The sequence below is a fragment of the Ornithorhynchus anatinus genome, chromosome 1 (genome assembly GCF_004115215.2).
Source record: "Ornithorhynchus anatinus isolate Pmale09 chromosome 1, mOrnAna1.pri.v4, whole genome shotgun sequence".
In the NCBI taxonomy this organism is placed as follows: domain Eukaryota; kingdom Metazoa; phylum Chordata; class Mammalia; order Monotremata; family Ornithorhynchidae; genus Ornithorhynchus; species Ornithorhynchus anatinus.
In genome coordinates this window covers 45,407,566-45,479,654 of record NC_041728.1, presented here as the reverse complement: position 1 = coordinate 45,479,654, position 72,089 = coordinate 45,407,566, and the positions used below count along the sequence as shown (strand labels likewise).

Genomic DNA, 72,089 nt, shown 5'->3' with positions numbered 1-72,089 from the left:
ATCAAATCTAAAATAACACCCCCAATAGCCAGCTAAAAGATTCTCTTTCATTTCCTCTCCTCTCTTCATTCCATCCCACCATCTCCTACCCACCTAGGAATTATGCCTAAAGAAAGTAATGTCTTTTTCTAGAAACTGGGTTGCCTTCTCAGCTTTCACATCACATAAAGATGCAAAGTGGTTGAATGGTGTTATCCATTAAATACAAGAAATCCCATTTATTTTTTGAATCTTGAAGTGCCAATCCTGATGAGGAAGAACACAAAGTTACCAAATAACTGATGACTTAATGATGCTACCTGTGATTCCTGTAGCCTGCCAGAGAGATAGTTTTCATTTTCAAAGGCTTTACATAAAAATAGGGGAACTGGAAGCAACCACGAGGGGGTCATATGGTCCACCCCCCAGCTTTCACCAGGACCTTAACTACATCAATTTTGAAGCAGTCAATCAGCTTGCCCCTTCCTGTCTGACCTTGCTGATTTCCTACTATAACCCAGTCGGTGTGCTTCACTTATCTAACACCAACCTACTCACTGTACCTTGATTTTAGTGCCAACCCCATCCTCCCTCTGGCCTGGAACTCCCTACCCTTTCATATATGATGGATCACCTCTATCCCCACCTTCAAAACTCTCCTAAAATCAAATCTCCTTCAAAAAACCTTCCCTAACAGCCTTCAATTCCCCTACTCCCTCTACCTTCTGCATTGCCTTTATATTTGGATTTGTACCCTTTATTCACCCCACCCTCAGCCCCACACCACTTAAGTGTATTTCCATAATTTATTTTAATGTCAGTCTCTCCCTCTAGTCTGTACATTACTGATGGACAGTGAGCATGTCTATCAAATCTACTATATTGTACTCTCCCAAGCATTTAGCAAAATGCTCTGTACACAGTAAGGCTCAATAAATACCACTGAGTGATACCTGGAAATTTATGTATTTTCAAGGCATTCAGGGAAATAGGCTCCTTATGCAGTGACTCCAGTACTTAATCTTGGCTGCAAGAAAATCTTCCTGTAGACTTTTACAAATCCCTCATACTAAAGTTTGAGTATATAAGGTCCTTGTACACTTAAAATGGGTCAACCTGAATCTTCACTTCACTGAACAGAAACTGGGATGAATATGAAATACTTAAGAAGTAAAGATCCAAGCACCAAAGGGAGGTTGAAAATGAGAAATTAGGGCTTAGTTTAGGAAAGCCTCTTGGATGAGATGTGTTTTTACTCAGAATTTGCTGAGAATCCTTGGAAGAGAGAGGAGGCTCACCAAATCCACGATATATTAAATGCTAGGAAAACAGGTGTCTGACAGATCTTCCCTCGTTATCCATAACTGTGGGATGGTTTCCTTATGAAGGCAATTCCTCTGCCATTCCTCCCTGCTCAAATTCCCCCAAATCCTTCCCTCCCTATGTTCAAAGGGCTCCTAACAAATAATTTCCAAGAGACTTCCAACTGATTAATCTCTCACCTTATTGACCATGCATCCCTAGCATATTTCCTAGAAGTCGGGTGAACATCTGCATGTATAATTCATTTAATTCTTTAGTTGCTGACTTATCATCTGTATCTTTGTTCTCTTTTATCTGTCTTATATGCCCTCCCTCTTCATTTCCAACATACAGCCACTGTCACCACCTTCAGAGTCTTATTAAAAGCAAAGCTCCTTCAAGAGGTCTACCCCAACTAGGCCCTCATTCCTTTTCAATCATTCGTATTTACTGAGCCCTTACTGTGTGCAGAGTACTGTACTAAGAGCTTGAAAAGTACAATTCAGCAATAAAGAGAGACTATCCCTGCCCACACCGGGCTTTTCTCCAACTCCCGTCAGCATTGCCTTTGCACTTGGATTTGCACCCATTATTTTCCCCTCCCTCAGCTTCGCAGTACTTATGTATATATCTACAATTTATTTACATTAATTTCTGTCTCCCTGACTAGACTGTAAACTCGTTGTGGGCAGGGAACATGTCTGCCAATTCTATTGTACTCTCCCAAGCACTTAATACAGTGGTCGGCACATAGTAAGCACTCAATAAACTTGGATTGATCTGTACTTCTATTTTGTTCCTTAGTATCTAGTACAGTGCTCAGCACAGGGCTGCTTTTAATAATGTTAATAAAACTCTGTTGCATAGTACTCTTCCTACTACTAAGGACAGTGATCTGCACATAGTAAGTTCACAGTAAATACCACTGACTGATTGATAGTTGATTATTATGGGATGTGTACTAACATTTACACAATTGATGGTCCATAAACACTTCTAGAAGTCTTAGAATGTAGCAGTAAACTAAGTGTCTGGATTTCCTTGGTAGTGAATGTTGGCAATAGAGTGCTCCCTGATGAAATGTAGTTCCCTGGCCCCCGGACTCTTCTACAACATTTTCTTCCTAGTTATCAAAAATTAGGCAGAAATATAGTACAGTCTTAAGTCAGGTGGCAGTCCCTCCTCTCAATTTTTTCATCAATTAAAATAGTTGATATATAAATATACATACCTTTCAATCAATAGATTTTTGAACAAATTGTCACAGATTTGTAAATTAAATATGTACACCTTTCTCAGAGCCATAAATTGCAGCTGCACATTTGCAACTTCTGAATTCCTGTTCATTTGTCATTTGTAATTTTTTTGTTTGGGAAATTAAGCTTTTCCATGCTTTCCTTTTGCAATCAGCACTCAGAGAACCTACTGTAACAAGAGGTAGGCTTTGAGAAGGAGAGAGGAGAGGTCATTCAAATAATCATTTGTATTTATTGATTGTTGTGTGCAGAGCACTGTACTAAGTGCTTGGGAGAGAGTAAAATATAACAGAGTTGTCCAAAATGAGCTGTAGGGATTCCACAGGTTATTATAGGGACATGTAGCATTGTCTCTCAGTCCTCACAGATGGAGGTTTAGAGAGGCCTGGAAGTACAGTGAGACTAATGGTGTTTTGCTGGAATTATGTTGTGGGGCAGGGGCAGGACTTCAGAGAGAATCCCATGGGTGGGGATTGTGTTTTCCTTTAGATGTGACTGCTAAGTCTCTAGCCTATGCTCAACAAGACTATCCTCCAGTTAATAACTTTTTCCTACTTTTTTCTTTCCTTTTGGGAAAATACACTTCTGTTGTTCTGCATATTACATAGAGCTTCAAAATACAAGCAAACCTGATTTCCCCAGAAAACCTTTTATTTGTGGTATTTGTTAAGCACTTACTATGTGCTAGGCACTCTACTAAGCATTGGGGTAGATCCTAGCTAATTCATTCAATCATATTTATTCAGCAGTTACTGTGTGCAGAGCACTGTACTGTACTAAGCGCTTGGAAAGTACAATTCAGTTTGGACCCACTCCATGTCCCAAATGTGGTTTACAGTCTTTATCCCCATTTTACAGATGAAGTAACTTAGGCACAGAAAAGATAAGCAACTTGCCTAAGTTAAAAGATAAGCAACTTGCCTAAGTTCCTACGGCAGACGTGGTGGAGAGAGGATTAGAACCCAGGTCCTTCTGACTCCTAGACTCATGTTCTATCCATTAGGCCATGCTGCTAATTGAGTGTACTCTTCCAAGCACTTAGTGGTTCAGTAAGCATTAAAGCATTCAGTAAATACCATAGAATGCTTGACTGTCCCAAGCCAAGTTCATTCATTCTTTCATTTGGTAGTAATAGTAATATTAATAGTAATAATAATATTGGTATTCTTTAAGCACTAACTACTTGCCAAACACTGTTCTAAGTGCTGGGATAGATACCAGCTATTCAGGTTGTACACAGTCCTGTCCCTTATTGTTCACAGAACCCTGTTTATTTACAAGTTAAAGTGCAATAGAAATTAGACAGTCCCTGCTCTTGAGAAACAGCATGGTTTAGTGGAAAGAGCACTGGCTTGGGAGTCAGAGGATGTGGGTTCTAATCCCAGCTCTGCCACTTGTCTGCTGTGTGACCTTGGTAAGCTACTTAACTTCTCTGTGCCTCAGTTATCTCATCTGTAAAATGGGGATTAAGACTGTAAGCCCCACGTGGGACAACCTGATTACCTTGTATCTACCCCAGTGCTTAGAACAGTACTTGGCACATAGTAAGTGCTTAACAAATATGATTTTTTTTTCTTGAGGACTTTACAATCTAACAAAGCATAGGAACATACTTCAAATGATTGCAATTTCCCCAGATAGCCATAGGATTGGCAAAGAAGAGCAGTGAAAAGAAGAGTGGGTAAATAACTGCTGTTGCCCCTTGTGACAGACTAAGTAAAGAGCTAAGGTTACTTATACTCCAACAGAAATGCAGACCTGGGAGGCAATTTGCCACCATGTTTTGGGGGGTTTTTTTTGGTTTTTAACAGTGCTAAGCTTCACCAAAATGGACATCAAAGGCAAACACTCATGCATTTATCAAGGGAGCATTTTGAATTACAAACTCTGTGGGGAGAGTTTGAGAGAACATATGTAGTTGCACCTCTGAAAATCACATTTTTTTCAACTGCAGTACTGCATAAACTTCTTTTGGAGACACAGATGGGAAATCACTTTATTTGACCTTTACTTTTGCATTCTTTGTTAGATTTTGAGATCTGTGCTATATGTCAAAGAAAAGAAAAAGAATGAATTGTTCCTTAGTATGCCTTCATATACGGTATTCATATTTTTTACTCGAGGGAAGCATTGGTTTAAATGTTTTTCAAACTTGGGTTTTAGACAACAAGACTGTGTTGAAGGTAGCTGAGAGGAAAAAAAACATTTGGAAGGGGAAATAAGGAATTCAAAGAAAAAGGATAGGTGGTTTATTAATAAAACAACCACCCTTGAGCAACTCTGACAGAGTAACTGCCCCAAGTAAGACTAAATATCAGAATTCAAAGAAAGAGAAGATGAAACCAGATTAATTACCACAGCAAGAGAAAATGAGGAAAAGACTGAAATCTGAGAAAGTGATAAAGGTAAAAACAAAACCCAGCATCAATTCTCCCTGATTGTTCAATCCTGACAACAGGATTGAAAATTCAGAATGAGGGCCATACTTCAGTAGGAGAGTAATAACCAGAATCCTCATTACTCAGAATTGTCTGTGATATTTTTTTTTCAAAATTCATACCTGAAAAAGTTCCTAAAGTTTCTTATGGGGGTGGGATCAAGTGAAGGAAATGTATTATTATCATTATTATTATCATTGTTGTTATTCTTATTATCATTACTTATGGTATTAATTGACTACTCAGTGTGTACAGAGCACTGTGCTAAGTGCTTCAATCAATTGACTGTATTTATTGAGAACTTACTTTGTCCAGAACAATGCCCTAAGCACTTGGGAGAGTATAATATAACAGAGTTGGTAGAAACGTTCTCTGCCACAACAAGCTGAAAGTCTTAGGGAGAGAACAGTAAAATAGAGTTGGTAGACATGTTTTCTGATCAAACTAACTTACAGTCTAGTGGAGGAGACAGGCATTGATTTAAACAAATAATTTATAGATATGTACATTAGTGCTGAGGTTGACATGAGTAGCAAATGTCCAAAGGACACAGATCCAAGTGCAGGCACAGAGCCAAGTGCTGACAGGAACCTCCAAATTTCAAAGTTAGGAACCAATTATATTTAAAACTTGTTCAGGGTAGAAGTAGATTCCATTCTTGTGACCAAACGCTTCAGCTGAAAGGACTGAGGAGTATTATATAGGAAGAACTAAAAGAGAACAACCAGAGTAAATAATATGGCTGTAGATGCTTTTCTAAAATTTAATACATTTGATCAGGTTTCTCTTGGATAGTACTCATAAAATATTGGAAGTGCAAAGTTTGTGGTACACATTTTGTTTCATATAATCAGTTGATGATGCCCTTAGGAAAAATGGTCTTTGAAATATAAACTGGGTGGGATGTGTCAAAAACATTTCTAAATTAACAGGCAAAAATACAAACAAACCAAGAGAAAAGGTGTCTTCTTTGAATGTTTGACACAGGGTGCCATGATGGTACTAATGAAACCATCTCTGTTTTTTTAAATGGTATTTTTTAAGTGCTTACTATGTGCCAGCCACTGTACTAAGTTAATCAGGTTGGACACCGACCAGGTCCCACAAGGGGCTCACAGTCTTAATCCCCATTTTACAGGTGAGGTAACTAAGGCACAGAGAAGTAAGTGACTTGTCCAAGGTCACACACAAATGTGGAGCTGGGATTAGAACCCAGGTCCTCTGACTCCCAGGACCGTGCTTTTTCCACTAGGCCACATTGCTTCTCTCTGTGACATTCTGTAACATAGTCTCTGTAACTGTCCCAGCCAGGTGATTTGTTGGCCTGGGTAAAACAACAGAAGCACTCAGTAGAGGAATAGCTTTAATTGGCAGGTGAAGCCAAATGTGATAGACCACAGAACTGAAACAGGAGTCAGTAATTCCCTCCTCGGGCCCCTTTGGCTCTAGCTTGGATATCAGAACTGGGTTCTATACCAATCAATGAATGGTATTTATTGAGGGCTTACTGCGCGCAGAGCACTGTACTAAATGCTTGGGAGAGAACAGCAAGGAGAACAGAGGTTGATCCCTGCCCACAAGGAGCTCCACCTCTGTTTAGGACTGTTCATATTCTTCATATTGGTGGGGTGGGAATGGGAAAGGGGAAGCCAACGATTTATCATGCTGTAGAATAACTGTTGTGCAATTAAACCTGAAATTAATTCAAAAGTTCTTATGGAATCCAGTACCTCGCCTTTAACTGGTACACTACTGAAACATGTGGTCAGGGTTTAGGACCAGAGGACAATATGTATGACATTAAAAATAAACCATAGCCAAGAAAATTAGCCATAGCCACAGCCATGGAGAAGCAGCATTACATAATGAATAGAGCACAGACCTGGGAGTCAGAAGGACCTGGGTTCTAGTTCTGACTTCACCACTTGTCTGCTGTGTGACCTTGGGTAAGTCACGTCACTTCTCTGTACCTTAGTAAACTCATCTGTAAAATGGGGGTTAAGACTGTGAGCCCCATGTGGACATGGATAGTCCATTACCTTTTATCTTTTATCTATCCTGACTCATAGTAAGCACCAAATACCACATACAAAAAAAGATAGATGAGCTTGAATTCATTGTGGGCAGGGAACATGTCTACCACTCTTTTGTTCTGTAATCCTCCAAGTGCTTAATACTCTGCTCGCAAATTGATTGTGCCCTAAAAGCACCTTACCCTACTCCCAAGGGGCCATTGGATTAAAGTGACTGTACTTTCAGATTGAGAAAAGCTAAGACTGTCTGTCATCAATTACCATAATACAGGATTTTAAATGGGTAAAGAAACTAATCAAAACCACCTGGTAACCTTTCCAATTTCCCCATTTACTTAAAGTGGGAAGAATAATTTTGTTTTGTTCCTTCATCATTGTGCTGTTTTGTCTTTTCCGCTTAGGATTTAGGAAAGCTGTGGGTTTGTATCAAGGTCACCCTTCTTCTATTCAGCAAGCTTGACAAATTCCCTTGATAACAGGTCCCTGGAAAGAGCTTTCTGAGGCAGGGTAAAGGTTAGAGAAGGGCTTGAAGAGCTATATTGCTCACCATCATGCTCCAATATTTGGGGATGTGTTAAAGAGCAGCTTACCCTCAGGGCCACTGGGTGAGTGCCTGAATGCCTTCTGGTTATTCTGACCCTTGCTCCAATTTGTGAGAGGCAAAACACTCTCCCAATCTCTAAAGCACCAAGTGTCCACAATCCTAGACATGTCCATTGCTCTGGCTGCTTTCCAGCCCTCCTTTGAGCGGTGATGTCTGCCCACAGATTATGCCCAGAGTGTTCAGAAGATGCCCTTTAATTACCTGCTCACCCTGAGGGTTTTGAGAAAAGGCCCACTCTCTGTCATGTCCCCATGGAGTTCATGACCTCCCTTTAAGGTTTTGGAACAGCCAGCTCCAAAGTAACTCTGAGTGATCTGCCTGCTGACCGAGGAAACCACAAAATGTAGTGAATGCTGTGGATGACAAAAGCAGCCATAGGTATCCCATTAATTAGCAAGTAAGATTTCTCTGGGACAAGGACCTCAAATGCCAAACTAGAGCCAGTACCAAATGGGCCACTCTAGTTTATGGGCAGACAATCTTTCACTCCAACTTGACTGCCCCTCTGCAATTTAGCTCCATTTGCTAAAAGGGTAATTGTAGCAATATAGGTTTTTTCAGTGCAGAATTAAGCTGAGACCACCCATCCTTCTTTCTAAATCCTAAATAATAATAAAAATACTTACAGTATGTATTAAGTGCCTGTTAGGTGCTATGCATTGCTCTAAATGTTAGGAAAGATGTAAGATAATCAGACCAATCAATCAATTGCGTATATTAAAAGCTTATTGTGCAGAGCACTTTACTAAGCACTTGGAAGAGTACAATATAATGGTACTGTTAGATATGTTCCTGGTCCACAAGTTTAGAGTCCAGAAGGGAAGACAAGTCATTAATAGAAATTAAACAAATTTGAAATAAATAAATTACAGATGTGTACATAAATGATATGGGGCTGAGAGTGGGTTGAATAAAGTATATAAATCCAAGTGCAAAGGAGACACAGAAGGGAGTGGTAAAAGAGGAAATGAGAGCTCAATCAGGGAAGACAGACTTGAGATGTGCTTTGAAGGTAGGAGATAGTCTGTCAGAGGCAGGAATGGTCAAGAAATCAATGGTGAGATAGATGAGAGCAAGGTAAAGTAAGTTGGTTGGAATTAGAGGAATGAAGTATGTTGGCTGGTTGTAGAAGGAAATCAGAGTTAAGGTAGGAGCATGCAAGGTGATTGAGTGCTTTAAGAAGTAGGGAGAGAAGCTTCTTATTCCTATTTTATAGATGGGGAAAGTGAGCCCCAGAGAAGTTGTCACTTGCCAGTAGTTCCATGAGAACAATGGCAGAACTGAAACTAGAACCTAGGTCTCCTGTGTTCCAGGCATTTGTTTTCTCCTGACTTGCTTTCTGTTGTCAAAATGGTAAGCCATCCACTTCTAACTGGATCTGATATTCCAGCAAGTAGCCACAGTTGTGAGAATTCTGAAAAAAAACAAAAATCAGCATGCCTTCAGGGAGTTTTGACACTGTCTGATTGGACCATCCCCCTAATATCAATATTTTGTTTGAAATCCCTGACTTTGTTCTACTAGGTCAGGTTGGGAGCCCTCCATCCCCCCCCCCCCCCCCCAAACAGAGAAATGCTCAAGAGTTGTGTGAAATTTTCATACTTCAACATTGCAGCTATAGTCCCACATTCATCTCTTTGTCTGGTATGCAAGAGGGCCATGCTAAACAATCAATCGTATTTATTGAGCACTTAATATGTGCAGAGTAGTGTGCTAATATTCTGTTTGATACTCTCTACCCCTACCACTTCCAAGGGGAATTCCCACTTAGCACTGAAAATGACTTCTTGCCCAAGGAATCTGTGGCCTTAGAACTGCATCAATAAGAATGAGTTGCCTGGATAGGGCCACAAATTTGGAGTTCAGGGTTTAGAGGGAAGAGGTTTCATTTATGGAAGTTTTTCAACTGCCAAACTTCCAGGTCTGAAGACAGCTAGAGTTTCCCTGCCCCTAGATGTAGGTGACCTATGTGGAATGCAGACAAGGAAATTAGTGTGGCATCATTATACTGTATGCACCATTTTGTAAAAATATGTCCAAGACTGCCTGACTGAACTAAAGGCATCTCTCCCAGAACACTGTCCCCCTCCACCACACCCCAGCTCCAGAGCCACTGTTCTCTCCTTTCAGGTTCTACTGCACATGAGAGCTGTGGCATGTAAAATAAAAATGCCTGACATAAAGGTGGCTGATACCCTATTTCTGCCATACAGAGGCAGACTAGCTGAAAACCAAGACAAATGACCACCCTAGAGCTGGCCTACAGAGCTACTCAAAACACTGACATGGTGTGGTGGAGGGGGATTCTTCAGGATTCACCCCAGTGCAAGTGTAGACATGGAGTTATTCTCTATCAGCATCACTGAAATGCCCACAGGGATCTTCCCAATGTTCTTGTGCAAACTACATTTCATTACATTAAAAAGATCTTTATGTTTTGCCAAACTGCACAAATGTTTTTAAATGTGTGGGCCCAGGGAAATCGCTCAAACAGTCCAGAGATAACACAGACACTTAGAGGAACCAAATATGATTACCCAGGAATATGTTACTATGTATATTGTAGCATATGTATCTTCAAACTCATTATGGCCTTGACAGGTTCTATTGTAGGAGCTGAGAAGATTCATATTACCAGGGAAGCTACACATCAGAAGTTAATTGCTGATTCCATATGTTTGCAAATGAAACTCAGCAGGTGATAACTGGGTTTAGGAATTGTGGCAGTTTGTTCATAGAGGTCAGGAAGGATGGCAGATGCATTTGAAACCCGTCATTTAGCTAATTCCTTACCCCCAGATTGAAATGAGTTGTGCAACTGATCACTGGTCCAAGATTAAAGGCATTGAGTTCTAATCCTTACCCAGGAACTCGCTCCATCATCTGATATAAGCAAGTTCACCTTTTGGAGCCACCTTAGTCCTTGTGGAAGGCTGCTCCAAGCAGTAGCTAGGGAAACTCCAAATGACATGACAGCAAACTCCTTGAAGGAACTGTTTTCATCGGCATTTGCTCCTTGTAAAGCATTTATTTAATGCCCTTGTTCTATTTCACCCTGAAAAGCTATGGAGTGCTAATTGCTCAGCTAATTGCAGGGCTGTTTAACAAATCTGTGGACTATAATTCAGGAGAATAACAGAACTCCTTTGCCTAGATTGCAGTTTCAGTGTATAAGCTTGTAACATTCTTTTTGGCTTTATCCCTTCCTCTCTTGTTATTGAAAGATGCTACATCATATCTGTTATGTGATGGGGCTGCAGATGGAGCATGGGACCAGCATTAGAAGCCTGAGCTCTATCCAAAGCCCTACTACTGGGGAAGTCGACCCGGAACTTCTAGGCCCTCAGATTCTCAACCCTGAAATGATCAACCAACAGGAATTAGATAATGTTCTTACTTCTCCTTGTACTCTCTGAGAAAAGGTCCTACCCTGAGAATCTGCCCTTCACACAGATGCCAAATTATTAGACTCCACTAAGGCTTTTTTCTCTATAGATCAAAACTGAGCTTGCTTTGCCATATACTGCAATACTAGGCCTTAAAGTTAGGCCACCCAATGATCGATTATCCTTCCCCCCAAAAAAACAAAACCCTCCTACCTAGGGCCAACTGAGAATTCAGCAACTGTGATTGAACAAGACTCCCAAACCAGACGTGATCAAAGTCAGAATTTAATTCATAGCACAAATGAGAAAAGATCACAACAGGAAATGTTCAAGACAAAGTCTGTAAGGGAACATTTTCAGCCACTGATGTTGTCAGGGCCAAATTTAGGATTAGAAGCTATGTGCTAGACTTGGAGAAAAAGCAGGGAAATGGGGTTTAATGTAAAACAATTTGCACATTAGATAAAGACCCAGTTAAACAGCCTAGTTTCCTTTGCACTCCATAGCTTTTCAGGGTGAAATAGAATGATACATGCCTTCTGGCATGGAACCCTTATTCTCAACACTTCCTCCCTTCTTAAGCAAACTAATTTGGCAAGTGTTGAGTCTGGGACCCTTTGCTAGTCATAGAATATGAGCCCCACACTGCCACAAAGAAGACCCTCCCTGAAAGTAGACCTGAAAATATTCCCATCACTACCCCAAAGAGGTCTGAGCTAATTATCTTCTTGTATTTATCACTTAGCTTAATCCATAGTAAGGTTTAATACATATCATTATTAATTTTTTCCAGGAGAGAGGAAAACTCTATCTTGCCTCCTTTCTCTGAGGCCATAAGGAAAGTAATGAGGAACTGGCCACTGAGAAAGATTTGAACCTCTGAAGACTTGCTTAATGTTGGTATTTGTTAAGCGCTTACTATGTGCCAAGCACTGTTCTAAGCGCTGGGGTAGACACAGGGGAATCAGGTTGTCCCACGTGGGGCTCACAGTCTTAATCCCCATTTTGCAGATGAGGGAACTGAGGCACCGAGAAGTTAAGTGACTTGCCCAAAGTCACACAGCTGGCAAGTGGCAGAGCTGGGGTTCGAACCCATGACCTCTGACTCCAAAGCCCGTGCTCTTTCCAGTGAGCCACGCTGCTTCTCGACTTGAACAGGAAGTAGTAGTAGTGGCTCAGTGGAAAGAGCCTGGGCTTCGGAGTCAGAGGTAATGGGTTCGACTCCCGGCTCTGCCACTTGTCAGCTGTGTGACTGTGGGCAAGTCACTTAACTTCTCTGTGCCTCAGTTACATCATCTGTAAAATGGGGATTAACTGTGAGCCTCACATGGGACAACCTGATTACCCTGTATCTACCCCAGCGCTTAGAACAGTGATCTGCACATAGTAAGGGCTTAACAAATATCAACATTATCATTAGTAGTAGTAGCAGCAGTAGCAGTGGTATTTGGTGAGGGCCTACTCAGTGCAATGCACTGTACTAAGCACATGGAAAAGTAACATGAAGTTACCTGCCCACAAGGACCTTAACACCCTAATGGACTATAGAAGGTGGCTGTAGGCATAGTGGTTAGAGCACAGGCATGAGAGTCAGGTCATGGGTTCTAATCCTGACTCTGCCACTTGTCTGCTGTGTGACTTTGGCTAAGTCACTTCACTTCTCTGTGACTCAGTTACTTCATCTATAAAATGGGGATTTAGATTGTGGGCCCCACATGGGACAGGGACTGTGTCCAACACAATTTTCTTGTATCCACCCCAGTGCTTAGTACAGTTCCTGGCACGGTGCTTAATAAATGCCACAGTTATTATTACTTGAACTAGACTGTTTCTATTCTTTATTAACTATTAATGAGTCTGATATGGTTAAAGGTGGTTTTGAGAACTGGATTTGTGTGCATATGTCTCTCCATTTCAGATTGTAACTCCTTGAGTGTAGGGACTATATCTGCTAAAGACCACTGTATATGCTCTAGTAACTAAACCAGTGCATTGCCTTTTGTAGCCTGCTTACTAAATTTAACTGTGTTGGTGAATTCATTATTTGCTTTCTATGTGACATTCCCTCAGGTGCACTTGCACACTCTCAAGCAGTTTGACATTCCCTGTTATCAAGAATAGTGAAAAAATTGTGTTGTGAACTTTTGACCAAATTGACACATAATTGAATGGAAAATTCATTTTAATATTTTACATGCATCATTGCTACAAGTGCTCAATACATTAAGAGGTTAGGACACTGACCCTTAGTAGCTTAATGGGTATTGGTTGAATCATTATGTAGATAGCAATTCTGGTAAGATTTGCAATTTTGGCCTAGATATTAATAGACCTCAGAGCTTAATCCTATTAAGTGGATTCTTTTTCTTTTGGTTTCAGAGTTGATTTGTCACTGTGAGAATGAAGGTAAGAGCACTAGGCAAGTCAACCTCTTTTTTCTTGCTTTTGATCATAGATGACAATTACTAGTCTAATCAAGAAGTTACATTTTGGCAACATAGTCTTCTGAGTTATTAGGCAACTTTACACCCACCAAGTGCAATTTGAAGAAGATTCTCATACTAGTCAGTGCTTAACAAACACTGCAATGATTATTACTCCATATGCCAAGTACTGTGCTAGATCAATTTATGATATTTATCGAGGGTTTACTGTGTGCAGAGCATTGCAATAAGCACTTTGGAGAGTATAGTACAACATAGTTGGTAGACATGTTCCCTGACCACAAGAAATGTACAATCTAGAGGAGCTTATTTAATCATATTTCATTCAATTGTATTTATTAAGCACTCACTGTGTGCATTTTACCATCTAGATATAATGCAGTCAAACTTGAAACAGTCCCTACACTACATGGGGCTCAGAATTTAAAGGGGATAGAGAATTGGTAGTTAATCCCCATTTAATAGATGAGGGAACTGAGGCGGAGAGAAGCTAAGTGACTTGCCCAAGGTCAAATACTAGGTAAGTTAGTAGAGCTGCAATTAGAACCTGGGTCTTCTGACTCTGTTGTGTGATCTTTATCTTTTCACTAGTTCACACTGGTAGGAACACACTTATTTCCTAATAAATACAATGGCCTTTTTAAATGGTTTTTGTGAAGCACTTAACAGTGTCAAGCACTGTTCTAAGTACTGGGGCAGACATGCATTATTCAGGTCAGGCAGAGTCTCCATCCCACCTAGGGGCTCACAGAATAAAGAGGGAGAAAGAACAGGTATTGAATCCCCATTTTACAGTTGAGAAAATTGGGACAGAGAAGTTATGTGACTTGCCCAGGGTCACACAGCAGGAATTAGAACCCAGTTCTTCTGACTCCCAGGCCTAAGCTCTTTCTGCTAGGCCAAGATGTTTCCCAAAGTGTTTTGTTTTGTTTTTGTATGGCATTTGTTAAACACTTACTATGTGCCAGGCACTGTACTAGGCACTGGGATAGATACAAAGTTGGACACAGGCCATCTGCTACATGAGATTCATTCTTAATTCCCATTTTATAGGTGAAGTAACTGAGGCACGGAGAAGTGATTTGCCCAAGGTCACACGTATTGCTGGTCACTTTTTCATGGTGCACCCTTAAATAGGTCAGTCCTACTTCTGGTGAGCAATTTGAAACTTCCCTCCAGCCCATACTATTCTGAAAATACATCAATCATATTTATTGAGTGCTTACTACATGTAAAGCACTGTACCAAGAACTTTAGAGAGTACAATACAACAGAATTAGAAGAAATGTTCCCTGCCCATAATGATCTTACAGTCTAGAAGGGGACTCATTCTACATTCATATGAATAAATCAGACTTAAAAATATATATTTTATATTATAAAATATAACATGGATGACATGGATGAAATTATTTATATAGGTGCCTCTGCCACCTGGCAGCTGTGTGACTTTGGGCAAGTCACTTCACTTCTCTGGACCTCAGTTACCTCATCTGGAAAATGGAGATTAAGACTGTGAGCCTCATGTGGGACAACCTGATTACCCTGTATCTCCCCCAGCACTTAGAACAGTGCTCTGCACATAGTAAGCGCTTAACAAATACCAACATTACTATTATTATTATTATTATAATTTAAAGTTATGTACATATGTTCTATGGGGTTGGGAGTGGGATGAATATCAATTGCCCAAAGGTCACAGAAAGAAGTGCAGGGATGATACAGAAGAGAGAGAGAGCTGGAGAAAAGAGGGCTTAATTTGCAAAGGCCTCCTCGAGAAGATATGACCTTAATAAAATTCTCTGAATGTGGAGAGAGTTGTGGTCTGGTTTATAAGGACAGGGAGGGAGTTCCAGGCTACAGGGGACATGGGAAAAGGGTTGGTGGTGAGACAGACAAGATCGGGGCACAGTGACCTGGCTAGAGCAGTGAAGTGTGTGGTCTGGGTGGTAGTAGGAGATTAATAATGTTGGTATTTGTTAAGCGCTTACTATGTGCAGAGCACTGTTCTACGTGCTGGGGAAGATATAGGGTAATCAGGTTGTCCCACGTGAGGCTCACAGTTAATCCCCATTTTACAGATGAGGTAACTGAGGCACAGAGAAGTTAAGTGACTTGCCCACAGTCACACAGCTGACAAGTGGCAGAGCCAGAATTCGAACTCATGACCTCATGACCTCTGATTCCCAAGCCCATGCTCTTTCGACTGAGCCATGTGAAGTCAAGTATCATGGGGCAAGCTGATTGACTTTAAAGCACATTGGCTTTAAAGCACTCAATCATTTAGAATATAAGCTTGTTGTGGTCAGGGAATGGGTCTGTTTATTGTATCATACTCTTCCAAGTGCTTAGTACAGTGTTCTGCACACAGTAAACACTCAATAAATGATTAATGTATGAATGGACGGTAAAGAGTTTCTGTTTGATATGAAGGTGGATGTGCAGTCATTGGAGGTTACTGAGGAGTGTGTTTTTGTTGACAAATGATCCATGCAGCAGAGTGAAATATGCACTGGAATGGGGAGCAGGTCAGTGAGGAGCTGGATGCAGTAGTCAAGACAGGGTAGGACAAGTGCTTGGATCAGCATAGTAGCAGTTTGGATGGAGCGGAAAGGGTGGATTTTAGCAATGTTGTGAAGATAGAACCAACAGGATTTGGTGACAGATTGAATATGTATATATGTTTATATCAATATTGAGATATGTAGAAATACATACATATATTTGTATATATCAAAAGAAAGACTTGAAATCCCTCTTAAAAAGTTAACCCTGTGGTATCTAAGTATGGATTTTTTTTTCTTGTGTGATCCCAAGGCATTTTATGTAAAGGAAAGTCATTTAGCCCATCTAGTTGATTATAACTCTGATCCATTTCCCCTGCTATAAGCTCTCAATTTGTATTGAGGAAAAACTCTTAGACCATTAGCACTAAAACATCGCATATGCCAGGAGCACTAGACCCATAATTTCATCAAAGACGATTGATGTTTCTGTCATCTGGGCTGCATCGAGCCTGGCTTACTTGGGTTATTTGCCTCTACGGAGAGGTAGGTTCACTGCAGCAATAGGCTAGTTTCAAAAAAAAATCTTACTGACATGCAAACCATTCGGTATAATAAAAATAGATCATGTTTATAACCCTTTTTATAGCCTGCAGAGATATGACATTGAGGCATCCAGCCGTATGACATTAGACAACATTTATTTTGCCCTAAGTGACTCAAATAATGAACAGCTCAGCCGATATCTGCCAATGAAACAGGACAGATCACACTGAAAATAAGTTTTTTGTGTTTTTTTTTAAGTCAGTGAGAATCCATATTAATGAAATGATCTTATTTGTTTTCAAACATGCTAAACAAGTCTATTAGTTAGGCACCAGTCATAAGACTACTTAAAGTAATCACACTTACAGGCTGAGAATATTGAGAGACCTGTCCTCTGTCCTTCTCATACTGTGAACCTGTGTGGGATAGAGATTGTGTCCTACCTGATTATCTTGTATCAACCCCAATGGTTAGGTCAGTGCTTGGCACATCATTGGTATTTAAAATATATTTTTATTATTATTATCATTATTATTATTATTAGCATCAGCAGCTAAGGATGTTCAGCCAAACAAGTCACCTTTAAACACTCAAGCAGTCATAATTTATGTTCCCATTATAGTCCATATCTTGGATCAGTCTAATTCATTTAACTGGAGAGTTGTTTCTTTAGGAAATATGTTTAGGGCTCTTCGATTTTTGGTGTCCAAATAAGCTAACAGCTAAACCATGCTGCAGATTGAGGTTTTAACTAAAATATCTACATTAAACAGAAATCAGATAGAGTTGGGTGACATGGATGAAATCAGAGATGAGGTACAAAGGAGAGATTTGTGTTACAGACAAATAGATTAGAAAATGGAAAAAAGAAGGATTACGAAATTTGCATCTGATTAGCGACGAGCTTACTCACCAGAAAGTGCTTCTCAGACTTTTTAGGTGACCTTAAAAGCAGCACGGCATAGTAGATAAAGCACGGGCCTAGGAGTCAGAAAGTCATGGGTTCTAGTCCCGGGTCTGCCACCTGTCTGCTGTGTGGTCGTGTATTTCCTTTTATCCACCCCAGCGCTTAGTACAGTGCCTGACACATAGTAAGCACTTAACTAACACCACAATTATTATTATTTAAAAATGGCAAGAACAGATGTAAAATGATGAAATATTGCTGAAATGAGGTAGAGGTATATATTAATTTGCATATTATAACAGTTATAAATGTTCTTGGAAAAAGTGTTATAGAAAGTAAAAGTGATGTGATCATATGTCAGAATTTGAGAGGGCAGTCATAATTTTGAGCATTCTGTCCTGCATCTGATAGGTCCATTAAAACAGAGTATATATTTTATCAGGGGGAATAAGGAAGCTAGGAAAAACTGTTTGTAACACCTAAATGGCACAATATTAGTGCCAGAAGAACAGTGCAAAACTGAGAGGGCATGTCAAGTCAGGAATTAATATAAGAACACAATACAATCTTACATTATAATGAAAAACACTAGAAAGTGCTTGTTTGCTAAGAGATAAAGTGCATATTATTCAGTACTCAGACACACTAGGGAAATGATAAGGCACTGAATACAGTGTTTAATTGGGAGCCTAGAAAAAGCTGATTATCCCTGAAATATTTATTCAAAGATCAAAAATATTTCACAGTATAGAAATGTGCTTGAATACCAACAATATTAAGATCCTACCTTATGCATACTAATGTACTAGATATTTGAGAAACATACTCAATTGACCCACTCTCAAGGAGCTTAACAAACAATTTTGAAAGGAAAATCAATTAGTACATTTATTAAGCACTTACTGTATGCTGAGTATTTACTAAGCTCTTGGAAGAGTACAATACAACAGTTGGTCGACACACTACCTATCCACAAGGAGCTTGCACCCTAGAGATGGAAACAGACATTAAAATAAATTACAGGTATTTCCACTAGGCAGTGCCATCTAGGGCTGGGAAACGTGTCTACCAACTCTGTTATACTGTACTCTCCCAAGGTGCTTAGTACACTGCTCTGAAAACAGTATGTGCTCAATAAGTATGATTGCTAGATTGGGAATCAGAAATCTTGGATTCTAATCCCAGCAATGCCATCTGTCTGCCTTGTGATCTTGAGCAAGTCATTTAACTTTTCTGTTCCTCAGTTACCGCATCTGTAAAATGTGGATTGACTCCTACTCCCTCCTCTTTAGATTGTGAGTCCCCATGCGAATAGGGACTGTGACCAATTTCATTATCTTTTAACTATCTCAGCACTTAGTACAGTGCTTGGCAATGTTGCCTAGTGGATAGAGCATGGGCCTAGTAGTCAGAAGGACTTGGGTTCTAATTCTGGCTTGCCACCTGTCTGCTGTGTGACAATGGGCAAGCCACTTCACTTCTCTTTGCCTCAGTTACCTCATCTGTAAAATGGGGACTGAGACTGTTAGCCCCATGTGGGACAAGGATTTTTTTCCAATCTGATTTGCTTGTATCCACCCCAGGACTTAGTACAATGCCTGGCACATAGTAAGCACTTAACAAATGCCACCATTATCATTATTATTATTACATAGTAAGTGCTTAATCAATATGATTATAAAAAAGTTCTGTGGAACTAGGGATGGGTAACTAATCATGTGGTTAAAGGGGACAGATCCAAATATAAGGGTGAGACAAAAGGAAGAGGGAGTAGGGGAAATGAGGGGAAGAGTGACAGTCTGGGAAAGCACCTTTGGAGGAGACATGATTAGTAAGGTTTTGAAAGTGGGGAGAGTGGTGGTCTGTCATATAAATGGGGAGAGAGTTCCTGGCAAGAGGGAAGAAATGGACAAGGTGTCAATAGCAAGATACACAACAAGATCAAAGTACAGTGAGAAGACTGGTGTTACAAGAGCAAAATGTGTCAGCTGGGTTGTAGCAGGAAATCAGTGAGGTAAAGTAAGAAAGGAAAATCTGATAGTGCTGATAAGGATTATTGTTTGATGCAGAGGTGGATGGGTAATTTCTGGAGGTTCTTGAGGAGTGGGGAGACATGGGCTGACCTTTTCTTTAGAAAAATGGTCCTGGAAGTAGAGTGAGAAATATGGACTGGAGTGGAGAGAGACAGGAGGCAGGAATGTCAGCAAGGAAGTTGATGCAGTATTCAGTAGGCAGGTTATGGTTAAGTGCTTGAATCTGTGTGATAGTAGTTTGGGTGAAGAGGAATCCAACTTGAAATCTACAGCAAGCATGAGTCTGGGATTATTTAGATGAAATTAAACATCATGTAGAGGTTCTAATCTAACTAAAGCAGTAAGTGTACTGGTACTAGCTGTACAATCCAATTACCATGGTGAACAAGAGAAGACATTCTTGTCCCTAAAAATAAAGATAAGCATTTTTCTTGTATACATGCTTAAGGGTTTTTTTGGGTTTTTTTAAAGACATCAGTTTCACAGAGTGATTTAGATAACTTTAGCACTTTTTAATAACCCGGCTAAAACAAAGTGATTTCTTTACTTCACGCTTTGATAGTCACAGAAAAGCGACTCTGTACTGAGTCATTTACCTGTTCAAGATGACTTGCTGGGTGATTATAAAGAATTGTGAGAAGGCATTTCTTTTCTTGATGGAACAATTGTTCATATAGAGTTTAACAAGTCTGTATTTGCTTTCAAGATCCTTCTGAGATATACTACTTAGAAAACTGTGTTTTCAAACAAGATGTGATAAAAAGGAATACATCTTTATATAAAACTCCTCCATAATCCAAAAGCACAATAGTCCATTCTAAAATAAACTATGCAAAAGGAATATGTTTCTTATAAAGGTTTTTATAGTGATTCCTAAAAACTGAAATTGGATGCCTCATCTGGCCTAACCAATAATAAAAAGCCAAAAAATAAATGTTTCTCCTCTCCTGATGTGTGACTTCCTCTCTTGCCTTCTCTTTCCTCCCAACCAATTACCCCCTCCTCCCATATTCTGGAAAAACTACTATTCATCCTTTCTTGTGGGTTTTTCAAATGAGCTCTGGCTAAAATCTTTTGTTCTGCCTTAAGCTTATAGCCTAATTATGCCTTAATTGTCTAAACCAATCCTAATACCAACTCTTTAGTACAAAATTAACTTTTCTCATTTTTCCTCTGTAACCAAAAACAAATACAATATATTAAATTGTAAACACTTTAAACAATCTTCTGTTCTTACTAGCACCACAGTCGCTGCATACACTGACATTATTGACTATGCAGTTATCATGGAAGTATTTTAGAGGAAAAGTTACCAAAGAATCATTTCATTATTGTTCACAGGTACAAATCCTAAAATAAAAAGAAGCAGCATGACCTAGTGCTAGGTACTGTACTTTGCACACAGTAAGCACTCAATAAATACAACTGAATGAATGAATCAAACCGATTGTCCTAATAATGTCCCTCAGCACACTCTACAGCTGTCTGTAATTGAGCATCACAGAAAAATGCCCTTCACTTGCATGTTAGGAATTGCAGTTTGATTTTTCTTGTTTCAGCAGGGCTGTTGTGATGTCGCTGCACAACTTTTCACTGACATCTTCATTCTCCAGGACCTGAACATTCAGCTGTTAAGGTGGTTTGGAGGCTGTTTTCCAGCACTGTGCTTTTTAGGTCAGTGTGAGCTTGAAGTATGAAGCAGTGTTTCAACCAACATTTTGCTCCATGCAGGGCTATTGTGATGTGGACAGGCTTGAGGTCCTAGTGCCACAATATGATGTCATCAATAAGATGGTACTCTTTAGAGTATGGATGCCTCCAGAATATTTTAGGATCCCAACACCGCAGCCAAGGCTAGAATTCAAGCCTCCAGCTCCTCAGGGTCGTTACCTTTCCTCTAGGTTACGACAGCCCTCACGAGAGAAGGTTCTCCTTCATCCTATTTCAAGCAGAGGATAAAGTCAAAAAAGAAAAGAAAAGAAAGAATAAGCAAGAGAGTTGAGAATGAGTTGAGGATAATGCCAAGGTTATGGGGCTATCACCTAGGTTTTGGGCAGAAAGATTGAGTTCAGTTTGGGACAAGCTAAGTTTTAGGTATCAGTGGGATATCCAAGTATAGATGTCCCGAAGGCAGGAGGAAATGTACACAGCACTGTATTCAGAGTCGATGGATGTGTTCCCCATTCATGAGCAGATTTTTTTTTTTAAATAGTATTTAAAGTACTTAATATGCTCCAGGCACAGTATTAAGTTCTGGGGTCATTAGCTACCAGCTAACTGGGATGAACACAATCCCTGTCACACATGGGAGTAGCAGTCTTAATCTCCATTTTACAGATGAGGGATCTGAGGCCCAGAGAAGCAAAGCGACCCGTCCAAAATCGCAGCAGAAACATGGAGAAGGCGGGAATCTAGATCCATATCTGTGTAGGAAGGAAAGCGTTTGCTGTCCATTTCAGCAAGCTCGGACCTCAGTATGGCACGTATTTGATATCCCTTTGAGAGGTCACCCATCCTTTCCAAAACCATCAGGACATCACTGATACAGCTGGGACCATACCAGTGGTGAATGGTGGTACTTTGGTCATAATAATGGTGGTATTTGCTAAGCGCTTACTATGTGCAAAGCACTGTTCTAAGCGCTGGGGAGGATATAAGGTGATCAGGTTGCCCCACGTGGGGCTCAGTCTTCATCCCCATTTTACAGATGAGGTAACTGAGGCCCAGAGAAGTTAAGTGACTTGCCCAAAGTCACACAGCTGACAAGCAGCGGAACTGGGATTAGAACCCATGACCTCTGACTCCCAAGCCCATGCTCTTTCCACTGAGCCACGCTGCTTCTCTGTTCTCTCTTCTACTTAGACTGTGAGTTCCCTGTGGGACAGGGACTGTGTATAACTTGATTATACTTTGGTTCCAGAGGAATCAATTGCCTGTCTAGGGGCCGGTTGCCTGGCAGAATTCAATGAGATCTAATTTGATGAGGTTCTGCTTGGAATCCAATGTGTAAGTTGGAGGGAGGACAGTAGCAGTAAGTTATTTGTTGCAGAAGAGAGCTGAATCATAGATGAGTAAACACATGTTGCCCAGGGTTTTGTGGGAGGGAAAGGACAGAGTTGGGATCAGAATCTCTGTCCTTTGGAGGTCCCATTTAATTATGGAACTTGCTAAATGCTTACTATGCGCTGGGGTAGATATGTGTCAATCAGCTTGGGCACAGTCCTGCATGAGGCTCACAATCTTAATTCTCATTTTGCAGATGAGGGAACTGAGGTACTTAGTACAGCAGACAAGTGGCAGAGTTCCCCCAGCTTCAGTCCTAGGTCTGGATAGTAGGAGATATGGGTAAGGCAGCCGGAGCCCATGGAAATGAAAGTTCAAAATAAAAAGTCAAAGATGGGAAACACATACACCCACACACAAAGGGATGCATTCACCTGTATTCCACACACACACAAGAAGCAGAATGGTATAGTGGATAGAGCACAGGCCTAGGAGTCTGTGTGAACTTGGGCCAGTCTCTTTACTTCTCTCTGCCTCAGTTCCTCCTCTGTAAAATGAGGACAAAGACTGTGAGCCCCACATGGGGAGTCTGTATCCAATCTGATTTGCTTGTATCCACCCTAGCGCTTAGTACAGTGCCTGGCACATAGTTCTTAATGAATGCCATGATTATTATCACTATTAATCTATCTCCTTTGATGGTTTTCCCTTTCCAATAGGCCAAATCAACTGCATATCTATCTGATAGCTGCAGTATACATGGTCCAAGGAAAGTACTTAATGCAAGGGATTCCTGTTGGTATGGTCAATCACCCATGGAACATCATTCAGAGCGAAGAGTCCATCGAGATTTATGGGATGTGGAGTACAATAATGGACGGTGTGGTGATCAGGTGAAATGGCAGAGGCATAACTTTGGCCTAATGTCAAAAGGGCAACCAGGGATACATTCAGAGGGTTTTTTCAGTTGTATTTAATTATTGAGGTTAAAGAATGGTAGTGATCCTTAGAGTTGGTGTGGAGAGGTAAGAGCAGAGGTAAGTGATCTGGTTTTGAATGGGAGGTTGGTGGTGGAATGTACTTGAAACAATGTGTGTGTGAGCATTTGATACTAGCCCCACTGTCAACCCCACAGAACTCATGCACATATCTATAAATTACAAAAGTGACTCATTCATATTCACATCTGTCCCCCACTCTAGACCATAAAGTTGTTATGGGCAGGGAACAGATCTGCTATTTCTGTATTGTACTCTCCCAAGCACTTAGTATAGTACTCTGTATTACAGACACACAGCACTTATGTGCATATTTGTAATTCATGTATTTCTTTCTTCATTTTAATGCCTGTCTCCCAGACAGGGCAGGGAATGTGTCTGATTATTGTTCTCTCCCCTGCACTTAGTATACCCTTAGTATATTGAGCACGAAGTGCTCAATGAATACCATCAATGAATTGATCATCATTTATAATATCATCATCAAGCCAGTTCTTCCTCAGCATGGCCCTGATTGTATTGGGTTTCTTTATGCAAAAAACCCAGGTCTCTGTCCATCACTGCATGGGTCACCACGAAATGACCCCTCCGCCCAGATTTGGAATGTAGAAGGACTCAACAGCCTGTCTCAGTCCTGCCATCAGCCTCTCAATGTCAACTGAGATCCAACCTGATCAAGTTCCACTTGGAGTTCACCTTTTAAGTTGGTGGGGGAACAGTAATGGTAAGTTCCTTGTTGCAGAAGAGAGAACTAAGGTATAGATGTTGTCCAAGGTTTCATGGGAGGGAAGGGACAGAGTTAAGATCAGAATCTCTGTCCTTTGGTGGTTGTCCCCTTTCCAGTAGGTGAAATCCACTGTTCATCTATCTGGTACCTGGTTCAGGTACTACTAATGGAACTTGTTAAATGCTTATTTCGCACTGGGATTGATAAGAGTTAATCAGGTCAGACACAGTCCTAGTTGAAGCACATAGTCTTAATCCCCATTTTGCAGATGAGGTAACTGAGGTATTTAGTATAGCAGACAGGTGGTAGACACATTAAAGCCTGTGCTTTAATCCAATAGGCCTTGCTGCTTCTCCACCTGTGCAAGCTAAGAACTTCAAGTAGGGGATTTCTCTAGATATGGCTGATGAATAAATGGAACATCATTCAGAGAGAAGAGTCCATTGAGGATTTATGAGATGTAGAGTAATGAATGTGTGTCAATCTGGTGAATTGGGAGATGCATGCCTGTGTTTGGCCTAATGGCATCTAGGGACACATTTGGTGTTCTATGCAAAAACAGTCAGTTTATTTGTCACCTAAATTGTATGTAGAAGATGGTCTGTAGCTGTGAATTGGGATAATAGATGCTTTTTTTATTCCAGTTGTATTCAATTAATGAGGTTAAAGGGTGGTAGTGATGCTCAGAGTTGGTGTGGAGAGGTAAGTGAAGTAGGGGGAAGTGTTCTGTCTCTGTATCCTGAGGTTAGTAGTTCAAGTCCCAGTGGTGGCAGATGGGGAAAACAGAAAGAAAACAAAATTGTTAATTGCCTTAATTGATTTCAGCTGTTCTTAATTAGCCTCATTAACTCAGAGTAAACTAAAAAGACAATTTTAGAGATTATTGATGGAATAATGCTAAGGATTTTGCACCAGCATCTCACAGTTGTAAATTCTAATCCCACTTGTGAAATTAGAATCTTTTTTAAGATTTTAATGCCAGGGCTAGAACCCAGGCCACAAGGCTTTTAAGGCTGTTACCTTTCCTTTAGGCTATGGGAGCCCTCAGGAGGGAATATGCTCCTTCATCCTATTTCAAGCAAAGGATAGAGTCAAAGAAGATAGAAAAAAAGAAAACCCTTTACACCATGTGTTTTCTCTTAGAGGGAGAACTTAAAGAGGGAAGAGATAGAGCCAAGAGGTATGAAGCAGCACATGGAGGAAAGGTAAGTCTGCCATCTCTGAATTCAGAGGTTGTTGGTTCTAGCCTGTGGGCTGGTCTATAAATGCAATGTACGTATGTGCCTGTGTAGAAATAAGTACTCTAGTATGTAAATAGGATTGGCATATATGAATGTCTGCATAAAGTAAAATAAGTATATGTGAACATAAATACCTACGTAGACATAAGTAATATGTTACATAAGTGTATATCTGTGTTGGCATAGCACTAAGGAAAATACTCTTTATGTATGGGGGAAAATAATTAATAATTAATAATATTCTTATTATACATAAGAATATACATATAATATAAAAATAATTTGCTTTGCTTTAAAAAAAATAGTCTTTTTTTAAAATACTTAATCAGGTTGGACTCCACACATATCCCACATAGGGTTCACAGCTTTAGCCTCATTTTAGACACAAGGAGAATGAGCCACAGATAAATTAAGTGACTTGCCCACAGTCACATATCAGATAATAGTAGACCTGGGACTTCTATGTAAGTATGTGTGTGTCTGCACAGGAGAAAGTCATACCATCTCTAAGTATATACTTTTCTGCAGAGAAGTCATGTATTTGTGTATATGTATATTTGTGCCTGCATAGATGTTCCCTGTTTCCCACTCATTACCTGTCATGATTCCTGGGGCACTCAGTCCCTCTTTGATGGGTTGCACTTTCCTCATCTGTAAAATAGATATTCAAAACCCCATCTCCCACTTAGACCATGCTCCCCATTGGATGTTGGTATAGGGCTTGCCACATACTGAACCCTATCTACAAATTTTACATTTCTGCATATCTACCCACCTCAAGAGCATAAGGTCACTGTGGTAGGAAATGTGTTTGCCGGTTCCGTCATACTCTCCAGAGCTCTCAGTCCTGTGTTCTGTACTCAGTAAGCACTCAATGAATACCAGTGATGGTGATATCATTATCATTTCCATTATTAAGCCCAAATAGGTAATGCCACTGGAGTACCATGGAATTTCCCTTCCGGTAGCTTTGCCAGTTTCCCAGTGTAGACCAGAATTCAAACTCACCCCTCCTGGTAAGTTTGGTGGACAATGGTGATGGTGGTTCCCAGTAAAACCACCATAAGGTACATTCACACCCCTGTGAAAATTTGGGGGACTGCAACAATGGTTGTGTCCTGTAAAACTGATGCACACTCACACCTCCTAGTGAGTTCAGTGGACTGCGATGATCTTTCATGGTAAAACTGGCACAAACTCAGCCCTCAGGGCATGTTTGGTGGACAGCAACAGTCGTTCCCATTAAACTCAACATAAACTCACCCCTCCTCCTGTCACCCCATCGGCCCCAGGCGTGGGTCATTGGAAGGTTCTGTCCTCCTGAGATGTTTCAGTGGGGGGGGGGGGGGAAGCCTTCGGGAACAAGGTGACCTGGGAATTGGAAAAAGGAAAAGATACAGACGAGCTCAGGAGCACTGGCCTAGACGATGGAGTCCAGGCCTGGGAATCAGAGGATGTGGGTTCTAATCATAGTTTGGCCAGGTGTCTGCTGTATGACCTTGTTACCTCATCTGTAAAATGGGGTTTAAGATTATGAGCCCCATGTGGGACAGGGACTGTGTCCAACCTGACAACCTTGTATCTACCTTAGCACTAAGTACAGTCCCAGGCACATAGTAAGCTTAGTAACATGCCCACGTCTCCCCCTTCCTAAAAAAACCTGCTCTCGACCCCACTTCCCCTTCCAGTTATCGCCCTAGCTCCCTACTACCCTTCCTTTCCAAAATCCTAGAACAAGTCGTCTACAATCACTGCTTAGAATTCCTTAACTCCCATTCTCTCCTGGACCCCCTCCAATCTGGCTTCCTCCCCTCCACTCTACCGAGACTGCTCTCTCTAAGGTCACCCATGACCTCCTCCTTGCCAAATCCAATGGCTCCTACTCCATTCTAATCCTCCTTGACCTCTCAGCTGCCTTTGACACTGTCGACCATCCCCTCCTCCTCCACACCTTATCTCACCTTGGCTTTACGGACTCCATCCTCTCCTGGTTCTCTTATCTCTCTGGCCGGTCATTCTCGGTCTCCTTCGCAGGCACCTCCTCCCCCTCCCATCCTTTAACTGTTGGAGTTCTTCAAGGGTCAGTTCTTGGCCCTCTTCTGTTCTCCATTTACACTCACTCCCTTGATGAACTCATTCGCTCTCACGGTTTTGACTACCACCTCTAACGCAGATGACACGCAGATCTACATCTCTGCCCCGGTCCTCTGCCCGTCCCTTCAGGCTCACATCTCCTCCTGCCTCCAGGACGTCTCCACCTGGATGTCTGCCCGCCACCTAAAACTCAACATGAGCAAGACTGAGCTCCTCATCTTCCCTCCCAAGGCCGGTCCTCTCCCAGACTTCCCTATCACCGTGGATGGTACGACCATCCTTCCCGTCGCTCAGGCCCGCAATCTCGGTATCATCTTTGACTCGTCTCTCTCGTTCACCCCACACATCCTATCCGTTACCAAGACCTGCCGGTTTCACCTTTACAATATCGCCAAGATCCGCCCTTTCCTCTCCACCCAAACAGCTACCTTACTGCTACAGGTTCTTGTTATATCCTGGCTAGACTACTGTGTCAGCCTTCTCTCTGATCTCCCTTCCTCCTCTCTCGCCCCGCTCCAGTCTATTCCCCTTTCACTCCGCTGCCCGGCTCATCTTCCTGCAGAAACGATCTGGCCATGTCACTCTCCTTCTTAAACACCTCCAGTGGTTGCCTATCAACCTGCGCTCCAAACAAAAGGGCCTCACTCTAGGTTTCAAGGCTCTCCATCACCTTGCCCCTTCCTACCTCTCCTCCCTTCTCTCTTTCTACCGCCCACCCCGCACGCTCCACTCCTCTGCCGCCCGCCTCCTCACCGTCCCTCGGTCTCGCCTATCCTGCCATCGACCCCTGGGCCACGTCCTCCCGCGGTCCTGGAATGCCCTCCCTCCTCACCTCAGACAATCTAATTCTCTTCCCCTCTTCAAATCCCTACTTAAAACTCACCTCCTCCAAGAGGCCTTCCCAGACTGAGCTCCCCCCTTTTTCCCTCTGCTCCCTCTACCCTTCACCTCTCCACAGCTAAACCCTCTTCTCCCCCCTTTCACTCTCCTCCTCCCCCTCTCCCGTCCCACCCCCTCAGCACTGTACTCGTTCGCTCGACTGTATATATCTTTATCACCCTATTTATTTTGTTTATTTTGTTTAATGAAATGTACATCGCCTTGATTCTATTTAGTTGCCATTGTTTTTACGAGATGTTCTTCCCCTTGACTCTATTTATTGCCATTGTTCTTGTCTGTCCGTCTCCCCCAATTAGACTGTAAGCCCGTCAAACGGCAGGGACTATCTCTATCTGTTGCCAACTTGTTCATTCCAAGCGCTTAGTACAGTGCTCTGCACATAGTAAGCGCTCAATAAATACTATTATTGAGTCAAAGATGACACCGAGATTGCGGGCCTGAGCGACGGGAAGGATGGTCGTACCATCCACGGTGATAGGGAAGTCTGGGAGAGGACTGAATGAATGAATGCTCTGCACATAGTAAGCGCTTAACAAATACCAACATCAGCTAGACCTTCACAATATTGCTAAAATCTGCCCTTTCCTCTCCATCTAAACTGCTACCACATTAATCACTTATCTTATCCCACTTAAATTACTGATTCAGCCTTCTTGATGATCTCCTATCCCCCTGTCTCTCCCCACTCCGGTCCATACTTCACTCTGCTGTCCAGATCATTTTCCTACAAAACTGCTCAAGCCATATTTCCCCTCTCCTCAGAAACCTCCAGTGGCTGCCCATCCACCACTGCATCAAAGAAAAACTCCTCATCATTGGCTTTAAAGGACTCAGTCACCTTGCCCTTCCTATCTCAACTCACTACTCTCCTAATACAACCCAGCCCGCACACTTGGCTCCTCTACTGCTAGTCTTCTCACTGTACCTCAATTTTGCCTATCTCGCCACCTACCTCTTGCCCACATCCTGCCTCTGGCCTGTAAATCCCTCCTTCCTCATATCTGAGAAGACAATTACTCTCCTGGCCTTCAAAGCCTCATTGACAGCCCATCTCCTCCCAGAGGCTTTCCCTGACTAAACTCTCCTTTCCTCTTTTCCCACTTTCTCCTGCATCACCCTGACTTGCTCCTTTTATTCATCCCCACTACCAGCCACAGAGCACCTATGTACATATCTATACAGGCCCGCAATCTCGGTGTCATCCTTGACTCGTCTCTCTCGTTCACACCACACATCCTATCCGTTACCAAGACCTGCCGGTTTCACCTCTACAATATCACCAAGATCCGCCCTTTCCTCTCCACCCAAACGGCTACCTTACTGTTACGGGCTCTCGTTATATCCCGGCTAGACTACCGTGTCAGCCTTCTCTCTGACCTCCCTTCCTCCTCTCTCGCCCCGCTCCAGTCTATTCTTCACTCCGCTGCCCGGCTCATCTTCCTGCAGAAACGATCTGGGCATGTCACTCCCCTTCTTAAACAACTCCAGTGGTTGCCCATCAACCTCCGCTCCAAACAAAAACTCCTCACTCTAGGCTTCAAGGCTCTCCATCACCTTGCCCCTTCCTACCTCTCCTCCCTTCTCTCTTTCTACCACCCACCCCACACGCTCCGCTCCTCTGCCGCCCACCTCCTCACCGTCCCTCAGTCTCGCCTATCCCGCCGTCGACCCCTGGGTCACGTCCTCCGCGGTCCTGGAACGCCCTCCCTCCTCACCTCCGCCAAACTGATTCTCTTTCCCTCTTCAAAACCCTACTTAAAACTCACCTCCTCCAAGAGGCGTTCCCAGACTGAGCTCCTCTTCTCCCTCTACTCCCTCTGCCATCCCCCCTTTACCTCTCCGCAGCTTAACCCTCTTTTTCCCCTTTTCCCTCTGCTCCTCCACCTCTCCCTTCCCATCCCCACAGCACTGTACTCGTCCGCTCAACTGTATATATTTTCGTTACCCTATTTATTTTGTTAATGAATTGTACATCGCCTTGATTATATTTAGTTGCCATTGTTTTTACGAGATGTTCTACCCCTTGACTCTATTTATTGCCATTGTTCTTGTCTGTCCGTCTCCCCCGATTAGACTGTAAGCCCGTCAAACGGCATGGACTGTCTCTATCTGTTGCCGACTTGTTCATCCCAAGCGCTTAGTACAGTGCTCTGCACATAGTAAGCGCTCAATAAATACTATTGAATGAATGAATGAATAATTGATTTACTTAGTTATTTAAATTAATGTCTCTCACCCCCTCTATACTGTAAGCTCATTGTGGGCAGGGAATATGCCTGTTAATTGTTATATTGTACTGTCTCAAGCACATAATGCAGTGCTTTGCATACAGGAAGCACTCAAAAAATATGAATGAATGAATGAATGCAATATAATTTGGTTGGACATAGTTCCTGTCCCACATAGGGCTCACAGTCTTAAATCGCAATTTTACAGATGACGTAACTGAGGCACAGAGAGTGAAGTGACTTTCCCAAGGTCACACAGCAGACAAGTGGCAGAACAGAGATTAGAATCCAGGTCCTTCTAACTCCCAGGCCCATGCTCTATCCACTAAACCATGGCTGATTCTCCATGTGATACAGAGCAGGCTATATTTAGGCCCTGAAGATGCCTCTGTGTTAAGATATATTTTTGTGAAACCACTGCAGACTGTAAGCTCACTGTGGACAGGGAATACTGTGGACAGGGAATCTGTCTATCAACTCAGTTGTATTGTACTCTCACAAGTCCTTGGTAAAGTGCTCTGCACATAATAAATGCTCAATAAAAACTAATGATAAATTGATTCATTCTCTGTTAGGCAGTCTATAGTTCAAAATTGGAAATCATACATCATATCTGTTGTCGACTTGTTCATTCCAAGCGCTTAGTACAGTGCTCTGCACATATTTTATTATATTCTTAGTACAGTGCTGTGCACAGGTTCATATTTTATTATATTCTTTACCTAAGAGGGCAAGGGCTAATCAGATCTCCCAGAAGGTACAGAAAACATCACCTTCAGTGAATCTGCAATTAGTTGATCAGAAATTCTTTCCTGACATACTTTTGCTATTGGGTGTTGCATGTCTGTGTTTCTTCCTGCTCTGTCTATAGGTAAATAGTTTGGTTTGCAGCATCATGGTAGCCAACTGTCTATAAATTAATGCATCTGTGCCTGCCACAACAGCCAGCAAAAGTGCTGGAGCAGGAGCCTGCTGCAGTCCCACTGCCACTGCAGTATTTATATGTGTCAAAATATTTTTACACACAATTTTAGCTCATTTTTATCAGCCATCCTTGAATTAGCAGGCATATTTGCAAGAATTCATGGATCAATCAGTGTGCAGAGCACTGCACTGAAATACTTGGGAGAGTACAACAGAGTTGGTAGATATGATCCCTGTTCTCAAGGAGCTCTCAATCCTAGTAGGGGAAACAAATGTTAAAATAAAGATATGGGAAGCACAGTAAGAGGCTGATGAACTTAGCCTGTCTTCCCCATTAGACTGCAAGTCATTCATTCAGTCATATTTATTGACCACTTATTGTGTACAAAACACTGAACTAAGCTCTTGAGAGAGTACAATATAACAATAAATACACATTCCCTGCCCACCATTAGCTTAATGCACCTGAGGGCTAGGACTATGACTTTTGCTTCTAGTGAATTGTCCCAAGCACCTTAGTATAGTGTTCACACAGAAGGTGCTCAACAAATACCACAGATTGATTTATTTTATGTAATCACAATTGGACCATGACCCACTTTTTCTTTCAAGCTTTTTAGATCATTTAGAAAAGGTTTAAATTTCTTCATGTGCCAATGAGGAAGTTTGGAAAAGAAAAATAGTTTTCTTCCCTGCAATAATCATTCAAGTTCCCTCCATTTTAGGGGCCACTCCATTTTCTGCCAGAAACTTTCACTTTTGTTGATAGTTCTCATTTATTTTCTCCTATTGGATTTCTCCTTGTCCCAATCCTCTATTTTCTGCAAATTCCTGTTCTTCATGGAAGATCCAAAGGTGGTCATTTAGAGCAAGAAATATGCCCATAACATACTTTTTTTTTCCTTTCTATCCATGATTACAGAGATGGAAGCTGAAATCTATTCCTTGTCTTAGACAAGAAATTTTGATAATAGCATCATAAACATTCCATTTAGGGAACTAGATAAGAACATTTTTAAATGTGGATGCTGGCCTGCTTCATAGACCACAGGAAAAATCTATAAATTTTATTTTCCATTTTAATTCTTATTAAACTGTCAATTAATGATAATAATGATTGTGATTTTGTTTAGTATTTATTATGTGTCAAGCTCTGTACAAATTGCTAGGGTAGCTACACAACATGCAGATGGGACACTGTCCCTGTCCCACATGGGGCTCACAGTTTAAGTATGAGGGAGAACTTGTAGTGAATTCCTTTTTTACAAATGAGGAAATTGAGGCACAGAGAAGTGTTGTAACTTGCCCAAGACCACCCAGCAGGCAAGTAGTGGAGTTGGGGCTAGAAGCCAGGTTCTATGCTTTTTCCACTAGGCCATGCTACTTATCTCAGGAGCAAGTTATTTTATTCACCTCTCACCTACTAAATATTTTTACCTCAGATATTTGTTTTACTCTAGTTCCTAGGTTTACCCAGATGACCTGCAGCAGTTTGTAATCATTTCTGTGCTGGCCTTTATCTAAATATAGTTTGTTGGCATCTCAAAATATGTAAAGTATTGAATTTTACTGCTGGACAGTGTTTACATGAGCACCAGAAAATTTCCTTGTAAAAATGGTAAAGCAATCCTTCAGAAGTTCCACAATTCTTTGCATTTCTTGTAGCAGGTGAGATACAAACTAAGCAAGTCCAAGTTGGATTTACACATCAATTTCTTTGTATCCTTTCACCTTCCCAAATACTTCTTCCCAAATATTTCCACTCACTGTACTAAGTTCTGGGGGGATACAAGCAGTTTGGATTGTTACAGTCCCTGTCCCATGTGGGGCTCAGAGTCTCCATCCCCATTTTACAGATGAGGTAACTAAGGCAGAAAGAAGTGAACTGGCTTACCCAAGGTCATACAGCAGAGAAGTGGCACAGCTGGCATTAGAACTCAGGACTTCTGACTCCCAGGCCTGTGGTTGATCCACTATGCCATGCTACCTCCAATACCATGGCAGCTTCCCTTTCCACATGCTTTCAATTTACTAGGCTGGTTCTCCTTCCTAAATGAAGCATGGGATCTTTCCTGATCTAGAGTAGGATGAGTATTTTCTATTTCCCTCTTGAAGTAGGATTTTCCACTACTATACCTGATTTGAGTTTTTAATACTTCCTTCCACGTTTAAATGTTTAATGTATTCATTGTCTGTCAAAAGAAATATCTATATGATCCTCAGAGAATTCATTCATTCACATGGCTTCATGTATACATTTTTTTTTATTTAATGGAATTTACTAAGCATTTACTACATGCTAGGCATTGTACTAAGAACTGGGGAAGACACAAGGTAATCAGGTTGGACCCAGTGGCAGTCCCACATATGGCGTACAGCCTTTATGTCCAGTTTAAAGGTGAGGTAACTGAGGCACAGAAAAGTAAAGTTACTTGCCCAGGTCACACAGCAATCAAGTGGAAGAACCAGGATTAGAACACTGGTCCTCTGACTCCCAGACCCATTCTCTTTCCACTGCACAATGCTGCTCAACTTTACATAGACGATTCCCAGATTTAACTCTCCAACCCTGAACTCTCTCCCTCTCTGCAGTCTCATATTTCCCCCTGCCTCAGGATATATCTACCAGGATGTCGTACAAGCACCTGAAGCTAAACATGTCCAAAACAGAACATCTTCATACCAAACCCTGCCCTCTCCCTGTCTTTTACATCACTGTAGACAACACTACTATCATCCCTATCCCACAAGCCCATAACTTTGGCTTTATCCTTCACCACCATTAATGGTATTCACTAAACACTTACTATATGCAGAGCACTGTACTAAGTGCTTGGAAGAATGCAACAGAATTAACAGACATGTTCCCTGCTCACAATGAGCTTACAGTCTAGAGGGGGAGACAGACATTAATATAAATAACATGTAATATAAAATGTAAAGATATGAACAATGTACATAAGTTCTGTGGGGTTGAGGGTGGTGCAAATGTCACAAGCCCAAAGGTCACAGATCCAGGATCCTTGTCTCATCCCTCTCATTCAACCCACATTTATAATCTGACCCCAAATTCTGTCAGTTCTACCTTCGCAACATTGCTAAAATGCCCCCTTTCCTCTCCATCCAAACTGCTGATATGCTGATCCAAGCACTTATAATACCCTGCCTCAACTACTGTATCAGCCTTCTCACTGACCCACCTACCACCTGTCTCTCCCCACTCCAGCCCACACTTCACTCTGCAGCCCAGATCACTTTTCTAAAAAAAGTTCAGTCCATGTCTCCCCACTCCTCATGAACCTTCATCCACCTCTACATCAAACAGAAACTCCTTACAATTAACTTTAAAGCACTCAATCAGCTTGACCCTGCTTGCTTTACCTCACTTATTTCCTACTACAATACAACTGGTACACTATATTCCCCTAACATCAATTTACTTGCTGTACTTTGATTTTGTCTCACAGTCAACTCCTTGTCCCCATCCTTTCTCTGATCAGGAACTCTCTCTCCCTTCATATTCATTCAATTATATTTATAAAGCACTTACTGAGTGCAGAGCACTGCATTAAGAACTTGGGAAAGTCCAATACAACAATAAACAGTGACATTCCCTGCCCACAATGAGCTCACAGTACGGGGGGGGGGGGGGGGCGCGGGGGAAACATCAATACAAATAAAATCACAGATATATACATAAGTTCATTCAATTGTATTTATTGAGTGCTTACTGTGTGCAGAGCACTGTACTAAGCACTTGTGCTTTGGGGGTAGTGATGGGGGGAGGCATGGAAGAGCAATTAGAGCCAGTCAGGGTGACACAGAAGGGAGTGGCAGATGAGGAAAAATGGGGCTTAGTTGGGAAAGGTCTCTTGGAGGAGATGTACCTTCAATAAGGCTTTGAAAGAGGGGAGAGTAATTGTCAGATTTGAGAAAGGAGGGTTTTACGGTCAGAGGCAGGACGTGTGCCAGGGGTCAGCGGCGAGACTGGCAAGACTGGGGCACAGTGAGAAGGTTAGCATTAGGGGAGCGAAGTATGCGGACTGGACTGTAGAAGGAGAGAAGCGAGATGAGGTAGAAGGGTGCAAGGAGATGAAGTATTCTAAAGCCAATAGTGAGGACTTTTTGTTTGATATGGAAGTGGATTCATATCCTATAGTCCACCACTCTTCCCCCTTTTAAATCCCTTCTAAAATTTACATCTCCTCCAAAAGGCCTTTCCTGATTAAGCCCTCTTTTCCCCCACTCACTTTCCCTTCTGTTCTGCCTATACATTTAGATCTGTACCCTTTAAGCACTTGGTATTCACCCCACCCTCAGCCCCACAGCACTTGTGTACATATTCATAAGTTATGTTTTCATATTAAAGTCCATCTCCCCATCTAGACTGTAAGCTCCTTCAATGAATCAGTCATATTTATTGAGTACCTATACTAAACTCTTGGGAAAGTGCAATAGAACAGAGTTGGCAGACATGTTCCTGCCCACAAGGAGCTTATAGTCCAGTAGGGGAGTTATTTAAATAAATTATGTATATTTACATAAATCCTTAGGGGCTAAGGGTGGGGTGAAGAAAGGGTACAAACTCAAGTACAAGGGTGAGACAGAAAGAAGAGTAGGGGAAATGAGAGCTTAGTTGGGGAAGTTTTGATTTTTTTAATGGTATTTGTTAAGCACTTATTATATGCCAGGCGCTGTATCAAGTACTGGGGTAGATACAAACTTATTAGTTGGACACAGTCCCTGTTCCACATAGGGCTCACAACCTTAATCCCCATTTCCAGATGAGGTAACTCTGGCAAAGAGAAGCTAAGTTGCCCAAGGTCACAGCAGAAAAGTGGCAGAGCCGGGATAAGAATCCGGGTCCTTCTGACTCCCAGGCTCATGGTCTACACACTAGGCCATGCTGCCCTTTGGAGGAGATGTGATTTTAATAAGGCTTAGAAGTTGGGGAAAGCAATGGCCTGTCATATATGAAGGGGGAGGAAGTTCCAAGTCAGAGGCAGAACATGGGCAACGAGTCAGGGGTCAGATAGGTGAGAATGAGTTACATGAGTAGGGTGGAGTTAGAGGAGTAAAGTGAACATGCTGGTTGTAGAAGGAAATCAGCAAGGTAAAATAGAAGGGGTTGAGGTGACTGAGTCCTTTAAAGTTAATCTCCTTGTGGGCAAAGAATTGGTCTTTCAACTCTGTTGTATTATATTCAACCAGTTCTCTGCACTCAGTAAGCGCTCAATATGATTGATTGATTACTTCTCAGTACAGTTTATAGTGGAATGCACCTACCAATTCTGTCTCTAAGGAACTCTGATTAAAAAGGTTGGATACAGTAACCATCCAGAGATCAAAAATGTATCACTGGGAAACTGCACCATTGCCTGAATAATATGAAACTAATTATGGTCTATTCACTCCAGTTGAAAAATGATGCCTGTGTAAATAATGCATATCTTTATTGCTTTTCACAGTGCCAATTATCTTTATTATTGTAAAACCTTAAGTGCCACTGAAAATTACTCAAGTAATTTTCCATGCACATTGTGGTACTGGAGTTGGTGCTTTGAATGTGCGTCCAACTGAACTCTCAAAAAAAAAGCTCTATATTTACAAATAAAACATTTTGTTGGCGTTAGCATAAGCTCTTATCCAAAGTGGATGAAAAGCTTTTGTGAAATTGCTAATGTAACTAATGCTAAAATGAACATTTCAGGGTTCATAAAGTACTTTGTGGTATTTATACTACATTAGAGAAAGCCAAAGTTTGTTCTAGTCACATAACAAAAAAAATTTGATTTTAAAAAGATGACAAAATAATGGCAATTCACAGTGTTGTTAGTTCTGCTAAAGTCCTGGTGCCTAGATATGCTTAAAAAAACTTATTTTGGTTATTATAAATAGTTAAGAATCACCACTGATGTTCTTTCATTTTAGGAAAATGCCTAGTTTGAATTTCAGCAATGATGTAACATTTAAGAACTTGCCAAAAAATCTTGGTAGAGTATTTATAAAGCATGAAGAGGAGGATAGTCATGCAAGATTGGGCTGCCAATGATGGACCTGATTCCAAAATAGTTGCACATTACTTTGGGTATGATCCAAAAGAGATTTTTTCCACACATTTATCCTGTTTTCTACTGTGGATGTTGCTTTAATGTACCAAAGCCCACACACTTTACCAAAATAGCAATTAAGAAGCACCTGAAAGTTGAAAGAAAAATTAGCTTTAAGAACTTTGTCCTTGAAAAGGGAAAGTGGGTGTTAGTGAAAAGGCAGAGAAAATGTTTGAGGGATTTCCATGATAAAAAATTGGGAAACAAATAATCAATCCTTCCATTTCTCTCACTGCAGAATGCAAGGTTCTGGTAAAGAATGGAAAAAAATCCTATCTTCTTGAAGTCAAGATGATAATTTATTAGTAACTTGCCAAAAAAATCTAAATGGATTAGGTGATAATCACCTCTGTGTGAGTTGGAAATTAGGCTGTACTTCAGCAGGATGTTTTGTTAAGGATTTACATCAAAGGTCTTGGCTGAGATGGAATTTGAATAATTGAATCATGAAAGGATAAAAGCATTTCTAGAACAATAATGTTGGTATTTGTTAAGTGCTTACTATGTGCAGAGCACTGTTCTAAGCGCTGGGGTAAACACAGGGGAATCAGGTTGTCCCACGTGGGGCTCACAGTCTTAATCCCCATTTTACAGATGAGGGAACTGAGGCACAGAGAAGTTAAGTGACTTGCCCAGAGTCACACAACTGACAAGTGGCAGAGCTGGGATTTGAACTCATGAGCCCTGACTCCAAAGCCCGTGCTCTTTCCACTGCGCCACGCTGCTCCTCTAACAGTAACTGACCAAATGTGTTTTATTCGGTATCTACTTCTCAAAAGGCAAAACTGAGTCCTCTGAAATATACTTTCCACTCTCAAGTTAGAGCAGTGGGCATTAAGCAAATATTCTGAAGAATAAAAACTGAAATAATCTACCCTTGGAACTAATACCATATATTCCTGCAAGTCTGTACCCAACTGGAAGTCTACTACTGCCTATCGGATTAGAGTATAAATTGTTTTGAGGGCGGGGATCATGTCCTTCATATTTTCTGTACGATTTCTAAGCACCTACTACTAGGTGCAGAGCTACCATAAGATTTTAGGCACTCAACTATCTCCTTCGTACCTTACCTCGCTGATCTACTACAACCTAACCTGCTCACTCTGACCCTGTAACATCAATCTATTCATTAATAATAATGATAATAATAATGGTATTTGTAAAGCACTTACTATGTGCCAGGCATCATACTAAGCACTGGGGTGGATACAAGCAAATCGGGTTGGACACAGTCCCTGCCCCACATGGAGCTCACAATCTCAATCCCCATTTTACAGATGAGGTAACTGAGGCACAGAGAAGAAGTGACTTACCCAAGGTCACACAGAAGACAAGTGGTGGAGCCTGGATTAGAACCCATGACCTTCTGAGTCCCAGGCCCATGCTATATCCACAACACCATGCTGTACTCATCATATCTTGATCATGTCAGTCTTACCACCAACACTTTGTCCCTGTCCACCCTCTGTCCTTGAACTCCCTGCCTCTTCAAATCTGACAGTTTACAACTCTCCCCACCTTCAAAACCCTCCTAAAAATCACATCTCCTCCAAAAAGGCATTCCCTGACTAAACTCTTATTTCTCATCTGTCTCTCCCCTGTGTGTCAGCTATGCACTTGGCTGGGTAACTTTCAAGCACTTTTAAACTCACCCAATCTCACAGCACTTATGAAAAGATGCACAGCTTAGTGGAAAGAGCCTGGGTCTGGGAGTCAGAGAACCTGATTTTAATCCTGGCTCTGCTGCCACCCTGCTGTGTGTCCTTGAGCAAAGTATTTATCTTCTCTGTGCCTCTTCTTCCTCATCTATAAAATGGGGATTTAATTCCTGTTCTCCCTCTATTAGCCTCAAGAGGGAAAGGGAGTGTGTCCAACATGATTAGGTTGTGATCACCCCAACAAATACAGTGCTTGGCACACAGTAAGCACTTTACAAATATCACTGTTGTTATTATTATGTAAATATCCTTATACTCTATTTTCCTTATCTATAATTTATATTAATGTCTTCTCCCCCTAAAGAGTCTAAGGTCCTGGTGGAAAGGGATCATGCTGATCAACTCTGTTGTGTTGTGCTTTCCCAAGCTCAGTACAACCCATCCACTAATCAGGTAGATACAGGCCAAAGGTATTCAGTTGAAACTTATCCAAAGCTGAAAATGATTTAGCTAATTCAAACCTCTTAACCCTAGCCTCATTAGCTCAAATAGAAGAGTTGTGTAGAACTTTAGGTTAATAACATACCAGTGTGAGATTGTCTGGGCTAACCCTGTTTCCCAAACTTTCTGGTTTTAGGTCAATAAATACAAAATTTGACAGTAAACTGCCAGATATTGCAATTGTGTAAGAAATTTCAACCCTACATTTTCCATCAAGGTTTTAATTGATTTTAGTATTTTTCTACTTCAAGTTGATGCATGACTGCATCCTTCTCTAAACTGAATGTCAATGTCTCTGCCAAGTCTGGAAATATCAATTTCCTGCATTATTAGCAAATGATAATTCTATGAAGACTGCTTAAAATATTTTTGTAGTCACAGGACAGTTAATCAGTGGTATGTACTAAACACCTAATGTGGGCAGAGCACTGAGAAGAGTACACTAGAAGCAAAAGACCCAGCTCCTTGCAATTTAATAGGGTAGATTCAGGCAGACAAATTATTTACAAATAGTGAAAGTAGAAGGAAGAGTAAGGATAGAAGATTGTAGCATAAATGTCTGGATGAAAAAGCTGCATTGAATATGCAGTTGAATAAGTGCTAAGGATAGGAATAAATACTAGAGTGTCCAGAGTAGTTGATGGTTGATGTAACTTGGAATGTTGGGAATTTTTTTTATGGCATTTAAGTTTACTGCAGAAGGCTGCTTGGAGGAGATGGAATTTTAGGAGGGCTTTAAAGATGGTGAGAATTGAAATACCAGATGTGTTTGAAGGGGGAGGGAGGGTATGGTAGGCAGGGGATGTGTCAAGAACAAAGGATCCAAGGAGGAAGTCAGTAGAATTTGGAAAGAGTGAAGAAAGTGAATTGTGGTGTAGCAGGTAAGCATTCAATATGGTAAAAGCTGTTGGAGAGAGCCTTGAGGCCAGTGATAATGAGTTTTGGCTTAATGTGAAGGGAAGTGGGTAGCTCCTGGAGGATTTTGAACAAATAATCCAAATAGCAGCTTGTATTATTGATTTAAGGTGGGGAAGTCACACCCCCATAACATTTATGTGCAAATTTTTTATAGTCTGTTGCTTCCCACTATTTGATTTTTTTTTTAGTGCTTGTATTCCCCCAGCACTTTTGTACAGATCCTTATGCTCTGTTACTTATTTATGTCAACATCTACCTCCCCACAGGATTGTAAACTCTCTGAGAACAGGAATCATGTCTGCTAACTCTATTGTACCCTCCTAAGTGCTTAGTATAGGCCTCTGCACAGAGTAATTGCTTTTTTAAAATTAAATGACTATTATCTACTAATTATCAGTAGATGGAGTTTGAACCAGGGTGGTGGCTGTTTTGGTGGAAAGAAAGTGGTGAATCAGGGAAATGGGGAGGAAAACACCTAGATTTAGTAGGTTGAAGGGGAGAACTGAAAGATAGTTGTCAAAATTGACACCATGGTTACTGGCTTCTAGAACAGAGAAGATGATGGTAGTATTGACAAATATAGAAAAAGTTAGGAAGTCTCAATCAAACATATTTATTGAGAATTGACTCTGTGCAGAACACTATATTAAGTCTTTGTCTTAAGTTCCCTACCCACAAGGAACTTAGAATCTAAGGGAGAGGTGGATATTAAATTACAAATATGTATGTAGTGCTGAGGGACTGAGGGAAGGATAAATAAAGGTTATGAATCCAAGTGAAACTGTAATGCATAAGGGAGAGGATAATAATGATAGCCATGATATTTGTTAAGGGTTTACTATGTGTCAGGCATTGTATTAAGTGCTAGGGTAGGTATACGTAATTGTGTTGGACACAATCTCTGTCCCAAATGGGGTATTCAGTCTTAATCCCTATTTTACAGATGAGGTAACTGAGGCACAGAGAAGCAACTTGCCCAAGGTCACACAGCAGACAAGTGGCAGAGCAGGGGTTAGAACCCAGGCCCTTCTGATTCCCAACCTGTTCTCTATTCACTAGCCTTAGTTAGGGAAGGTTTCTTGGAGGAGATGTGATTTTAAAAAGGTTTTGAAGGTGGAGAGAGTGATCATCTGTCAGATATGAAGAGGGAGGGAGTTCCAGGCCAGAAGCAGGGCATGGGCAGGGGGATGGTGACAAGATAGAGGTAAAGTGAGTAGGTTGAAGAAGAATGGATTTGAGAGAAAATGAGAAGTTCAGTTTTAGATAGGACAAGTTTGAGGTACCAGCAGGACAGCCAAGTGGAGATGTTTAGAAGGCAAGAAGAGAAATGTGAGCTTGATTAGCTAGTGAGATATTGGAGGTAGAGAGGGAGATTTGGGAGTCATCAAGCATGAGTTAAAGTAAGAAATAGGGGGTCAAAAATAAAACTCTATGGGATGCCATCAGATAGGGGATGCGAGATGGAAAAAGAGCCAGTGAATAGGACTCAGGAGTATTGATCAGAGAGGTAGGAGAACCAAATTAGTAATATGTGAGCAAAACCAAGTCTGCACTTGGATCTGTACCCTTTAACTACTTGCTATTCACTCTTGGCTCCACAGCACTTAAGTACATTTACGTATATTCTTTATTTTTATTAATGCCTGTCTCCCCCTCTAGACTGCAAGCTCATTGTGGGCAGGGAATGTGTTTATCAAGCACTTACTACAATGCTCTGCACATAGTAAGCGCTCAATAAATACCAGTGTTTGATGGATAGTGATCAATGTGGACAACTGATGGGTCTCCCATCAGGAATGAGGGATAAGAATTCAGGATCAAGCACCTGCACAGAGGGATTGATTATAGTGCTAGTATTTTGATTGATTATAGTGCTAGTATTTTTTGTGTATGTGCAGTGCCACTTACACTCTGTCCACAGGACAATAAGTGTAGAGAAGCAATATGGCATTGTGGATAGAGCACAGGGCTGGGAATAAGAAGGTAGTGGGTTCTAATCCTGGATCAGTAATTTGCTGTGTGACCGTGGGCAAGTCGCTTCACTTTTCTGTGCCTCAGTTACCTCACCTGTAAAATGGGGATTGAGACTGAGACCCCCACATGGGACTGGGACTGTGTCAAACCCAATCTGCTTGTATCCACCATAGTGCCTAGTAGAGTGCCTGGCAGCTAGTAAGTGCTTTACAAATACCAAAATTAATATTATTATTGTTCCAAGTGTATGTGCAGTCTTTACCCATGATAGGCAGCTAAAGGAAGAACCAGGATTAAAACCCAGGTTTCCTGATTCCCAAGGCTCTGCTACTTCAAAGAGAAGGGAGTGGTCAGCAGTGTCACAGGTGCCTGAGAGAGTGAGGTGGATTAGTGTAGAGAAAAGCCCACTGGACTTGACTATTAGAAGCTCACTGGTGGCTTTGGAAAGTGTAGAGCAAAACCTGATTGTACTGAGTGAAGAAAAGAGTTGGTGAAAAGGAAGTGACTGTGTGTGTGTATACAACTATTCAAGGAGTTTGAAGAGGATTGAGAGTATGGTGAGGCAGTGATAGCATCCATTTAAAGGTTATTTAGGAGCATGTTTGAAGGCAGAGTGGAAGAAGGTATCAGAGTGAAAAGTTGAAAATAGCAAAAGAGGAGGAATGTGGGAGCATTTTTTTTTAAGTGAGAGGAGAAGGGGGTCAAAGGAATAGATTTAGAAAGCAGGCAAGAAACGTCCTCCTGAGAAACTGCCAAGGAAGAGGAGGAAGGGGAGAATAGGATGAAGAGATTTTGGTATGTTGACTCCTATGGATTCCATTTTACCAACAAAGTAACCAGTTGAGGTCATCAAGAATTGTCGAAGACAACAGCAGAGACACTCTGGAGAGTTAAAGATTTGGAGTAGTAGAAAGGGATTCAGGATGTGAGCATCAAAGCATTATTGAGCAAGAATAGAATTGTTGCTGAGCAGAAGAAAGGGCTAAGTTATAGCAGACAGAATGACGCTGAAATGGCAGAAGTCAGCTTGGTGGCTGGACTCTGGTCAACGATTTGCAGTCATATAAATAAAGGGGTGGAGGAAGTCAACTCTGGAGGTATTATGGGATTAGAGCTGAGAAGATAATGGAGGTATTTAGTTGTTTAGTGTGGCATGGAAGGTATATTGATTCTCTAATATCAGGTGATGGTAAGGATAGGAGCATGGAGTTGGGAGTCTGGGTGGGGTATGATGTTCTCACCCTTAACTCCATGTGTCACTCAAAACTCTATTCTGAGTCCCCATTCTATCTCACTTTACACTTACACCTTTGGGGGCCTCATCTATTCCTATGCCTTTTCTTAAACTATCCCCTCTTTGCATATGACAACCAAATTCACCTTAATAACCCCGGCCTCCCTCCACTGTAATCATGCATTTCGTCTCACCTCTCTTCCACGTAGAGGACAGCACTTTGTGGAAGTTCCACTGCTATCACAAGCTCACATCTAAAACTGAACTCAACTCTCCTCCCAAATATTCTCCTCCACTGTCTCACTACAATAGATACCACTACAATCCTCCCTTTCTCTGCAGCTTGCAACCTTGATTTATCCTCAATTCCATCCACCCTCTCAAAGTACTAGAAGCCTGTTGCATAAATTGAGAACCTTCTTGGGAAATACACAGTAACTAAATGACACGTTCCTTGCCCACAACGAGCTTAGAGTCTCCTTAAAAGCCTCCAGTGTAGTGGTATTAAGAGTATTTATTTAGCGCTTACTGTATGCAGAGCACTGTACTAAGTTCTGTTGATTACCAGTTCATCTCCACATCAAGTAGAAATTCCTGATCACTGGATCTAAAATCATCAGCTTTCTTCTTACTACTCATTCACTCTTCTTCCACCCAACCCAAGGTCACAGGTTTCATTACCCCATAAACTAATAACAAACATGACAGCACAATCCAGGCCATCCTTTGTATTCAAGTAATTTGTCTAGGACTCTGGGCCCCACATTAGCCTCTTTAGTAAAAGGTGAATTTCACTGTCAGTAGCACTCTTCAAATTCAAAAAATGGCTCTTTGAAAAAACATGTAATATATATTTAAAGAGATATAGCTCTGTAAAATGAAAAGTTTCCCAAAATGCTGACAATAATCTCCAGAAGTCATGTTATAGTTGTACAAAGTAGCCTGAATAAAATGGACTCAATCTTCCTATCTTTAAGAATTACACTATTTTTAAATACAATGTTACAAAATTTTCAGATGATTTTAGTCAGAAATTGCTAGTCATCAAAACTAAATGTCTTGGTATGGTTAAAAAAATACTACTCAGTTGACTGGACTTCCCTTTACTCGCTTTTTTTATGGAATCGGCAAATATACTGCCTTATGCCTTAAATTCTTCCTAGAGCTCTGCTCCAAGAGAATTTGAATCAATCCTTATCTGAGACAACTATTAGGCAGATATCATGGTAACTATCACAGTTGTGTTGTTCAGTTTACCTTTCTTTGATAAAGGAGAAAAAGAAAGGTGATATTTGTGTTTTTTTTAAATCTAGTGGCTTTTCTTAACATCTTCATATGCTGGGAAAGAGCTTAAGCTGATTTATCTTGAATCAGTCAAATATCTCAGCAATTATGTCATCAGGGCCTGGAGCTTTACAATTCTTCTTGGCTCTATCTATGGAACATGGAGCTGTATTCATGCTGGCACGTCTTGGTCCATCTCCTACCCTATACAGAACCTCATCTGTTCAATATAGAAGAACTTTGAAAAAGATCACTGAGATATTGCTGATATCTCTGGAAAATTCTGTATTTGGTTTCTGTTGTGCATTTTCAAAAAGACACAATATGAAAACTCATGACATGGTGATTGGCTAAAATAACTCATAGTTGTGAATAACAGATCCATGCTAAAATAGCATGTTGGAAACTGTGTCCACACAACAAAGGACCAAAGATAGATTGAAAGTTTGGCTTGGATTAGCATTCAGAAATGCAGTTGATTAGATCCATAAATTTGGCCTGGATAGCTGGTGAGAACACCTACTTTTATAGGGTGATTTATCTTCAGGTTGATATGGAAAAACAGGGAGAGTTTTGACATTTTGACTCTGGTCCTGAAAGCTTTAAGTACTGAAACTATATGAAAATCCTGAATGCATTTGGAAAGAAAGGTCACAGAAACTCTTGGAAAACAATTTTCAGGTTTTGTTGAGGTAGGGACAGTTGTCAGAGTAAAACCTCTTATTTTCTCTAAACTTAAACATTTGGATAATGTTCTCAGTAAAGGGATGTTTCTTTTGAGAATTATTCAGTTGACTTTTATGAGGACCTTAGAATTTGTGAAACAGAAGCTTCTATGTGAAATTATCTGGGGAGGCAGTGACCTAGGAATGCACTTTGTAGCTCATAAGACATTTGGGGATCTTAACTCAGTCCTTGTGTTACCAGTTGTTGGAATCACCAGTATGAACCCAATAAACTAATGTAATGTTGAAGGTAGTTTAAATAATTCTCTGCTAAATTGTGACAAATGCTGCAGTAAGATCCTAACTGTTATCAATAATGGTTTGGCAGCACATGAAGCAGATTGTTTTGGGTTTTAAGCTCTTTCATTGAGAGTGAAAGTCCTGAACTTAACTTGAAACTTTCAGTTTAACACTGAAGTGCACTCAAAATCTTCCAAGTGATAATTATTTTGAGGGGTTTTTTATAGGTGGCATATATAGTCTATGGCCAAAAATAATTTTATTAGACTTATTAGACTCATAACTCTATATTTCATGAGATTGGAGCCACAACACCAAACCATGACTAAAAAGTGGTGTCATACTTAAATCAAAGGAAAATAGAGGGATAAAAATTCCAACCAGGATCCTGTTTCTAGCTCTGCAGAAAGTGGGTACTTAACAATGCAACAATAGTAATTATTACTGTATTTAAAGCCACTTATCGTGTGCTTAGTCACAGAGGTCCCCAAACGGTTTGCTTGGGGAAAGAGGATGAAAAGGGTTTTAGTCTAAAATAACCACAGGTAGGCTCATCCTAGCATCCTTCTTTACCCTTTATGTAGCTCAAATTACTACATGAAATTCTTCCTATGACTTAGTTTGACAGGAACAACAGAACAGTAGTTCAAGAAGCCATTCTAAGCAGACCAGACATTTTTCCAAGTTCTCTGTGAGGAAGACTCTGCCCTACCCAAAGTGAGGAAGAACTCCTGCACTACTGACAGAAACCAAACTCCTTCCAGAGTGACCCAGTACCTTTTGGGAAATCCTTTAGACCTCCAACTCTGATGTTCTTCTGGCTCTCTCCTCCCTGGAACTTCTCTTGTCAGCCAAGCCTATTTAATATGGTTCCACCCATGACTTCACCTTCTACAAATGACCGTGGAATTTTCTCTCAAGACTTTCTTTGGAAACTAATAAATTAAAATTGTGCATGAAAGGCAATATGAAAAAGCTTTCATTTTTCTTGTATCAAATGGAATATTTTGAAATATTTTTATTTTTCAAGTATAATAAAATTTGAATGGCATTCAAACCACTTATTATCTGTTGTATTCCTAAGCAAAGATAGTAACTTGAAAGCAGAATGCATCTTCGAGTATGAAGGATAATGGTACATTATGTGACATGTATTATAGATTGAAATAGATTCCACTGGATTTTGAAAAACAGAGTTTTGGGGGGAGTTTTCCACCTGAATAAGGGAAATACTATCCAAATAGTAAGTTATTTTTACATGAAATCCTCACTACTTTGTCCCTTCATGTATCTTAGTTATATTCCCATTATTCATTCATTCATTCAATCAATCATATTTATTAAGCGCTTAATGTGTGCAGAGCACTGTACTAAGCACTTGGAAAGTACAATTCAGCATCAAATCTGTACCCTATTTCCCAATCACAGCCCATATACAAAATTCTGTAAAATTGACCTTTATGGCATTGGAAATATTACAAATACAGCCACATTAACCTGCTAATTGTGACTTTGGCACTTTTGAAATTATTCCCATCCTCATGTCTGTTGACGTATATGTGGGCAGTCCTTATACATATATACATATGTGTGTGTTCATACTCAGTTCTCTGGCAATGTAATGATTAGATTCTTGATAAACTCTGAATTAAGGAAAACTCCCATACAGAAAAAAGCAGCTTGACCTAGTGGATACAGCATGGACCTGGGAGCCAGAAGGTCCTGGGTTCTAATCACAGCTCTACCACTTGTCTGCCACGTGACCCAGGGCAAGTCACTTAACTTCTTTGTGCCTCAATTACCCCAATTGGGGATTAAGACTGTGAGCTCCTTGTGGGAGAGGGATCATGTCCAACATAGCTTGCATCTGCTTAGTATAGCTTCTGGCACATAGTAAATGCTTAAAAAATATCATTAAAAAAGTAGCATGCACCCATGACCAAAGCAGAGCCCATTTGCATGGCCTGGTGGAAAAGAGCATGGGCCTGGGAACCAGAGGACCTGGGTTCCAATATCGGCTCTGCCACTTGCCTGCTCTCTGACCTTGGGCAAATCATTTTACTTTTCTGAGCCTCACTTCCTCATCTGTAAAATGGGGATTCAATACCTGTTCTCCTTCCTACTTAGACTGTGACCCCCATGTGGGTCCTAACTACCTTATTTTTAGCCCAGTGCTTAGTGGGCTTAGTGCTTAGTGTGACACATAGAAGCACTTAACAAATACTACTATGAACTAATAACAATATTATTGTGTACCTAACCTTTTCTCCCAACATTGCAACCCAATCCATCCAGATAACCATGAATTGTTGAAAAAATGTTGCTGGATTCCTTATAGTGTTCAAAATGCATACTGAAAACTTTGAATATGGAAGAACTAAGTATATATGTTTATATATAGACAGTGGAAATTACTTAAAGAGATGTGATAAGCTGATCACCACCCAACCAAAGACTTTTCCTCCTTATAAGTCCATGCAAAGCATAGATGGACCCATTCATTCATTCATTCATTCAATAGTATTTATTGAGCGCTTACTATGTGCAGAGCACTGTACTAAGCGCTTGGGATGAACAAGTCGGCAACAGATAGAGACAGTCCCTGCCGTTTGACGGGCTTACAGTCTAATCGGGGGAGACGGACAGACAAGAACAATGGCACTAAACAGCGTCAAGGGGAAGAACATCTCGTAAAAACCGATGGCAACTAAATAGAATCAAGGCGATGTACAATTCATTAACAAAATAAATAGGGTAACGAAAATATATACAGTTGAGCGGACGAGTACAGTGCTGTGGGGATGGGAAGGGAGAGGTGGAGGAGCAGAGGGAAAAGGGGACTCTCATGACAGACAAAGAGGAAATCCAATCCATAAAGAATTCCTGATAGAACCTTCAAGTCAAAGAAAACCTTCTGAAGGGTGGATAAATGACACCTTATTTCAAACTGCTATTGACATGCTCATGAAAAGAGGAAAAGCACTTACGTCTGATGGCGCTCCTATGGAAATCTATAAGCATGGAGAGCAACTAGCTGGACAAGCTCTTTTTCTTATGGTATTTGTTAAACACTTGTACCAGGCACTATAGTAAGCGCTGGGGTAGAACAGTAAGTCAATCATATTTATTGAGAGCATACTCATTATTATTGAGAGCTTACTTACTTGCAGAGCACTGTACGCACTGCTGGGACAGTAAAATATAAGAATAAAAAGACAAATTCTCAGCCCACAACAAGCTTAAAGTCTAGATGGGAGACAGTCATGAATTTAAATAAATAGATACAAGTTAGATTGGACACTATCCCTGTCCCACATTGGCTCACAGTCTTAATCTTCATTTTAAAGATGAGGTAACTGAGGTACAGAGAAGATAAGTGACTTGCCCAAGGTCATATAGCAGACAAGTGGTAGAGGTGGGATTAAAATCCAGGTCTTCTGACTCCCAGTTCCACAATCTTTCCACTAGGCCATACTGCTTCTTTGTTATATGGAACTTCTCCAACATCTTCCTTAACATATGGTTTTTGGAAATCTCATAAAACTTAAAATGTCATCATGATTACCTTTTTTATGGTATTTGTTAAGGGCTTACTATGTGTCAAACAATCTACTAAGCATTATGGTAGTATAAGTTAGTTAGGTTGGACAGAGTCTAAGTAGGAAGTACCACTTTCAGAGAGAGAGAGAGAGAGAGCTAGCTCACTTTGGAAACTAGAGGTGAATCTCCCTGCTCTGGTTAGAATCATCCTAAACAGATTACTAAAGAACTTGATATGGATCTTGATGTGGCTACAGTCCAAAATTCAGCACAGGAGATGTGATCTGTGAATCAAACCAACAGGAAAAGTGTAGAAGCCAAGAGAATTCTACTATGCCCTTGACCTTACAAAAAGCACTGGACACTATAAACTGACCAGTGATGAGTAAATTTGGCTCACCTGAGAAACACACCAAGACACTCAGGCTACTGTATGACAAAATGGTTGGTAGACATAGAGTTTAAGGTGCCCTGGTGAACCCTAACCCCATAACTCTAGCGAAGCAGGACTGTGTGATAGATTCCATCCTGTCCAACCTATCCCATGCAGCCATGCTTGAGAAGGCCAAAAATATCTGAAAATCCATGGGAAATTTTTCCAGCTCATCAGTCAGTCAGTCAATCAATCAAGCAGCAGCATAGACTAGTGGATAAAGTACAGGCCTGAAAGTCAGAGGACCTAATTGATTCTAATCCCAGTTACTCCACTTGCACGCTATGTGACCTTGAACAAGTCACTTCGCTTCTCCATGCTTCAGTTTCCTCAACTGCAAAATGGGGTTTAAATACCTGTTCTCGCTCCTACTTGACTATGATCCTATGTATCCTATGTATCCATCCTGATTAACTTGTATCTACCCCAGTACTTAAAACAGTGCTTGACACATGAACATTTAACAGATACCATTTAAAAAATGGCATTTGCTAAGTGCTTAATGGGCAGTGAGCACTGTCCTAGGCAGTTGGGAGAGAACAACAGAATTTATAGATATGTTCCCTGCCTACAGTCTACAGGGGGAAACAGACGTTGAAATAAATTACAAATAGGGGAAATGGGAGAAGATTAGGATATGTTCATAAGTGTTGTGGGACTTGGGGAGACATGAATAAATGCTTAAGGGATATGAATTCAAATACAGTCTATGAGAATCTTCAAAAGTCACTGAGCCTTAGTTCAGGTACTGATTTTCACAAGAGGACATGCAACTGATTATGAATTGTTTTATAGGTTTGGCATTGTACTATGCCTGACAATAAGTATATAGTAAACAATAGCCCTGCACAACCTACATCTGGGAAACCCTACACATGAATAAAGTTTTTCATCAATACCCCAGAACATAAAACTGTCATCAAATTCTGCTTACTAGACACTCTGTTGCCCAGTAATGCTCAGAATCAACAAGGCCAGTATGATTTCTGGCAGACTGCAAAATAGTGGGGAACAACAGGGCATCAAACCTCAAGCAGAATTGAAGTTGTGTACTTTGATTCTGCCAATCCAATCTTTTTTATGACTGATATTTGGACCGACTACAGAAGATCCATTCTGCTTTTGGACTATTTTCATCAGCTCTAACCATAAACCATATGCCAACATCAAATGACAAGATGGGATTATCAGCAATGAAGTCCTAGAATGCAGTCAGGTCATCAGCACAGAAACAATGCTCAAAGAAGCCCAGCCTTGCTGGACTAGATATATGATGAGAATGGATGACAGCAAAATACCTACGCAGTCATTGTATGGTGAACTGAAAGGGGACATATGTAAGCCAGGGAGGGGCAGAAAAAAATGGTATAAAGACAGCATGATGCACAATCTCAAATAATCTTATAGCAGAAGACTGCTGGGAGAACACTCCAGCAAACAGACCTACAAGGAACAGAGGAGGAGAGAAAGGGGTGGTGAAAGAGAAGGAAAGGGGATGAGAGAGAGAGACATTACACTATGATTCAGGGAAAGGGGGCACTGCTTGCTGATCCATTAAGAAGGTCTAGCTCCTCTAACTGCATACTCAGTCCCCATGTAGGTTTGTAATCCAAATCCCTGGACCAAGGAGGGCAGGACCCCATTCCCATCTTTGAGTTCTCTGCCCATTGATGACTGTTGCTTCCCAAGGAACACCTTCAATTTTCTGACTCAAGGGGAAAAAACAGACAAGAATAAGTTGCTCCCAAGTTATGAATTTGGAGCGGCTCCTTGGGAAACAACAGCTGAGAGACAACAGAAGCCAATATGCACAGGCAGAGATATCACTGGCAGATGCAGCCCCAACCAGCACCCGTGAGGACTGGAATGCACTCCCTCCTCAAATTCAACAATTACTCTCCTCCCCCCCCGACCCCGCTTCAAAGCCTTATTGAAGGCATATTTCCTCCAAGAGGCCTTCTCTGACTTGAAAACCCCACTTTCCTCTTCTCCCACTGCCTTCTGCATTGCCCTGACTTGCTTCCTTTGTTCTTCTCCTCTGCCCCATCCCCATAGCACTTATGTACATATCTGTAATTTATTTATTTAGATTAATGTCAGTCTCACTCCTTTTAGACTGTGAGGTCATTGTGGGCAGGGAATGTGACTGTTGATTGCTGTATTTTACTCTCCCAAGAGCTTAACACAGTGGTCTGCACACAGTAAGCACTCAATAAATGACTGAATGAATGAAGGAGTGCTCTGGTCCCTCAGTTTGGATGAAAGCAGCCAACCTATGGGCTCCATTGTCTCTTCTCACCATCTCAACCCAACCTGCTCCTTCACCTTCCCGTCACCCCACCCAAGTGTGGGTGCTACATTGGTCAATAATATATCAGAGACCAACATTGCATACTATAATCTAGAAAGGAAGTTCTCTTTGCAAGCAGAAACTTCACAAGGACAGTGAGACACAGGAGAAAAACCAGTATAGATGTTAAAAAATGACAAGCGACTGTGTGAAAACTGTGGCTCAGACTGTGGGTCCTGCATTGGTCTTTTCTGCCACACACTCTCCAACACATACAATTTCTTCAAGTTTGAATGACACCTGTTTATAAAACCAATTCATAGCAGCATTACAGTCACCATGTTCTCCTAACCTTCTTTTGTGTTCTATCCAAATTGCCACAAATTGTCATTCCAGCAGAAATGACTGGATTCTCAGTTATTTTATAATTAATATTACCAATACCAATAATGATAATAATGATGGTATTTGTTAAGCGCTTACTATGTGCCAGACATTGTTCTAAGTGCTGGGGTATTATTGGGTTGGACACAGTCTCTGCCCCACATGGGGCTCACAGTCTTAATCCCCATTTTACAGATGAGGGAACTGAGGCACAGAGAAGTGCACTGACTTCCCCAAGGTCACACAGAGACTTGTGGCAGTGTTGGGATTAGAACCCATGACTTTCTGACTCTCAGGCCCATGCTCTATCGACTCTGCCATACTGCTTCTGCTTGGCTGTGTATACTTAATAAATACTATTTAAAGATAACTTTCCATGGCATTCTTGCATTCACTAAGTGATAAATTCATTATCATCTAGATTCATTCTCTCATTTAAACTCTGTTAAGATAGAGCTGCACAGTGATATTCAGCTTGAATTTTATGTCACCAAATCTCATTTCATTCTGCCTCTCTTGACACTGCCTGTTACTTCTTTCGCATGCTGGTTTCTTTCCCTTTTCAGGGTGTTTTGCCTGTTATAACATCCCCAATCAATTGATCGAACAATGGTATTTACTGAGTGTTTACTATCTGGAGAGCACTGTACTAAGTGCTCGGGAAAAGACAATAGGAGAGAGTTGGTAGACATGTTCCCCGTCCACAAGAAATTTACATTCTAGATGAGGGGACAGACAGCATAGTGTAGTTGATAGAGCACAAGCCTGATACTCTTAAGGTTATGAGTTTGACCTTGGGCAAGTCACTTAACTTCTCTGGGCCTCAGTTACCTCAGTTCCGAGCACTACGTGGGACAGGGACTGTGTCTAACCCAATTTGTTTGTATCCACCCTAGCACTTAGTACAGTGCCTGGCATATAGTAAGCGCTTAACAAATACCAGTAGTTATTATTATTATTATTCCATGAGTGTTTGAGATCATGCCTGGAGATACTACAGCTTTCCCAATGGGAAATTGAGTGGGTATAAATGGTCATATTTCCTTTTCATTTGATCCATTAAAAATGGATCACAATAATTTCAGAAGATACTCACTAAAGGAGAGAAATTTCTGTAAGAATATGATAGACACAATAGCAGTTGACAACCTTTTTTTTTTTTAAGTCACTGATGATTATACATCAGTAAAGTGATTAGACTGTAAGCCCGTCAATGGGCAGGGACTGTATCTGTTGCTGATTTGTACATTCCAAGTGCTTAGTACAGTGCTCTGCACAGAGTAAGCGCTCAATAAATACTATTGAATGAATAAAGTGCACAATGTTAGAATGAGTCGTCCTTCACCTAAAATGACATTTAGATAGCTATCATCTCAGAGCCTTTCCTGGCTTTAATTTACACTCAATACTGCTCTCTGGATCATCTTTCTGAAACCGCTCAGCATAGCCTAGTGAAAAGAGCACATGACTGGGAGTCAGAGGACCTGGGTTCTAATCCTGACTCTGCCAGTTGTCTGGTGTGTGATATCATTCCACTAGACCACGGTGCTTCATCTACGCAACTGAGACCACCATACAATCCACAGTTCAAGTTCTAAAGTAATTGGGGGAGGGGGGGTGAGGAAGGGGGAAGGAGAAGTGTGGAAATACAATGCACCATTGCTTATAAGTTGCAAACCGAAAGTAGTTTCAGATTAATTTTCTTATAGGGTCAGACATTGAGAAATCATCTGGTCTATGGAGATAATACAATAATTAATTTTTTCTTCATACCAAGTGGTATTAATTTCCACTGAAAGCATATTCAACAGTGCTGTTCACTTCTTAAATCAATCTTTTCCCTAGCACAAATGCGTATTTCTGCATAAGGGACTCTTACTGAAGTTTTGCATATTGAGAGATATAAAGTGGTTTAGTAATGCCAGAGCAAGAATCCCATTTGTGAAACTATCTAGACAATGTCCTAGAAAAAGTATGATCTGAAGAGGAATTTATTCACAAAAGAAGTGTGAAAAAAATCACCTATTGAGGAGATTGCATCTGGCAGGATCGGGAAACCAGCAAAATTTAAGAAATAAGGACTCTTCTTGCTTTGAGAAAAGACATAGATGCTTTTCTAAAAGGTAAGTTACCTAATGAAATTGACCGCAATTCAGGGTAATTACTATGTATGGTCTGCTCTTCCCAAATGCAATTGGAACCGGTTAGACATATAAAGAATTAGGAAAGGTCTGCCCATGATTGTTAGTTCCAGAGACCACGCCCAACCACAAGAACCCTTCCTTTGATTTCAATAAATGAAGTAACCGGACCTCATATATTTTGTTAGTCCAGGCTGAAGCTTGGCAGCACATGAAAAACTTGACTTGACATTTACTCCATCATAAAGTCACTGAACTTTCGCTCTGACATGGAAATGCTCTTCCAACTAGTGGTAAAATAGTTTCGGGAAAGGAATTTAACTATAGGTTACTGATGAGCTGATATGTACATTTAAGTATCTGTGCAGGAAAAAAGAACCATCCTATATATTCAGAGGGCACTACTGATGTTGAGATCCAAACCCTGTGTGAAGATGTGGCTGTACAGAACAATGTACTATGGGCAATCTATTCCTTACTGAGCACACATTTACCATTTGAACTTATTTTAAATTCCTGGCCTCTCAAATTTCCCCAAATCCCTGCTCAAGAACAACTAAAAATCCCATAACTACCAAGAACTTAGTGATATTGTGATATCTTGTTTCTTGAAGGCAGGGATGTGTCTATTATATCGATTAATCAATCATTATATCATTTATATTACTATATCAATTATTGAGCACTTCCTGTGTGTAGAGCACTGTACTAAGTGTTTAGGAGAGTTCAGTTTAACATAGTTGGTAGACAGATTCCCTGCCTACAGTGACTCCCCCAAGCCCTTAGAATGGTGCTTTTCATACAGGAAGCACTCGATAAATTCCACTGATGGACTGAAGGAAGAAGGGGTAAGAGAAAAGGAAGCAAGGCTGTTTCAGTGTTCCTTAGGTGTCTGTCACCAGCACTCCTTCCATCCCTTATTCTTAAAGACAATGAGTTCCTTTGTGAACCCCTTGGTTCTCAATTTTTTTCCAGTTCCTAGTATAGTGTTTTGCACATAGTAGGCACTTAATAACTAGGATTACTTTGATTACAAATACTGAAATCATGTCTGAAATATCATCTCTGTTGTTTGCAGGGTTTTAAAGGTATAAACAGTCCTCAATTTAGGAAATTTTGATTTAAGACTTCAGCTGTTTCTAAATTAACACTTTGTTCTGGCTTTATGACACTAGCTCATCTATGGCATATCCTGCATTGACTGTCTTTGATTGTTTGATGTTTGTGTCTCCATCTGACTGTTCGGTAAGTAACCCAGCTCCCAGCCAGCTCCTCAGAACTCCCCTTCGGTTTCTAAGCTGTTGTCTCCCTCCACCCCACTCCGCCCCACCTCCTGCAGTTATTTTCCCTTTCAATAACTCCTGTTTTCCCACTGCCCTTGCTCCCAAATCTATTCCCAAGATCTTCCTGGCACCCTTCCTCTCCTCCCTAAGGTTGGGGAAGCTTCCCCCAATCACCTATGAGTTCAATTTTTGCATTTAAAAAAATGATTTCAAATTTGTCTAGGTAATTTAGGTCATTTGTAGGTAGAGTTAATGCATGTAGGTAGGGGTGATACTCTATTACATTTCTTTATGTACCATAATTTAAAATTTCCTAGGTAATTTTATGTCAATATGACTGTTATTCTTAATAAGAGTATTATTCAACTGCAACTGAGTACCCTCACCTGAGTAATTTTAGTACAAATAGGGTAGCTGGCCATACCCCATTTATAACAGTGTTACTAAATGACAATTGGTTTGAATTTCATTTTGATTCAAGACAAAGTTTTCAGGACAAGGAAGTGTCACTAGTCAGAGGGTGGCTTTGACCAGCTCCTCATAACAACTAAGAAAGTATTATCCAGGCCTTTTACCTACATCTATTAAAGAAGCCACCCAGTGAACCAGAAAAAGCAGATGATGCAACCAAAGGTTTTACCCTTTGGGTGGAGTTCCAATCAGATCAGTGGATAGAACATGGGCCAGGGAGTCAAAAGGTCATGGGTTCTAATCCTGGTTCTGCCACTTGGGCAAGTCACTTCACTTCACTCTCTGAGCAGTTACCTCAGCTTTAAAATGGTGATTGAGACTGTAACCCCACTTGGGACAGCGACTGTGTCCAACCTGATTTGCTTGTATCCACTTGCTGGCTGGCTTAGTACAGCACCTAGCACATAGTTAAGTGCTTAGCAAATACCATCATCATCATCACTTTGACAAATTTTGCTTTTAATATTAATCCTCAATTTATTATAGCATCAGTCAGTAAATCATATTTACTAACAATTACTGCATATATAGCAGCGTACCAAGCCTTTGGGAGAATACAATATAACAGAAAACAGACCCATTCCCTGCCCCCAACAATCAATAGCCTACCAGCACATCATGCCAAAAATATTGCCACATGAAGTGTTTTCTCCTTTTTTTCCCCCTCCCTCCTCCGATCTTCATGTTTTAGCCCAGTGACAAAAGAATTTTGCATTTTGAGTATTTGGAAGCAAACATTTTGTAATAATCCCTCTCTACATATGGTTTCTCTTCTATAATCATCAATATAGTCATTTATATCATAATATATGTTTCTCATTATGCAATTTGGTTTTAACTTGATGGAAATATAACAGAATAGGGCTATTTTAATGCAGCTGTGAATTGCTTATAACAAGATAAGGCTTTTCCAAAAACACAGGTTCAGACACAGATCTCCTGTGAATCCTGTTATCAATCCTTCATTAGCATGACAAGCCGAGAACCAATTGCAAGTATTTTACAATTCCCTCTTCATGGGAAGGAAACCTATCAATTCTTTTGTATTATTCTCTCCCAAGTGCTTAGTAGAGTATTCTGCACACAGTGATTGCTCAATAAATATTGATTGCAAGAGAAATGAAGTGCTAATTAACACTACTAAGCATCATGGGTCAGTGAAATGCAAGACAAAAGTAGAGAATTTCCAGTTCACGAGGCTAAAACTTGAAGTGAAACAAGCTATACAAGTCTGTTTTTGTCATTTCATAGTCTCCTTCAGTTTTGCCAGGTATGATACACGCCTTTTGCTATTCCAGTTGTTTAGGAACCGTCTTCCCACCATTCCTCTAGACTATAAACTCCTTGTTGTCAGAGTACGTGTTGTATTGTACTCTCTCAAGTGCTTAGTACAGTGCTCTGCACACAGTAAGCACTCAAGAAATGTGATTGATTGAAACCCCCTATTTATCACTGAATCGATTGTTGACAACTCAATTTTGGCTTAACAATAATAATAATAATAATAATAATGGTATTTGTTAAGCGCTTACTATGTGCAAAGCACTGTTCTAAGCACTAGGGGATACAAGGTGATCAGGTTGTCCCATGTGGGGCTCACAGTCTTAATCCCCATTTTACAGATGAGGTAACTGAGGCCCAGAGAAGTTAAGTGACTTGCCCAAAGTCACACAGCTGACAAGTGACAGAGCTGGGATTAGAACCCACGACCTCTGACTCCCAAGCCCAGGCTCTTTTCACTGAGCCACGCCGCTTCTCTGGGGAAGTTGGATGCGGCTTAACATGGGGGAGTTATAGGAAAGCAGCTACTTTACTGTAGAAGAAATGCCTATAGTAAAATCTCTACTTATGGTCAACAGTTATTGGAGAAAACTTGATATCCATAATCAAATGTTCATTCATTAATTCATTCAATGGTATTTATTGAGCGCTTACTATGTGCACAGCACTGTACTAAGCACTTGGAATGGACAATTCGGCAACAGATAGAGACAATCCCTGCCAATTGATGGGCTTACGGTCTAATCGGGGAGACAGGCAGACAAAAACAATAGCAACAAATAGAATCAAGGGATGTACATCTCATTAAAACAATAGCAATAAATAGAATCAAGGGGATGTGCATGCCATTAACAAAATAAATAGGGTAATGAAAATATATACAAATGAGTGGACAACCACAGTGCTGAGGGGAGGGGAAGGGAGAGGAAGAGGAGCAGAGGGAAAGGGGGGTGAAAAGGGGGCTTAGCTGAGGGGCGGTGAAGGGGGGGTGGTAGAGAGGCAGCAGAGGGAGCAGAGGGAAAAGGGGAAGCTCAGTCTGGGAAGGTTTCTTGGAGGAGGTGAGCTCTCAGTAGGGCTTTGAAGAGGGGAAGAGAGTTAGTTCAGTGGAGGTGAGGAGGGAGGGCATTCCAGGATAGCGGGAGGACGTGGGCCAGGGGTCGATGGTTGGATAGGTGAGAACGGGGGACGGTGAGGAGGTGGGTGGCAGAGGAGCGGAGCCTATGAGGTGGGCAGTAGAAAGAGAGAAGGGAGGTGAGGTAGGAGTGGGCAAGGTGATGGAGAGCCTAGAGTGAGCAGTTTTTGTTTCATGTGGAGGTTGACAGGCAACCACTGGAGGTTTTTAAGAAGGGGAGTGACATGCCCAGAGCGTTTCTGCAGGAAGATGAGCTGGGCAGCAGAATGAAGAATAGACTGGAGCAGGGAGAGACAGGAGGAAGGGAGATCAGAGAGAAGGCTGACACAATAATCCAGCCGGGATATTATGAGAGCCCGAACCAGTAAGATAGCCATTTGGGTGGAGAGGAAAGGGTGGATCTTAGTAATATTATAAAGGTGAGACCGGCAGATCTTGGTGACGGATTGGATGTGTGGGGTGAATGAGAGAGCCGAGTCAAAGATGACACAAAGGTTGCGGGCTTGAGAGAGGGTCGTACCATCCACAGTGATAGGGAAGTCAGGAAGAGGACAGGGCTTGGGAGGGAAGATAAGGAGTTCACTTTTGAACATGTTGAGTTTTAGGTGGTGGGCAGACAACCATGTAGAGACATCCTGGAGGCAGGAGGAGATACGAGCCTGCAGGGAGGGGGAGAGGACAGGGGCAGAGATGTAGATTTGTGTGTTCACCAAGGGAGTGCGTGTAGATGGAGAACAGAAGAGGGCCAAGAACTGACCCTTGAGGAACCCCAACAGTTAGAGGACGGGAGGGGGAGGAGGAGCCTGCGAAGGAGACCAAGAATAAATAGCCAGAAAGATAAGAGGAGAACCAGGAGAGGACGGAGTCTGTGAAGCCAAGGTGAGATAAGGTGTGGAGGAGAAAGGGATGGTCTACAGTGTCAAAGGCAGCTGAGAGGTCAAGGAGGATTAGGATAGAGTAGGAGCCATTGGATTTGGGAAGAAGGAGGTCATGGGTGACCTTTGAGAGAGCAGTCTCAGTAGAGTGGAGGGGACAGAAGCCAGATTGGAGGGGGTCCAGGAGAGAATTGGAGTTAAGGAATTCTAGGCAGCGAGTGTAGACAACTCATTCTAGGAGCTTGGAAAGAAAGGGTAGTAGGGAGATAGGGCAATAAATGGAAGGGGAAGTGGGGTCGATAGAGGGTTTTTTTAGGATGGGGGAGATATGGGCATGTTTGAAGGCAGAAGGGAAGAAGCCATTGGAGAGTGAGTGGTTAAAAATAGAAGTTAAGGAGGGGAGGAGGGAAGGGGTGGTGGTTTTTATAAGGTGAGCAGGAATGGGGTCCGAAGCATAGGTGAAGGGGGTGGCACTTGCGAGGAGGGAGGAGATCTCCTCTGAGAATACTGCAGGGAAAGATGGGAAAGTAGGGGAGAAGGTTGGGGTGGGGTGGGAGGCAGAAGGGGGAGGGGTGACTGGGGAGCTCAGACCTGATTGTGTTAATTTTCGTGATGAAGTAGGTGGCCAGATCACTGGGGGTGAGGGGTGGGGGGGGTGTGGGGAGAACAGGGGGCCTGAGGAGAGAATTAAAGGTCTGGAACAATTGGCGGGGGTGACAGGCATGCGTGTCAATGAGGGAAGAAAAGTAGTTTTGCCTGGCGGAGGAGAGGGCAGAGTTAAGGGAGGAAAGGATCCATAAACCACTACATCAATTGACCATTGACACTTACTGAGTGTTTACTGTATGTGCAGCACTACTATATGATCAAAAACTAAATGAATTAGTAGTAGTGGTAAGGCATTTATGAAGCACCCACTCTGCTAAGCCTTCAGAAAGTATAACAGATACATGGGTCAGGTTTCTTACACCCACAAGAAGTTTACATCTTATTGGGGAACACTGACATAAAATTATTAACAAATGTAATCAAAATAAATAAACTGAGTACAGTTGTTCATGTATATACAATAAGTGCTGGGGGAGGATAAAAATAAATAAGCTAATATATAAATTCTACAAGTGGTTGGTTGGTTGTTGAGACTTGGGTTTATGGAGTTAATGAGGCAAGGATTGTGAGAGGCAGTTGGATTTTTAGGAAAGTTTTGAAATCTCTCAAATTAGAGGTTGAAGACCATTAGTGAGGGGTAGAGACAGGAGAGTGATTTCCCCTTAATATTATGAAAAAAAATTACACACTTTTCAGGGCATGCACAAACACATACAACATACACAATTAACTGTTTGACCAGATCAATTTGACTAAATCATTTCTGGACCAGAACTGTTCCTAAAGCATGTAGGCAGGACTTCCAGGTGCTCTCTGTGACCAAATGTATCTGAGGTTCGACACCCTCTCACCTCCCTTTCTTCAACCCCAACTTCCAAGCGCCACACTTAGTCCCTCCTACAGGAAACATGGAGCAGCTCTTATTTCCTGAAGCCTTTCCCACATACACTTATCATAATCACCGGCACCCACTCTCTCAAGTTTCTCTCCTCCAATTCTTTCTTTGACCCCTTCCAATCTGGCTTTCCTTCCCTTCACTCCACAGAAACCACCCTCTCAAAGGTCACCAATGATCTCTGTCTTGCCCAATCCAATGGCCTCTATTCCATCCTAATCACCCTTGACCTCTCAGCTGCCTTCAACACTGTCAACCACCTCCTTCTACTGGAAACATTATACAACCTAGGCTTCACTGTCCTCTCCTGGTTCTCCTCCTATCTCTCTAGCCACTCATTCTCAGTTCCTTTCACTGGCTTCTCCTCTGTCTCTCACCCCACAACTGTGGGTGTCTCTCAAGGTTCAGTTCTGGGCCCCCTTCTAGTCTCCATCTACACCAATTCCCTTGGAGAGCTCATCACTCACATGGCCTCAACAACTACCTCTGTGCAGATTCATTCATTCATTCAATCTTAATTATTAAGCACTCACTTTTTGCAGAGCGCTGTACTAAGCACAATTAACAATGACATTCCCTGCCCACAGCCAACTCACAATCTAGGGGGAAAGACAGATATATATTACAGATAAATACATAAGTGCTGTAGGACTGGGTAGGGGAGAGTAAATGGAGCAAGTCAGGGTGACGCAAAAGGGACGGGGAGATGAAGAAAAATGGGGCTTAGTCTGGGAAGGTCTCTTGGAGTTGTGTTTTCAGTAAGGCTTTGAAGCAGGGGAGAATAACTGTCTGTCTGATTTGAGGAAGGAAGGGTGTTCCAAGCCAGAGACAGAAACATGCAAGATCGGGGCACAGTGACAAGGTAATGCTAAAGGAATGAAGTATGTGGGCTGGACTGTAGAAGGAAGGCAGCAAGGTGAGGTAGGAAGATGCAAGATGATGGAGTACTTTAAAGCCATTGCTGAAGAGCTTTTGTTTGATATGGAGGTGGATGGGCTACCGCTGGAAATTTTTGAAGATGATACCCAAGTCGACATCTCCAGCCCTGAACTCTATCTCTGCAGTTTCACATTTCTTTCTCCCTTCAAGACGTCTCTACTTGGATGTCCTCACATTGCCTCACACTTAATATATCTAAAACCGAAGTTCTTATCTTTCCACCCAAACCCTGTCCTCCCCCTGACTTTCCTATCACTGTGGACAGCACCACTACCCTTCCTGTCTCACAAGCCCATTACCTGGACATTATCCTTGACTCCCCTCTCTCATTCAGGACATATATTCTATCCATCACTAAATTCTGTCAGATTAATCTTCACAACATCGCAAAAATCTGCCCTTTCCTCTCCATCCAAATAGCTACCACATTAATCCAACCATTTATCTTATCCCACCTTGCTTAACGTACCAGTCTCCTTGCTGACCAACCAACCTCCTGTCTCTCCCCTCTCCAGTCCATATTTCACTCTGCTGCCCAGATCATTTTTCAACAAAAACATTCAGGATGTTTCCCCAGTCCTCAAGAACTTCCAATGGTTGCCCATCCACCCCTCATCAAACAGAAACTCACCATTAGCTTTAAAGCACTCAATCATCTTGCCCACTCCTACCTCACCTCGCTACTCTCCTACTGCAACCCAGACCACACATTTCACTCCTCTAATACTAACCTTCTCACTGTACTTGATCTCATCCATCTCCCCGATGACCTCTTGCCAACATCCTCTCCTCTGGCTTGGAATCCCCTCCCTTTTAATATCTGACAGGTAATGACTCTCCCCCTCTTCAAAGTCTTATTAAAAGCACATCTTCTCCTAAACCCTCCTTCTTTCTTCTTCACTCCCTTCTGTGTCACCCTAACTTGCTCCCTTAATTCATCATCCTTCCCAACCCTAATTATGTACATATGTGTAATTTATTTATTTATATTACTGTCTACCCCTTCTAGAATGTAAGCTTGTTGTGAGCAGGGAATGTGTCTGTTTATTGGTGGACTGTACTCTCCCAAGGTCTTAGTACAGTGCTCTGCATACAGTAAGTGCTCAATAAATATGATTGACTGACTAGGCTAAACTGAAGCTCTAATATGACAATGGAAGTGAGAATTTGTACTGTTTGAATAGAATGAATTATCTCTTGATTTCTGCCCCAGGCCCTGCTTATTTTGAGTTGAAAATACCAAGTTACTTTCAGAAAATATTAGGGGAGGATACCTACCTCTGGCATACTTCTTTATCTTTATTTCACAGTTTTATTTATAAAGACTAAGATTGAATCATCACCAGGATTTTTTGTTTTAAAGAGATCTCATTTCTCTTTTACATCTTGTACAGCCACTCTCTTCCTGGTTTCAAAAATAAACCTGACCAGATGGTCACTTTCCTTTTTAGCAATTCTTCTGGCCTTATGAGAACTTGGTAACAGAAATTTTCCATAGCTTCCTATTTTGTTCAGTTTTAACAGCATAAATAAGATTTCAAAAAGCATCAAAATTCTTGAAACTTCCTTAGTTCCAGAGTAATTAATCTAAGGTCCTGTTCTTTATATCTAAATAGAATGTGAAGGTCAAGATCACTGATATGAAAACTATCCAAATAACCTGGGTCCCACAAGGATCTGCATGGCCTAGTGAAAAGGGCACAGGTCTGAAAATCAGAGGACCTGGGTTCCAATCCCACTTCTGCCAATGACTTTCTATGTGACCTCGGAGAAGTCACATAACTTCTCTGTGCCTCAGTTTTCTCAACTGTAAAATGGGGATTAAATCCTACTTAGATTTTGGGCCCTACGTAAGACAGGGGCTCATGGTCTAGTGGAAAGAGCACAGGTCTGGGAGTCAGAGGGCCTGGGTTCTAATCCGAGCTCCATCACTAACCTGCTGTGTGACCTTGGGCCTTAGTTCCCTCTTCTGCAAAATGAGGATTCAAATCCTGTTAATAATATTAATAATGATGGTATTTGTTATGCGCTTAATATGTGCAAAGCACTGTTCTAAGCACTGGGAGGGATACAAGATGATCAGGTTGTCCCCCGTGGGACTCACAGTCTAAATCCCCATTTTACAGATGAGGTAACTGAGGCACAGAGAAGTGCAGTGACTTGCCCAAAGTCACATGGCTGACAAGGGTGGGGCTAGGAATAGAACCCATGGCCTCTGACTCCCAAACCTGGGCTCTTTATACTGAGCCATGCTGCTTCTCTGTTCTCCCTTCTACTTAGACTGTGAGTTCCAACTCACTAAGTTGTGTACAACTTGATTTTATTTTACCAACCACAGTTCTTAGCACATAGTAAGTGCTTAACAAATACCAAAGTCATCATTATCATTATTATCCACTTATGTCTACCCTCAAGCTTAGAACAGTCTCTGACATATAGTAAGTGCTTGACAAATATCACAGTTATTTTTATCGTTATTATTATTACTGACTTGGGTCTACCCCAGTGATTAGAACAGTGCTGGACACATAGTAAGCAGTTAACTACCACACAAAAAAATCTTAAGAGCACACTTCGTAATTCTTCTCTGTCTTAACATGCAGGTCAAGATGATAGAGAACATAAGGATCCATATAATTATCATTGTATTTTCTGAGTATTTAGTAAAATAATTATTTCCATAAGAAATATGACAAAATAAAACCAAATTGTAGAGGTGTTGGAAGAGGAGGGCTGGATTCCACATGATTCTTTTACAGAGCATTTTATGCCTCTTTTGATGCATTTGTTCACTTTCTCAGAGAAGAGTTAAGCCAGTTTCAGACTTCTTTGCTTGCTGTGATAGAGTTATTCACAGGCTATTGAGTACTTATTTTCATATACTTTCTTTCTACCCCAGATCAGTGGAGCAGTAAATAGGGAAAAAAAGCTCTCTCTAAACAGCATTAGATCACTGGTGCAAGAAATAGAAAGCGACTCCCCAAAGGAACATATGCATTCTTTGCGAACTCTAGTAGCAAATGATAATCACACAGCTAATTATATTTAATTGCTTTCTCTTTGGAAAAAATAACTAATGTGGGAGTCTAGTGCTGCTTGATAGAGATTATTACTCATTGTAAATATGAGAAAAACAATCAAGAAAATGAAAACACATGCTGTTTACCAAAGTAACAGTACTAGGCTTTAGCTATAGTGATCCACACCCTCACAAATCCCCTGTAGGGTACATTCAGCACTAAAACTGGGGAGGACAATACAGCAAAATGGAAATGTATAGACTAGGTCCTGAAATGCCAAAACAATTCTCTAAAAATAGACTTCTAAAAGGCAGGAGATATCTAGGAATGCCTACTTTGAATTCTGGGTTCAATTAAGGTTACCAGCTATATGAACAGTTCTGAAACCACAGAATATGTGTAGTGATTTGGAAGTCAGAGAAGCAAATTGGCCTAATGGAAAAATCATGGATCTGAAATTCAAGGGACTTGGGTCCTAATTCTGGCCCTAATCACCTGCTGCATGACCTTGGCCAAGTCACTTAACTTCTCTGTGCTTCAGTTCCTCATCTGTAAATTGGGGATTCAATATCTCTTATCCCTCCCTCTTAGAATGTGAACCCCATGTTCAGCAGGAACTGCATCCAAACTGATTATCTAGTATCCTCCCAGCACTTTTTACAGTGTCACCCTGGCTTGCTCTCTTTGTTCTTCCCCTCTCCCAGCACTTATGTACATATCTTTAATTTATTTATTTATATTAATGTATGTCTCCCCTGCCTTTAGACTGCAAGCTCATTGTGAGCAGGGAATGTGTCTGTTTACTGTTGTATACTACTCTCCCAAGAGCTTAGTACAGTGCTCTGTACACTGTATGCCCTCAATAAAATTAAATGAATTTTGGCACATAGTAAGCACTCAAATAGCACAATCATTATCATTATTATTTAGAAGTAGGAACTTAAATGTGCTTTTTAAGGTGATACTATCCTTGGGAGTAAGACTCCTGGGTCTTTCAACTCTTATATTTAGTCTGTTCCTAAGTACTGTTAATTTTTCCTCTACAACATTTCTCAGAGTTGCCCCTTCCTCTCCATCTAAAGGGCCACCACCTTGAACTAGTCACTCATCAAATCCCACCTCAACTACTGTTGTTAGACTCTTCACCACTTTCCCTGCATCTTCAAGAGAGACACACTCTCCAATCTGCCCAGATCATCTTTCTAATATATAATTCTGAACTTATCTACTTAGCTTGCCAAAAATGTTTCATGATTCATTTCCTCATTTAGCAGAAACTCTTAACCATTAGTTTTAAGATACTTCATCAGCTCTCTTCCTCTTGTCATTGTGCCTCATTCTTGACTTTCCTGCTTCTGTTCACTGGCTCACACCTTTCCTCTTGCCTGGAACTTCCTTCCCCCTCTATCAGACCACAACTCTCCCATCTAGAATTTCCACCTCATCTAGAAAGTTTTCTATGATTACTTTTTCTCCTTCCCAGGGCTAACTTTCCACTAAGGACTTTCAGTTACTGATAGCACTTTCATACACATCAACTTAAAAAATCTTCTATTAAAGCACTTATTCAACTTTTCGCCTTCTCTTGCGCTTCTTCCCCCTACCTATAAATGACTGGTATCTGTCTTCCCATCCATTCTTGAGGGCAGAGATCATCTATTTTATTTGTACTATATCCTCCCAATGCTTAGTACAGTCTGAGAAACACATCAATCAACCCATCAATCAATGGTAATGACTGACACTTACTTGGTATCAAGCACTGTACACTATTTTCAAACAAGCTCAAGTCTCCCCTATCCTAAAAAAAGGACACTCCATTGACCCCACAGCTCCCTCCAGTTACTGTCCCATTTCCCTCCTACCATTCCTTTCCAAAATCCTAGAGTGATATGCTGTCTCCACTTCCTCTGCTCCAATCCCCTAATGCCAACCTTCCCATTGTACCTCGATCTCATTTATCTGGCCACTGACCTCTCACCCATGTCCTGTCTCTGGCCTGAAATGCCCTCCCTCTTCATATCTGACAATTACTCTCTCCACCTTCAAAGTCTTACTGAAGGCACATCTTCTCCAAGAGCTCTTCCCTGACTAAGCCCACCTTTCCTCTTCTCCCACTCCCTTCTGCGTTGTCCTGACTTACTCCTTTTATCCATCCCCCCTCCCAGCCCCACTGCACTTATGTACATATCTGTAATTTATTTATTTATATTAATGTCTGCCTCCTCCTCTAGACTGTAGGCTTATTGTGGGAAGGGAATGTGTCTGTTTATTGTTATATTTTACTCTTCCAAGCATTTAGTACAGTGCTCAGCAACTAGTAAGTTTTCAGTACATGTTTTTGGGTTTTTTATGATATTTGTTCAGTGTTTAGAAACTGAACTGGGGTAGGATAGGTGGTGGGGTAAGTACAAATTGATTAGGTCGGACATAGTCCCTGTCCTGCATGGGACTCACAGTCTAAGTAGGAGGGAGAACAGGTATTTAATTCCAATTTTTACAGCTGAGTGAACTGAGAGATCCTCCTTTTCCCCTTATCCCTCCCACTGTCCCCTATCAATCTATCAATCAGTCAATCAATGGCACTTATTTAGAGGTACCATGTGCAGAGCTCTGTACTAAGCACTTGGGAAAGTAAAGTATAATAGTATTGGTAGATGCAATCGTTGCCACAAGAAACTTACAGTCCATGGAGAAGACTACAACCTCCTGAAACAAAAAAAACTTCTGTGTCATAAGATTTATGATATTTTTACTGAGATGAGAGGGTTAAATGGGATGAGTAGGGCCATGTAGGAATGGGATGGTGGGGGTCGACAGACAGCAGCGTGGCTCACTGGAAAGAGCACGGGCTTTGGAGTCAGAGGTCATGGGTTCGAACCCCGGCTCTACCACTTGTCAGCTGTGTGACTTTGGGCAAGTCACTTAACTTCTCGGTGCCTCAGTTACCTCATCTGTAAAATGGGGATTAAGACTGTGAGCCCCACGTGGGACAACCTGATTCCCCTGTGTCTACCCCAGCGCTTAGAACAGTGCTCGGCACATAGTAAGCGCTTAACAAATACCAACATTATTATTATTATTACAGACAGAGAGCAAGTGAGGGATCTGGAGGGAAGAGAAGATGCAGGCCACTAAGCAGCCAAAGAGCTCATGACGTAGTGGATAGAGTATGGGCCTGGAAGTCAGAAGGTCATGGGTTCTAATCCTGGCTCCTGCACTTGTCTGCTGTGTGGTCTTGGGCAAGTCACTTCATTTCTTTGTGTCTCAGCTTCATTTATAAAATAGGGATTAAGACTGTGAGCCCTGTGCGGGACAGAGATTGTGTCCAACCCAATTTGCTTGTATCCACTCCAGTGCTTAGTACAGTGCCTGGCAAATAGTAAGTACTTAACAAATACCATTCTATATACATTATATACATATATATACATATATATATATACACACACACACAAAACTCAACCAATCAATCAGTGGTATTAACTGAGCAGTTACCATGTGCAGAGTACTGTACTAAGCATCTTGGAGAGTACTATACAATAGAACTGGTAGACATAACTCGTCCTCAAGGAACTTACAACTGAGGAGCTTACAACCTAGAGAATATTCGTTATCCTGAATGGGGGTAGATGAACAATCAATTTATCAATAGCATTATTCACTGAGTGCCTATAATATGTGTAGCACTGCATTAGATTTTGAGAAAGTAAATAAAAGTCAAAGACATGAACCCTGCCTTCAAGTATCTTATATTCTAGTAGGGAAGGCAGACACTAAGGCAATATGCAAGTAGGAAAAAGGAAAACATGTGTATAGATGAGTAAGTGCTTAAGTTTAAATACATGAAAGTGCTACATGTGGCTGTGAGTACATTGCATTGGCTACATGTGGCTGTATTCTACATGTGTCTGTAGAGAAGTAGTGTGGCTTAGTGGAAAAAGCACGGGCTTGGGAGTCAGAGGTCATGGCTTCTAATCCCAGCTTCGCCATTTGTTAGCTGTGTGACTTTGGACAAGCTTCGGTTAGCTCATCTGTAAAATGGGGATTAAGACTTTGAGCCCCACGTGGGACAATGTGATTATCTTGTATCTACCCCAGCATTTAGAACAGTGCTTGGCACATAGTAAATGCTTAACAAATACCATCATTATTATTATTATACAATAGTGCACAGCTGATGCACATAGCTGAGGTGGTAGTTAAGGAAAACAACCTGGAAAGAAGAGATGTCATAATAGAAGTACTCTGAAGCTAGGGAGATTTGCAGTTTGGTGGATTTGAAGGGAGGAGGGAGTTCCAGTCAACAGGAAGGGTGTTAGCAAGAGATCAGACGTGAGAGAGATGAGAAAAAAAGCACATAAAGTTGGATACTATGAGAGGAATAAATAATGTGAGCTGGGGGTAGTGGGAGAAGAGAGCAGAGAGGTAAAAGGGAAAGAGCTGCTGTAATGTCTTAAAGCTAATGGCCAGGAGTTCTTGTTTGATGTGAGGGAGAACTTGGTAACCACTGAATAATAATTACAATGGTATTTGTTAAGCACTTACTATGTCTCAAGTGAAGGGAGACGTGTGAAGAGTGACATTTTAGAAAAGCTTATTTGGGCACCAGAGTGAAGTACGAACTGGAGAGGGGAGACAGACAACTGAGACCAGGGAGGGGCTTGATGCAGCAGTCAAGCTTAATAATAATGATAATAATTATGGTATTTGTTAAGCACCTAAAATGTGCCAGGCACTGTACTTGTGCTTGTGGCACAAGCAAATCAGGTTAGATTCAGTCCCTGTCCCACATAGGGCTCACAGTCTTAATCCCCATTTTACAGACGAGGTCAATGAGATACAGAGAAGTTAAGTGATTTGCCCAAGGCCACACAGCAGACAAGTGGCAAACCTGAGATTAGAAAACATGACCTTCTGACTCCCAAGCCCGTGCTCTATCCCCTCTGCCATGTTGCTTCTGCTGACAAAAAAAAAGACTAATTATGACAAATGTCTGGACTAGCATGGTGGCCATTGGTTTAATTTTAAGTCAACACATCACCTCACACTACAGGTGTGCCAGGATCAGCAAAATCTCAAATAGCTGAGTGTAATTAAAATAGTACAGTTAACTCCAGAGAAATTTTCAAAATAAGAGTGAACAGCGATACATGGCAAGACACCATTTTAAGGTTTGCTACTACTAAGTACTGTACTCAAGAAGTGGTCTGATTGGGTTGTTAGCCAGTCTTTTTGTCAGCACTGTGAAAAGCGTAATGCAAGAGTGACAGGGAGAGGCAGAATGGACCACACTGTAACCCCAGGATGCTAAATAAATGAGGAAGGTGAAGGAGAAGAGGAAAAGGTGGGTGGGTATATAATAACCCCTGATATAATAATGACATGTAATATGATAATATAATAATTTTTATATAATAATGATGGTATTTGTTAAGTGCTTACTATGTGCAAAGCATCAATTAGCTCATCATTTCATAATTTCTTTTAGAAATGTAATGTTCTATTAGAATAATGGACATTCAAAGAATAATATAGTAGTTTAAGGTACTCTTCTCTACTTAAAACTGAACTATTATTTTCTGAAGTGTCTTATGTGTAATCTAAGTATCTCTAGCCCCAAAGATTTTTCTTTTTAAATGACTGACTTTAAACTTCCTTATAGCAAGGGGAATAATTTGTCCTCACTTTCTCTTGCTATTAAAAGTCTTCAGGAATGGAACTTGGAATAAAATTCTGTTTTGGTTTATATAGCTGTCTGCATGCCTTTATGATTGGTTTACTATGTAGTAAGCGATCATCTGGAATAGGCAAAGTTTTTAAAAACCCTGTCCTAACATTGTTCCTCGGTTTCCAATCAAATCATCTGGAATATTCTTCTTTATAGAGAGCTCAATATTTGCTAGTCTTGAGCCAGCCAACTGAGAAATTCTGTTCTCAAATTTCCAAATCAAGTTCAAAGAAATAAAACATTCTTTCCTTCAGGTTTCCTCATCAAATATATGAATATATGGAGTTACTGATTTGAACAAAATCTGAACACAATTTGGTTATAGGTAATTTAAAATGGTCCATAACTGGTGATAACATTAAAATCTAATTATGATCCTAATGGGGAGCTAACAATTATCCCAAAGTTTACACTCTAGAATAAAATTAATTTATAATGATATCCCCTAAATTTTTGCCTTGCATGAAGTTCACTGTTCAAAGATATGGACTTCTATTCAATACACACATATAGTTTCTATTTTCTGTTTTGAAGTTTTCCTGGGCTAAGTCCCTTTGAAAGATGAAGGCACTATAACAAGAAAAAAAACACTTGTACATGTGTATGCTATATCAACTCTCTATTTGCAAACTACTCAAATGTCTTTCCTAAGTTTGCTATGATTAATTAAAGACTGCATGCTGTGGTGAGCTAGCACATACCCACATATTCTTCCTTCCCTTTTTAAAGGCAAAGTTATGAAAGGTGAATATCCAGTTTCACACTGAACACCACAATTTGATTTTGCAATTTAAAAAGTGATTTTTTTCTTTCCTCTTTTTATTTCAAAGTCCTGTTAACATATTTTAGAATATGCTTTCCAACTATATAT

General features: G+C 41.1%; 1 long non-coding RNA gene across 1 annotated transcript; it reads left to right on the top strand.

Annotated features, from left to right (window-relative positions):
• Nucleotides 1-20,708: 20,708 nt before the first annotated feature.
• LOC120638323 lies at nucleotides 20,709-47,254 on the top strand. The gene is made up of 4 exons (XR_005659924.1): nucleotides 20,709-21,106; nucleotides 23,980-24,157; nucleotides 25,304-25,365; nucleotides 46,815-47,254. It is a non-coding gene; the product is annotated as an uncharacterized LOC120638323 (long non-coding RNA).
• The last annotated feature ends 24,835 nt before the right edge of the window (nucleotides 47,255-72,089 follow it).